At 45.2% G+C, this 72,089-nt stretch overlaps 1 long non-coding RNA gene, 2 other non-coding genes and 1 pseudogene across 3 annotated transcripts; all 4 read right to left on the bottom strand.

Moving 5' to 3' along the window:
• Positions 1–10,065: 10,065 nt before the first annotated feature.
• On the bottom strand, positions 10,066–12,094 carry LOC140397039 (uncharacterized). The gene is made up of 3 exons (XR_011936673.1): positions 11,987–12,094; positions 11,371–11,502; positions 10,066–10,375 (listed from the first exon to the last, which is right to left on the bottom strand). It is a non-coding gene; the product is annotated as an uncharacterized lncRNA (long non-coding RNA).
• A 37,997-nt stretch (positions 12,095–50,091) lies between these two features.
• Positions 50,092–50,276, bottom strand: LOC140397383 (U2 spliceosomal RNA). Its single transcript, XR_011936842.1, has one exon. It is a non-coding gene; the product is annotated as a U2 spliceosomal RNA (small nuclear RNA).
• A 10,120-nt stretch (positions 50,277–60,396) lies between these two features.
• LOC140397316 (U2 spliceosomal RNA) lies at positions 60,397–60,576 on the bottom strand (annotated as a pseudogene).
• Positions 60,577–66,720: 6,144 nt separating this feature from the next.
• Positions 66,721–66,910, bottom strand: LOC140397872 (U2 spliceosomal RNA). The gene has a single exon (XR_011937294.1). It is a non-coding gene; the product is annotated as a U2 spliceosomal RNA (small nuclear RNA).
• Between the last annotated feature and the right edge of the window lie 5,179 nt (positions 66,911–72,089).

Below are 72,089 nucleotides of genomic sequence, written 5' to 3'. Positions count from 1 at the left end.
TTGGTTGACTGTAGGGCACTGTTTAAATGCATTTGATTTACTGTAGTGCACTGGATAAACGTATTTGGTTTATTGTAGGCCACTGTTGAAATGCATTTATTTCCTCTGAGGCGCTGTTTAACTGCATTTGATTGACTGCAGGGCACTTTCTAAATGCATTTGATTGAGTGTGGGCCACTGTTCAACTGCATTTGTGTTGTGCATGGGACTGTTTAAGCACAATTAATTTACTGTGGGGCACAGTTGAAATGCATTTGGTTTACTGCAGGGCACTGTAAATGCATTTGATTTACTATAAAACACTGTTTAAAAACATTTGGTTCACTGCATGGAACTGTTTAAATGTGATTTATTTACTTTGAGGCACGGTTTATATGCGATTGAAAAACTGTAGGGCACTATTTAAGAGCATTTGGTTTACTGGAGGGCACTTTGTAAATGCGATTGATATACTGTAGGTCACTGTTTAAATGCATTTTATTTGCTATAGGGCGCTGTTTAAATGTATTTGACTTTCCGCAGGGCACTGTTTAAATACATTTGATTTTCTGCATGGCGCTGTTTAAATGCATTTGACTTACTGTAGGGCACTGTTTAAATGCATTTGGTTTATCTTAGGGCACTGTTTCAATACATTTGATTTTTTGTTGTGCACTGTTGAATGCATTTGGTTTACTTCAGGGCACTGTTTTCCGTATTTCCCGTACCGACTCCCCGAACAGGCATCGGAATGTGGCGACGAGGAGCTTTTCACAGTAACTTCCTTTGAGGCCTACTTATGACAATAAGCGATTTTCATTTCATTTCACTGTTTAAATTTGTCTGATTTACTGTAAGACACTTCAAGGGCATTTGGTTTTTGCCGGGCACTATTTAAAAGCATTTGACTTACTGTAGGACACTGTTTAAATGTGTTTGACTTACTGTAGGACACTGTTTCAATACATTGGATTTACTCGGGGGCACTGTTCAAATGCATTTGTATTTCTGCAGGGCCCTGTTTAACTATCTTTGATTTACTGTCGGGCACTGTTTAAATACATTTTATTTACTGGAGGGTCCAGTTTAAATGCATTTGATTTGACGTATATCACTGTTCAAACGCATTTGGGTTACGGTAGGGCACTGTTTAAATGCATTTGATTTTCTGTAGGGCACTGCTTCAGTGCATTTTATTTACAGTAGGACACTGTTTAAATGCATTTGATTTACTGTAGGGCACTGCTTCAGTGCATTTTATTTACAGTAGGACACTGTTTAAATGCATTTGAGTTACTGCAGGACACTGTTTAAATGCATTTTCTTTACTGTAGGGTTCTGGTTAAATTCATTTGACTTAACGTAGGGCACTGTTTAAATGCATTTGGGTTACGGTAGGGCACTGTTTAAATGTATCTGATTTGCTGTAGGACACTGTTTAAATACGTTTGATTTACTGGAGGGCACTGTTTAAATAAATTTGATTTACAGTAGAGAACTGTTTCAAGACATTTGATTTAGAGTCGAGCACTGTTTAAATGCATTTAATTTACTCTAGGACCCTCTTTAAGTACATTTGAATTCCTGTAATGCGCTGTTAATGCTATTTGTTTACTGTAAGGCACTGTTTAAAGGCATTTGGTTTCCAATTGGGCACTGTTTAAATGCACTTCATTTCCTGTAGGACACTGTTTAAATACATTAGATTTAGTGACGGGCACTGTTTAACTGCCTCAGTTAACTGTCGGGCACTGTTTAAATGTATATGAGTTGCTATAGGGCACTTATTAAATGCATTTGATTTACTTCAGGGCACTGTTTAAATCCAAGTGATTTTACATTAGGGCACTGGTTAAATACGTTTGGCTTGCTGTAGGGCCCTGATTAAATGCATTTGCTTTCGTGTCGGGCACTTTTTTAATACATTTGATTTACTGTGGTGCACTATATAAATGTATTTGGTTGACTGTAGGGCACTGTTTAAATGCTTTTGATTTACTGTAGGGCACTGTTTAAATGCTTTTGATTTACTGTAGGGCACTATTTAAGAGCATTTGGTTTACTGGAGGGCACTTTGTAAATGCGATTGATATACTGTAGGTCACTGTTTAAATGCATTTTATTTGCTATAGGGCGCTGTTTAAAAGCATTTGACTTACCGCAGGGCACTGTTTAAATACATTTGATTTTTTGTTGTGCACTGTTGAATGCATTTGGTTTACTTCAGGGCACTGTTTTCCGTATTTCCCGTAACGACTCCCCGAACAGGCATCGGAATGTGGCGACGAGGGGCATTTCACAGTAACTTCCTTTGAAGCCTACGTATGACAATAAGCGATTTTCATTTCATTTCACCGTTTAAATTTGTCTGATTTACTGTAATGCACTTCAAAGGCATTTGGTTTTTGTCGGGCACTATTTAAAAGCATTTGATTTACCGTAGGGCACTGTTTAAATGCATTTGATTTACTGTAGGGCACTGTTTAAAAGCATTTGATTTACTGTAGGGCACTGTTTAAATGCATTTGATTTTCTGCAGGGCACTGTTTAAATGCGTTTGATTTACTGTAGGACACTGTTTAAATGCATTTGATTTACTGTAGGGCACTGTTTAAATGCGTTTGGTTTACTGTAGGGCACTGTTTAAAAGCATTTGATTTACTGTAGGGCACTGTTTAAATGTGTTTGATTTACTGTAGGACACTGTTTAAATGCGTTTGATTTTCTGTAGGGCACTGTTTAAAAGCATTTGATTTACTGTAGGGCACTGTTTAAATGCATTTGATTTACTGCAGGGCACTGTTTAAATGCATTTGATTTACTGTAGGGCACTGTTTAAATGCGTTTGGTTTACTGTAGGGCACTGTTTAAAAGCATTTGATTTACTGTAGGGCACTGTTTAAATGTGTTTGATTTACTGTAGGACACTGTTTAAATGCGTTTGATTTTCTGTAGGGCACTGTTTAAAAGCATTTGATTTACTGTAGGGCACTGTTTAAATGCATTTGATTTACTGCAGGGCACTGTTTAAATGCATTTGATTTACTGTTGGGCACTGTTTAAAAGCATTTGATTTACTATAGGGCACTGTTTAAATGCATTTGATTTACTGCAGGGCACCGTTTAAATGTGTTTGACTTACTGTAGGACACTGTTTAAATACATTGGATTTACTCGGGGGCACTGTTTAAATGCATTTGATTTTCTGCAGGGCCCTGTTTAACTATCTTTGATTTACTGTCGGACACTGTTTAAATACATTTTATTTACTGGAGGGTACGTAGATCACTGTTCAAACGCATTTGGGTTACGGTAGGGCACTGTTTGAATGCATTTGAGTTACTGTAGGACACTGTTTAAATGCATTTGAGTTACTGCAGGACACTGTTTAAATGCTTTTTATTTACTGTAGGGTTCTGTTTAAATGCATTTGACTTAACGTAGGGCACTGTTTAAATGCATTTGGGTTACGGTAGGGCACTGTTTAAATGCATCTGATTTGCTGCAGGACACTGTTTAAGTAAATCTGATTTACAGTAGAGCACTGTTTCAAGACATTTGATTTAGAGTCGAGCACTGTTTAAATGCATTTAATTTACTCTAGGACCCTCTTTAAGTACATTTGAATTCCTGTAATGCGCTGTTAATGCTATTTGTTTACTGTCAGGCACTGTTTAAAGGCATTTGGTTTCCAATTGGGCACTGTTTAAATGCACTTCATTTCCTGTAGGACACTGTTTAAATACATTAGATTTAGTGACGGGCACTGTTTAACTGCCTCAGTTAACTGTCGGGCACTGTTTAAATGTATATGATTTACTGTAGGGCACTTTTTAAATGCATTTGATTTACTTCAGGGCACTGTTTAAATCCAAGTGATTTTACATTAGGGCACTGGTTAAATACGTTTGGCTTGCTGTAGGGCCCTGATTAAATGCATTTGCTTTAGTGTCGGGCACTTTTTTAATACATTTGATTTACTGTGGTGCACTGTATAAATGTCTTTGGTTGACTGTAGGGCACTGTTTAAATGCATTTGATTTACTGTAGTGCACTGGATAAACGTATTTGGTTTATTGTAGGCCACTGTTGAAATGCATTTATTTCCTCTGAGGCGCTGTTTAACTGCATTTGATTGACTGCAGGGCACTTTCTAAATGCATTTGATTGAGTGTGGGCCACTGTTCAACTGCATTTGTGTTGTGCATGGGACTGTTTAAGCACAATTAATTTACTGTGGGGCACAGTTGAAATGCATTTGGTTTACTGCAGGGCACTGTAAATGCATTTGATTTACTATAAAACACTGTTTAAAAACATTTGGTTCACTGCATGGAACTGTTTAAATGTGATTTATTTACTTTGAGGCACGGTTTATATGCGATTGAAAAACTGTAGGGCACTATTTAAGAGCATTTGGTTTACTGGAGGGCACTTTGTAAATGCGATTGATATACTGTAGGTCACTGTTTAAATGCATTTTATTTGCTATAGGGCGCTGTTTAAATGTATTTGACTTTCCGCAGGGCACTGTTTAAATACATTTGATTTTCTGCATGGCGCTGTTTAAATGCATTTGACTTACTGTAGGGCACTGTTTAAATGCATTTGGTTTATCTTAGGGCACTGTTTCAATACATTTGATTTTTTGTTGTGCACTGTTGAATGCATTTGGTTTACTTCAGGGCACTGTTTTCCGTATTTCCCGTACCGACTCCCCGAACAGGCATCGGAATGTGGCGACGAGGAGCTTTTCACAGTAACTTCCTTTGAGGCCTACTTATGACAATAAGCGATTTTCATTTCATTTCACTGTTTAAATTTGTCTGATTTACTGTAAGACACTTCAAGGGCATTTGGTTTTTGCCGGGCACTATTTAAAAGCATTTGACTTACTGTAGGACACTGTTTAAATGTGTTTGACTTACTGTAGGACACTGTTTCAATACATTGGATTTACTCGGGGGCACTGTTCAAATGCATTTGTATTTCTGCAGGGCCCTGTTTAACTATCTTTGATTTACTGTCGGGCACTGTTTAAATACATTTTATTTACTGGAGGGTCCAGTTTAAATGCATTTGATTTGACGTATATCACTGTTCAAACGCATTTGGGTTACGGTAGGGCACTGTTTAAATGCATTTGATTTTCTGTAGGGCACTGCTTCAGTGCATTTTATTTACAGTAGGACACTGTTTAAATGCATTTGATTTACTGTAGGGCACTGCTTCAGTGCATTTTATTTACAGTAGGACACTGTTTAAATGCATTTGAGTTACTGCAGGACACTGTTTAAATGCATTTTCTTTACTGTAGGGTTCTGGTTAAATTCATTTGACTTAACGTAGGGCACTGTTTAAATGCATTTGGGTTACGGTAGGGCACTGTTTAAATGTATCTGATTTGCTGTAGGACACTGTTTAAATACGTTTGATTTACTGGAGGGCACTGTTTAAATAAATTTGATTTACAGTAGAGAACTGTTTCAAGACATTTGATTTAGAGTCGAGCACTGTTTAAATGCATTTAATTTACTCTAGGACCCTCTTTAAGTACATTTGAATTCCTGTAATGCGCTGTTAATGCTATTTGTTTACTGTAAGGCACTGTTTAAAGGCATTTGGTTTCCAATTGGGCACTGTTTAAATGCACTTCATTTCCTGTAGGACACTGTTTAAATACATTAGATTTAGTGACGGGCACTGTTTAACTGCCTCAGTTAACTGTCGGGCACTGTTTAAATGTATATGAGTTGCTATAGGGCACTTATTAAATGCATTTGATTTACTTCAGGGCACTGTTTAAATCCAAGTGATTTTACATTAGGGCACTGGTTAAATACGTTTGGCTTGCTGTAGGGCCCTGATTAAATGCATTTGCTTTCGTGTCGGGCACTTTTTTAATACATTTGATTTACTGTGGTGCACTATATAAATGTATTTGGTTGACTGTAGGGCACTGTTTAAATGCTTTTGATTTACTGTAGGGCACTGTTTAAATGCTTTTGATTTACTGTAGGGCACTATTTAAGAGCATTTGGTTTACTGGAGGGCACTTTGTAAATGCGATTGATATACTGTAGGTCACTGTTTAAATGCATTTTATTTGCTATAGGGCGCTGTTTAAAAGCATTTGACTTACCGCAGGGCACTGTTTAAATACATTTGATTTTTTGTTGTGCACTGTTGAATGCATTTGGTTTACTTCAGGGCACTGTTTTCCGTATTTCCCGTAACGACTCCCCGAACAGGCATCGGAATGTGGCGACGAGGGGCATTTCACAGTAACTTCCTTTGAAGCCTACGTATGACAATAAGCGATTTTCATTTCATTTCACCGTTTAAATTTGTCTGATTTACTGTAATGCACTTCAAAGGCATTTGGTTTTTGTCGGGCACTATTTAAAAGCATTTGATTTACCGTAGGGCACTGTTTAAATGCATTTGATTTACTGTAGGGCACTGTTTGCATACATTTGATTTATTGTAGGACACTGTTTGAATACATTTGATTTACTGTCGGGCTCTGTTTGTATACATTTGATTTACTGTAGGGCACTGCTTCAATGCATTTGATTTACTGTAGGACACTGTTTAAATGCGTTTGATTTACAGTAGGGCTCTGTTTGAATACATTTGATTTACTGTAGGGCACTGTTTAAATGCGTTTGATTTACTGTAGGACACTGTTTAAATGCGTTTGATTTACTGTCGGTCTCTGTTTGAATACATTTGATTTACTGTAGGGCACTGTTTAAACGCATCTGATTTATGTAGGACACTGTTTAAATACGTTTGATTTACTGGAGGGCACTGTTTAAATAAATTTGATTTACAGTAGAGAACTGTTTCAAGACATTTGATTTAGAGTCGAGCACTGTTTAAATGCATTTAATTTACTCCAGGACCCTCTTTAAGTACATTTGAATTCCTGTAATGCGCTGTTAATGCTATTTGTTTACTGTCAGGCACTGTTTAAAGGCATTTGGTTCACTGTAGCGCACTATTTTAAAGCATTTGATTTTCTGTAGCGCACTGTTTAAATGCCTTTGATTTACTGTCGAGCACTGTTTAAAAGCATTTTCTTTAATGTAGCGCATTGTTCAAATTCATTTGGTTTCCATTTGGGCACTGTTTAAATGCACTTGATTTCCTATAGGACACTGTTTAAATACATTAGATTAAGTGACGGGCACTGTTTAACTGCCTTTAGTTTACTGTTGGACACTGTTTAAATGCATTTGATTTACTGTAGGGCACTGTTTAAATGCATTAGATTTAGTGACGGGCACTGTTTAACTGTCTTTAGTTTACTGTTGGACGCTGTTTAAATGCATTTGATTTTCTGTAGGGTACTTTAACAGCATTTTATTTACTGTAGGGTACTGTTTAAATGCATTAGATTTAGTGACAGGCACTGTTTAACTGTCTTTAGTTTACTGTTGGACACTGTTTAAAAGCATTTGATTTTCAGTAGGGCACTTTAACTGCATTTTATTTACTGTAGGGCACTGTTTAAATGCATTTGCTTTCGTGTCGGGCACCGTTGAAATACATTTGATTTACTGTGGGGCACAGTTGAAATGCATTTGATTTACTGTAGCGCACTGTTTAAATGCATTTGATTTTCTATACAGCACTGTTTAAATACATTTGGTTTACTGTCGGGAACTGTTTAAATGTGATTGATTTACTTTAGGGTACGGTATAAATACATTTGAGTTACTGTAGGGCACTGTTTAAATACATTTGATTCACTGTAGGTGCACTGTTTAAATGCACTTGATTTATGTCGGGTACTGTTTAAATACATTTTGTTTGCTGGAGGACACGGTTTAAATGTAATGATTTACTGGCGGGCCCTGTTCAAATGCCTTTCGTTTACTTTAGGGCACTGTTTATAAGGAAAAAGAATAAAGACACGTACAGCACAGGAACAGACCCTTTGGCCACCCAATCCCGTGCCGACCATCCTGCCCGGCTAAACTACAATCTTCTACACTTCCTGGGTCCGTATCCATATATTCCCATTCTATTCACGTATTTGTCAAGATGCCCCTTAAATATCACCTCCTCCGGCAGCGAGTTCCAGGCACCCACTACCCTCTGCGTAAAAAACATGCCTCGTACATCTACTCTGTACCTTGCCCCTCGCACCTTAAACCTATGCCCCCTAGTAATTGACCCCTCTACCCTGGGAAAAAGCCTCTGACTAGCCACTATGTCTTTGACCCTCCTCATAGCTAATGCCCTCCATAGCAGGCAACATTCTGGTAAATCTCTTCTGCACCCCCTCTAAAGCCTCCACACCCTTCTGGTAGTGTGGCGACCAGAATTGGACACTATACTCCAAGTGTGGCCTAACTAAGGTTCTATACAGCTGCAACATGACTTGCCAATTCTTTTACTCAATGCCTCGGCCAATGAAGGCAAGCATGCCGTATGCCTTCTTGACTACCTTCTTCGCCTGTGTTGCCCCTTTCAGTGACCTGTGTACCTGTACACCTAGATCTCTCTGACTTTCAATACTCTTGAGGGTTCTACCTATCACTGTATATTCACTACCTGCATTAGACCTTCCAAAATGCCTGACCTCACATTTGTCCGGATTAAACTCCATCTGCCATCTCTCCGCCCAATCTCCAAACAATCTAAATCCTGCTGTATCCTCTGACAGTCCTCATCGCTATCCGCAATTCCACAAACCTTTGTGTCGTCTGCAAACGTACTAATCTGACCAGTTACATTTTCCTCCAAATCATTTTTATATACTACAAACAGCAAAGGTCCCAGCACTGATCCCTGCGGAACACCACTAGTCACAGCCCTGCAATTAGAAAAGCATCCTTCCATTGCTATTCTCTGCCTTCTATGACCTAGCCAGTTCTATATCCACCTTGCCAGCTCACCCGTGTGACTTCACCTTTTGTACTAGTCTGCCATGAGGGACCTTGTCAAAGGCCTTACTGAAGTCCATATAGACAACATCCACTGCCCTACCTTCACCAATCATCTTTGTGACCTCCTTGAAAAACTCTATCAATTTAGTGAGACACGACCTCTCCTTCACAAAACCATGCTGCCTCTCACTAACACGTCCATTTGCTTCCAAATGGGCAGCACGGTGGCATTGTGGATAGCACAATTGCTTCACAGTTCCAGGGTCCCAGGTTCGATTCCGGCTTGGGTCACTGTCTGTGCGGAGTCTGCACATCCTCCCCGTGTGTGCGCGGGTTTCCTCCGGGTGCTCTGGTTTGCTCCCACAGTCCAAAGATGTGCAGGTTAGGTGGATTGGCCATGATAAATTGCCCTTAGTGTCCAAAATTGCCCTTAGTGTTGGGTGGGGTTACTGGGTTATGGGGATAGGGTGGAGGTGTTGACCTTGGGTAGGGTGCTCTTTCCAAGAGCCGGTGCAGACTCGATGATTCGCATGGCCTCCTTCTGCACTGTAAATTCTATGATAATCAAATGTGAGCAGATCCTGTCTCGAAGAATTCTCTCCAGTACTGGGTGATACTGGGTGATACTGCCGATGATCTCTTGAGTGGGGCAACACTAATGGAAATGAATATACAAATTGGGGAATTGAAGTGAGAAAACTACGTTAAATTCTGATTACAGCCTTCAGGACCCGATTGTCAGGGGCAGTGCTGGAATGAATGTGTGGGACTTTGCTGCTGGGAGAATGCAGTGATCGCTGTTCCTCGAATACATGATGTACGGGCTCAATAACTGGGCAGTAAGATGTCTAACAACACCAGGTTAAAGTCCAAGAGATTTGTTTCGAATTACTAGCTTTCGGAGTGCAGCTCCTTCACCTGAGAAAGGAGCTGAGGTCCGAAAGCTAGTAATTCGAAACAAATCTGTTGGACTTTTATCTGGTGTTGTAAGACGTCTTACTGTGCTCACCCCAGTCCAACGCCGGCATCTCCACATCATCAATAACTGGAGATAAAACAGAGAAATAATGCATTTATCACTCCTAATCTTAATGTAATGGTGCAAGAGTGAGGGATTTTACCAAATGGTCTTCCAATACACCTGACATGAAACAGCATCAGTTATTTAATTATAATGCCGGTTCGGTTCCACAATGCACTGCGATTTAACACAGCTTTAACATGGGCAGTGCAATACTGGATATACATTCTATTTTGTTTTTCATTCCTAAAGAGACAGAATGCAGATTCTTTCACACAAAATAAGGAGAGAAATGTGATTCTAAGAAACACAACAGGAAGTAATCTCTCATTCAGTCAAATACAATATTGATATCGGGCAGCAAAGCATAATCAAAGCGATGACATTTTGGAAAAGTTCTGATGTCTTCCATCAGATTTAATGTAGAATCATATATCTGTGGACGTCACCTCAGGGATGTGGAGTTGACTATTATCTGAGATGGGTGAAAAGAAAGAAGAGATCATCGAAAGAAATCACATCTACATGTTTTCTCTTTCGTAACATTTCAAGTGCAACTGGCCTTTTAAAATTCTATCAAAAACATTCTCCGTTTTTTCTCTCATAAACTCTCACTCAGTGAACCGTGGGAATAGTCCAGGAGACCCAAAATTATACGGGACACGGAACGCCCCAGCAGCGCGCCACATACAGAGGGAAATGGAACTAACCATCACCGTTTAACAGTGCAATGCAGATTTGTAAACTTTAGATGTAAACGGTCACTGCCCAATGATGGTAGAACCCCCCGGCCTGTGACACAGATAACATTGGTATTGTGAGAAGGTGTGGAAGGAACCGATAACGCTGAGTCAATGAGGATATGACTGTTGTACACTGTGGGGATGAGCATACTTCAGTTAAACATTGGGCTGAAAGTTAGATGTTTTCTTTAAATTATTTGCATTTGCGACATGAACAATTGCAAATCCCACTTTGTTCCATGATCGATTAGAATAACTTCAATCCAGAGAGAGTCAATTCCTCACAAGAAGGTTGGTGACTGAGGGAATAACCAGAGCTGATAATCTATTGGGAACGCAGTCGCAACAGAAGACAGCAAGAGGGACGTGGAAAAGTACAGGGGTGTCATCAAACATCCAAGCAAATTGAAACATGCGCGATGACCAATGGAAGGACCTGGAATTTGAAAGCCCAATAATGTAGAAGGGTCACCCCCAATGGCATGAAGCACATCAAGAGACTTCGTGGAAATGCGCAAAGCCGAACTTGAGTTGTGAAAAGTTGATGATCCTCCTGTTAAACAACCTGTTTTCCCAGCCCATCAAGCTGCCCCAGATGTAGCAAAATCTGCAGGTCGTCCATTGGGCTCATCGTTCATCCTAGAGCCTATCTCAGCGGAGCTGGAGAAAATCATCGACGGAAGCGAGCGATTCTCAAAGAAACAGAAGAATCAAAGGATTATCTTACCCAGAGTGTGGATATCACCGCTGAACTTTCCCAATGTAATGCGATCATCAGACCCAGGATCCTGCAGCATGTGTCCACTCTGGGCGTCAATGGTTTCAGTCTCAGCATCGTCATAGTCGGCAGAAACAGGAGCTGAGAGGCACAGGTGTTTGCAGTTGAAGTTACTTACGTCCAAAGGACAGTTAGAATGATATACTTTAATCATTCTCTCCCAAGTAATACCGGGGCAGGAAAGTAGATCGATTACGGTATGATGTCATTGAGTTTGAGTGGAGAGAATTATTGAGCCAGCTTGTGCGGCAGTATTTTCAATTTTAGTTTAAATTCATACTGTTCCCAGAAAATGTACATCCCACCAACCTGCAAACATTTCACAGCCTCCATAGGCTTGTGTAGAATCACAAGGAAACGTTTATTTTTAATTAATTTATTTTATTGGGAGAAATGATAAGACGTTGTTTCAGACTCAAGCAGTTTCGATGTTTCGGTTACTGAAATCATTGTGCAATACCTGAGATCCTTGAATCTCTCATTTAATAGTTGATCTGTTTTGGTATTTCAGATATTACAGAGTGAAGAACTGAAACGAGATGGTGGAAAGTAAATTTCTACATACCCTGCATATTTGAGCATTCATCTTCAGGATATGCGGATCCAGGATCAGTGTCACCCAAACTGTGACTGCTGTAATATTCAATCTGGTTGAGAGTGTTAATCGTTGCAGAATCTGCTAAACAGAAAGTGATTGGTTAATGGATCAGTTGTTTGTGGTGGAGTCATCATAAAATCATCACGACACATAATATTTCAACCAATCAGAGGCGAGGTATCAATAACTTCACCATCATTGTGACAATGTCCTGGAATTGATACATGACTCCACTTTGGAAGAACATTCAACTTTGGGAGATCAGGCGAAGAAACTGCACAAACTTTTCAGGACAACTATACAGAGGAACATAGAGAGACATAGAAATATGGAACGTAGGAGCAGGAGTGGGTCATTCGGCCCTTCTAATTCGTTCTGGAAATCAACATATGTGTTTTGGGCTCAATTACTTTTTGTAGTAGCAAATTACACAATATCATATCCAAGTGAAGGAAGTAATCCTGATTGCATTTTATAGGTTTCAGATAGATGCCACAAACGCTCTGCATTCTTCTGAACTCAAGCGTAAATTATCGTGAAGGACTCACTATTTCCTCATATGTCGGACCCACCATTATAGGGATCCATCTGGTAAATATTCGTTGCACTCCCTTTATGGCAAAAACAAATCACCCCTCAGATAAGGTGACCAAAACTGTACAATATTCCTGGTGTGGTCTCACGAAGGCACTTTATAATTGCACCATGACATCCTGTTCTTCTACTTTTATGGCCAGCAAACCAGTTGCCTTCTGTTCCACCTGCTGTACCTGCAGGATTACCTTCAGCGACTGGTGTGAGAAGACACCCGGGTCTCGTTGCACAAACCGCTCTCTCAATTTATAATCAATCAGATGATATTCTGTCTTCTTACTTTTGCCGCCAACCTCACATTTATCCACATAACACTGCATATCCCCTGAATTTTCCCACTCAGCTCGGCCAAATCACACTGAAACATCTTTGTATCCATCCTCCTTATAGCTCACCCTCTCACACAGCGTGTGTCATCTGAAGTGTTGGGCATATTGCATTCTTTAAATCATTAATGTATATTGTGAACAGCTTGGGTCCCAGCACTGAAACATGCAATACCTCAATGACTGCCATTCTGATTTTTTTTAAAAATCCCTACTCTTCTGCTTCTTTTCTGCCAAACAAAATTCCATTCATCTTAATATCCTCCTCCTAATCGTTTGCGTTTCAATGTCACTTGCTAATAATCGGGTGAGGGTCATTGTAGAAAGCCTTCTGAAAGTCTAGGTAAACCAGGCCCACTGTCCCACCTTATATATTCTACTGATTATATGCTCAAATAATTCCAGTCGTACTCATAAGCATGTTTTCCTTTTCGTAAATCCATGATGACTCTGCACGATTTTATCACTGCTTTATAAGTGGCCTGCTATTTGTTTTTTCATAATGACTCTAGAATTGTCCCCACTACTGACGTTAGGTGTACTGATCTATCATTTCCCATTTTCAGTCACCCTCTCCTTCTGAATAATGGGATTACATGAGCTATCCTCCAATAATTAATTACAAAGTGCAAATCATCATAAAAGATGACGCACAATGCATCAACAAGATCTAGCGCCACGTTGGTAAGTAGCCTGGAATGTATATTATCAAGTCCTGATATTTATCGGCCTTCACTGTCATCAGTTTCCTATCTCCACTTCTTTACTAATACTGAGTTTCTGCAGTAAACCCTGTGTTCCAGAAAATGACTGGTTTGTTATTTATGTCCATCAGGTGGACAATAAATGTCACTTCTGTCATCTAACAGTTCCGTCCGTTCGGATAGTTAATGTGTCAGATATCCCAGTGGATTAAATAATATAAGGCATAATCCGTGAGGTCTGCATCAGCCGTTGGGTGTTTGATACAGAACCGCTTCCCCTCCCACAATAATTCCCTCTGTTTCAATATCACTGACGGTAAATACATCAGAAGTGGATTTAGATCGTGGAACCCGCGGGCAATGGTTCAGGGAAGAGCCAGAATGCGCCAAATGCGATCATTTTGCTTCCTTTCTGTTCAGCCATTCTGGATAAACAGCACCCCTCAATACTGTTCACGCTCTTGTACATTGTGATCAGCCCTCCCCTTAACTGTTCTTGCACTTTCGTAATATCCTCTTCAGATCCATACAATCTACTCCAATTCCATCCAACCAAAGTTCGATTGACTTTGATCTTCATTCTTCTACCTTCCAGTTATACCTGGTTAAAAATAAACTTTTATAAAAGCAACATACTGCGGATGCTGAAAATCAAATTATGTCACAGTCAGATGGTCTGGCAGGAAGAGTCACATGGTCTCAAAGTGTTGGATTTGTTGGTCTCGCCCAGAATCCTGCCACACCTGCTGACTTTGTCCGGAAATGTCTGTTTTCCCGGAGTTAGAAATGAACATTTGTGTTTTATTTGGTTTTAGTTGACGTTTTTACTTTACATCAGATTACTATTCTACCTTTGTGTTCTTAACCCCATTTAGTAAGTATGTCATTTAAATTATTCTTAATTTAATACATGACATGGTGCCTTTTCTCACAAAGTTTTCATTTATGTTAGTTACTTATGTAAAAATTAATTTTCCAATCGTATATCTATTCTATCAAGTCAGTACATCTCCGCCTACCACAATTTGAGACCATCGTAAAAATGTAGTTTTGACTCCAAACTCAAAGTTGATCCAACAAATTACAAACAACATTCATCTTAGCGCCTATTCATGCAGAGCACATTCCTAACCTCCTTCCGTCTATATGGATGCATTTATTCCCAGAATTTAGTCCTTCGATCACTACCGACTGGGACTAATTCTTCTGCTTTCCACGTGACTCCATACTCATGAAATAACCACTTGTTTTTCGTGTTTTTCATGATCAGCAGGTTTTAAACTCTTTGCAGCTAAAGATGTACAATTAAAATTAGTCGCTGTTACAATATGGGAACACAGCAGTCAAATTGTGAATTACCACGGACATCACAGCATTTCAACATAAAGAACATGTCACCTGATTGTGTGAATTTGCGACAGGGGTCATTATTGGTCAGGACAAAACGGCAAACCCTCAAGACTTCTTCAGCATGGTCAATTGATACTTTATACTCAGAATAGAGGACATGATGTTCCTCTCTTCAATAGCTCCAATGAAAGCTGACATCCGAAGATGCACAGCTCCCCGCTCAGCAATGCACCGCAGTGCCAGACTTCATTTATCTGTCCAAGTTATGGGGTGGAGCCTGAACCTGAAAACGTCTGACTCAGAGGCCACATTGCACCTACTTATCACCTAGCTGACAGCTGTGCTCTGGTCTCATTCATTAGTGTATTAGGTGCTAACTTCTAGCCTAATATTAGACATCAAGATTTACAGTGTAAACCATATCTGCTCCGGCGCCTTTAAATTAATTCGGTGTTGAGAGGTCCTATTTGAAAGATGCGCTGACCGTTCTAATATTCTTTTATTTGTATTGATTTTCTTCCCTCCTTTAGTCGGAATTTTCCTCTCGATAATGTTCAGCGGATTGATGTTTATTTTCCTAGACATTCTTCTCATCCTTTATTAGTAATATCCTTTAGTAATATTATTTATTCGTAATATCCCTAGCTTTCCGCTAGGAGCCTGACATTACACCTTTAGTCATGATTAGTAAATAACTGCAGTACTGCCTCTGCTATCTTTTCCATTTATGTCCCACTCTCCCCAAGTGCTATATCTTGCCGCCTCGTGAATACATTCTGTGAGAATGGATTCCACAGGCTCACCACACATTGGGTGAAGAAACGTGTCCTCATCTCTGTCCGAAATAGTTTACCCTGAATCCTCAGACTGACTCCTGGTTGTGGACACACTCATCATTGGTAACATCTTCCCTGCATCTACCCTGTCTAGACCTGTTAGAATTTTGTAAGTCTCGATGAGATCATTTTCCTGAACTTCAGAGAGGACAATCCTAACGTACTGAATCTCTCCGCATTTGACAGATCTACCATTCTTGGTATCAGTCCATACCTGGGATCAGTCTGATAAACCTTCGTTGCACTACCTCGAGAGCAAGAACATTCTTCCTCAGAAAGGGAGACCAAAACTGTGCGCAATATTCGAGGTATGGCAGCAACACATCCCGGCATCTGTACTCGAAATTTCTTGCAATGAAGGCCAAAATACCATAATATAATACTAATCTTTTATTGTCATAAGTATGAAGTTACTGCGAAAAGCCCCTCGTTGCCACATTACGGCACCTGTTCGCGTAAGCTGGTACGGGGATTGAACCCACGCTGCTAGCCTTGTTCGGCACTGGAAACCAATGGTCGAGCCCACTGAGCTCATCCAGCCCTTAACCTCCTTTACCGCCTGTGCATCTGCATGCTTACCTTCAGCGACTGGTGCGCAATGACTCCCAGGTCCCGCTGCACACTCCCCTCTCCCAAATTACAACAATTCAGGTGGTAATCTGCCTTCCTGTTTTTGCTTCCAAAGTGATTAATCTCACACTTATCCAAATTATACTGCATCTGCCATTGATTTCCCCACTCACCGTACCTGTCCAGAGCATGCTGTTGGATTCCGGCATCCTCGTCACAGTTCACCCTCCCACCCAACGTGGTATCATCTGCAAGCTTTGAAATGTTCATTTACATATTCCAGCAGCCGCTTTGCCGATACGTATTTGAAGCTGAACGTTGCTGGGGGCAAATGGAGCCGCGATGCAGCCTTGTGGGAAACTCCTACGGTGCTCTATATGTTATGCACTGGCCGCCAAAAACATTCTGGAACAATTCGGGAGAGTGGGAATCGAATCAAAATCATTCGTCATCTGAAGATGAAGAAATACAGATCTCCTTGTTGCACGAGAATGGTGTTGTGCAGCCAGTGCACTGAAAATTAAACTTGTTAAACCTGAACCGGTATTTGCCCTTGTAACTTGGTTTTGAAGTGAATACAGAATGCAAACCTGAATCACGGGTCTGGATGGAAACCTTGTCAGGTGGAGTATTATATATTTCTGCATAAATTGGTTGGTAGAAACCAGATGGTGAGTCCCAGCCGCCAGTGAGAGGACCTGTTGGCGGGAGAGCGGAACGATTAGCATATTGTTACAATCATAGTTAGACATATAATTCCAGATTGACTCATTTCAAATCTCCCTCTTTGCCGAGGCTGTATTTGTACCACGGAACACAGAGCATTACTTTGTGTCTCTGGATGATTGGCCCAGTAATAATTCCACTTACTCGATTTCAAGGATCAGTAACGGAGGGATTTCCGGGCCACTATTGTTCTGTCCATCAGATATGAATCAAAATAACTTGGTGCGAGTTAAGATACGGGGAGCAGTTTTGTTTCTCAGCCCCAATCATAGTGGTTCACAAGACAAAGGTTCATCAGATTCTATAGCCAAAATTCTGTAGGGAAAATGTCGCCAGCCTGTCGCCAGACGGTCACAAATCCACACCAAGCTTGACGGAGCAGGACTTTCCCCCACTTTACCTGTGTGTCATTGTGGCCATGGAAAGAACTTTCAAGGTGTTTTGATATTCCTTGGTATATGAAGTCTTTGGACCTGAAGCGGAGCTTCTGACTCGGCTGTGGGCCCAGTACTCACTGCACCACCAGCAGAGATCCACTGATACCAGAGTGTTTGTTGTGCTGGGATGCAGAATGTAAAAGATAGAAAATGTTCCATCACTTCTGAAAACGGCGGCTGATTCCATTCAGAGAAGTTGACAGTGGACATCGGCACAGACTGTGCAGGCTTACAACGAATACTGAATGGAATAATATATATAAGCAGCTAAAGAAAATACTGAGCTCAGAGTTTAAAGTGTTTTCATTCCATGTGTTGATCTATTGTTACAAAAATGAAACTAATTTCGAGTCTCCTGGACGGCTGATGAAAAGTCCCTATTTTAAGTGTAATGGTTTGAATCTATTCAAAGATGTGGAGGTTAGTCGGATTGACAATTCAAAATTTCCCCTTAGTGCCTATGGTTAGGTGCGGGTACGGGAATAGAGGGTTGGATCAGGCCTACGTCGGGTGCGCATTAGGAGGGTTGGTGCAGATTCGATGGGGCGACTGGTCTCCCTCTGTACTGTACAGTTTTTATGATTCTATGATGTTACTGTTTCTCGAATACCTTGAACGAAATGACTGACCAATAGCATGTTATTTTCTGTCTTACAACCGACTGGGTACAGTTTGGGGAAAGAGACATTGAAGAGAAGATAAAGCAACATTCAAAATTCAGTGTGAGGTTCACAATCCGATTCGAGCCGCACCTTTTATTGACATCTTCCTCTGCATTACTGTCACCAGGGCGAGTAACTCACAGATCAATAGGACTCCGAGTGATATGCAGATAACAAGAGGAATGGAAGTGTTTTCATCTCCAGGAGCTGTATTAAAGATTCAGGAACGTTTTCACAGATAAAGGTTTCACCGTGTAATTTTCAATGTTTACATGATTATCATTTTGAGAAATCCTCACAACTAGGCAATTCCAATGTCCAATTATTCCCCGAATATAAAAATAACAATAATATTGAATGATTTCTATCAACGAGATGTACCTTCAGGTGTGGATGGAGAAGAAGTTGGAGAGAAAGGCGGATCTGTGGAACATGTCGAAAAAAATAAACAATTATTTGGGTTTGATGTTCGAAATTTAGCTGTTATTCTTAATTTATATACGTGCTTCATATTCAGAAGATTTAATCTATAGTGTCCAAAATTGCCCTTAGTGTTGGGTGGGGTTACTGGGTTATGGGGATAGGGTGGCGGTGTTGACCTTGGGTAGGGTGCTCTTTCCAAGAGCCGGTGCAGACTCGATGGGCCGAATGGCCTCCTTCTGCACTGTAAATTCTATGATAATCTATGAAACCAAGAACCAAACACCCCTGTCCAGCTCAAGCTCCCACCACTCTGTGCGATGCTTACCGGAACAAACCACACTGGCGTCTTCCTTGTGATCACAGTCAGCTTGAGGCCACAATGATAAAGGACAATCAGAGAGAAAGGATTCATTTCCAGTGCACTTCACCTCATCCAGCCAGGTAGTACCGTTACCCTGGCCAAAAGAGGCCCCTCCTGGGGCCAATAGAGGGGGACCACACTCCAACTGCCTGCACACAACTCTGGCATCGTTCATATCCCAGGAATCATCGCATACCGTGCCCCAAGTGTCGTTACACAATATCGCCACTCGCCCGGAGCATTTGGTGTCACCTCCAGCCAAGCGCAAGATTTGTCCTGAATTTGTCAAAGAAAAAATAATTATTACACTTGACGTGACACAAGCGCAGAATACAATCAGGCAGCTGTTAGAAAAGATGAAGGAGAACCTGATTCTCCACCGCAGTCCTTGAAACTGTAGTGTGGTCCCTTTATTGTGTTTCCCCCTGTTGATAAGACAGACATGTTGAATGAAGATGAAATTAATATGTGAAATTACATCTGCAAACAAAGTAGTTCATTGTGTTACCTGAACAAACAATACCCGCATCTTCCCGATGTTCACAGTTGTGTTGACCCCACGGGTCTCCCTGACATTGCCAAAGCGTCGTCTCATGTGACAGACATTCGATCTCATCGAGCCAAATGTGGCCGGTACCCATTCCAAATGATTTAGCGTCATAGTCAATGAAATCGGCGGTGCCGCACTCTAACTGTTTACAGATCACATCTGCATCACGGTTCTCCAGTTTGTCAGAGCACACTGTGCCCCAGGTCCCATTGTAGAACACTTCCACTCTCCCCTCACAGCGATGCTTTCCATTAACCAGACGTAGCTCTTTGTGTTCTATCAATGAAATAACAAACACCCTGTTGGTTCAATTGACCAATTGTTTATCCACAGTGCACTGCAATACATATGTTGCGCCAGTTGAGTTAACATTTTCATTGATATTATTTCAGAAAATTAACAGAAACGAGCAGCTGCAATCAAACGATACAGTCCATAATAAGTAAATGTGAATTCCAAACCAGATATTTACATGATGTACCGCATTCAATGACTAGGAAACTTTGCAAAGTTTAGTGTTGGGTGGAGTTACTGGGTTATGGGGATTGGGTGTGGAGGTGTTGACCTTGGGTAGGGTGCTCTTTCCAAGAGCCGGTGAAGACTCCATGGGCCCAATGGCGTCCTTCTTCACTGAAAATTCTATGATAATCTATGATAAATGCGTTCCTTTAAATCAGCCTGGATTGTCAGCAGAGCTTTGACAAGTTCCCACATTGTTAACTCATGTCAGAAAATGAGAAACCAGCGAGTCAGTAGGAAAGTTGCTGTAAAATTAGCTGTAAATTATTCTGTTAGTTAAATAGCAGAAGTACGAACGGGATGTTCACATGGATTGGTGCTGGTTTTACTGTTCCTGATGATATACATCAACCAGTCGTACTTTACCCTCACAAGTAAAAGTTCCAAATTTATAGGAGGCAGAAAATGGGGCAAGCAGTTACTTCTGAAGAGGGCTGCACAATATATAACAGACACGATGGGCCGAGAGCTCTTTTCTGTGCTGTGGATTTGTATGACCCTGTTACGACCATCTCTTGTACGAATAACATTCACAGTGAGTTCAGGAGAACATGTTTTTCTTCTGATTGCCAGAAGGTTGGAGGAAAGTGAAACTCAGAAAACATAAGATACTTGAGGCGGACAGCATCGATGCTTTTACACTGAGAGTATAAACGGAAGTGAGAGGAGAAAGAATCGGAAGGGAACATAGATCCGGTAGGCTGAATCAACGTTTTAATGCTATTTGTGTGCAGAATAAACGCCACACTCGGCGTTAGTCCGACTAACCTACGTCAGTGCAGTTCCGACCAAATTCGGGGATATATCTTCAGTATGAAACTTCGCTTATAACTGAAGGAAATACGATCTTTACCTGAGCACATGATCTCCACATCTTCTTTATGATTACAGTCGTGGTTTCCCCACAATGCATGGGGGCATTGCCAGATAGACGATTCGTTCCCGGAGCAGTCCAGCTCTTCAAGCCAAATGGTGCCTGTGCCTGGTCCAGACGGGGCAGGAAATGGAAGCTGCAATGCATTTCCACAGCCCAGCTGTTTGCAAACAACGTCAGCGTCTGTCAGGTCCCAGGAATCGTCACAAACTGAGCCCCAGGTCCCAGAGTAATAAATCTCCAATCGGCCAGCACACCGGCTTGCCCCGTCAGACAGCCTTAACTGTTTGTGTCCTGATAGAAAATAATGCAGTGGAATATTATCCTTCTAACACAAATTCATATCACTGTTTAATTCAAACTATTGTGTCATAGCCGGCTGAATCAAAATCTCCCTTTCAAGCTGCTGTTCACAGGTAAATGAATACCTGTTGTCCAACACTTTTGTAGTCTTACCTAAATGTATAATATGGTGACTGGAAAATTACGCCGTGAAGGCAATGTGGAACTGCTCTTCAATGGGACGTAGGGAAATGCCTGTTCCGAAAATCTGAATCAACCGATACAAATCATTTGGAGATTGATAAAGCGAGCAGTGGTTAGCACCGCTGCCTCACCGCGCAGCGGTCCCAGGATTAATCCCGGCCCTGGGTCACTGGCAATGTGGAGAATTCACATTCTGCCCGTGTCTGCGTTGTTCTCACACTCACAACCCAAACATGAATAGCGTATGGTGATTTGATCACGCTAAATTGCCCGTTAATTGGAAAAAATTAGTGGGTACTCTCAATTTATGTTATAAAATCTGCACCGTGGTTTTCGGGATTGGCCCATTCTATGCTGGATAGTATATTTCGCCCGCAATTGTCTAATTATGTTAATTAATTGGTCTAAACACAATCCCTTTAAGCAAACATTTTATGTTATGTTTTTCACTGCATACTGTTTTGCTGCCCATATTTCATCAGATATCGCCATAATGTTCTTAATGGTACAAATCAGAAAATGTTCAATGGGTTGGTAGCATCATTGAGAGAATAAGCGGCTTAACCGCTCAAGCACTGACCCTCCCCGCGAATTCACCACACATCCGGCTGAAAGTTTCAGAAGATCCATGTTCTTTCAAGACAGGAGGATTTCTCAAATGCCTAGCTGGGAAACCAATCTTGCTCCCTTCAAAAACGCTATTGCAAACAACACTTTCCAAAGTGAACCGCGCAAATTTGATCTCACCAGAAATGCCCACCGCAATTACATTGCCTCACACACTCCCCCCGCCTACCAAAATCACCTATTTGATCTATCCTGCACTTTCATCCTATAATATAATTTAGCTTTAGAATATCATTGTCATGTTCAAATGCACAAATACATCAATCGATCCCCCATACTTAATGAGGAGGCGTCTTCGTAGCGGTATTGTTACTGGACTACTAATGCAGAGACCTGGGGATATCTCTGGGGGCGCGGCTTCTAATCCCATCTTGCGAAATGGTGGAATTTGAATTCAACTAAAATCTGTAATTGGACGTCTATTGATGACAATGTAACCATTGTCGATTGTCGTAAAAACCCATCTCATTCACTAATGCACCTCAGTGAGGAAATCTGTTGTCCTAACCCGCTCTGACCTCCATGTGACTATAGCCCCACACACCAATGCGGTTAAGTCTTAGTTTCCCCCAGTCTGAAATAGTCTAGAACTCCACTCAGTTCAAGGGCAATTAGATTTGGGTAACAATTGCTGGCCCAGACAGCGACGCCCACATCACAAGAACGAACAAAAAAAAATCAACAGCCCCGACATTGGCTTTTGACAGACAATATCAGAATTCCTTTACATAAACCTTTCCTCTCCCTTTCAGTTGCGCTGATGAAATCTACCCCTTTGACCAATTCATTTGTCATCGTTGCCATTGGTCCTTATTGGCTTTGTCTGTATTTACTGAGGGCGGGACCTAGAGATTTATCGCGTTGTTCAATCTGTCAACATAGTTCCAAATATGTGTTATTACTGCCCATGTTCATCCTGGCTCCAGTGTTAAATAATTGTTCCACAGGCCCCTGAGGAAGAAATGACATGTTCCCATTGCCGATGACACATTTCCCATTCATTTCAGTCACATGACGTGTTTATTCACCTGAACACAGAACCCCTACGTCGATGCTGTCAGTGTGAGGCAACATCGGTGGGAATGAGCTGCAGTTCCAGACATGCGATTCGTTTCCTTTACAATGGACATAATTCAACCACACTGACCCTTCACCCTCTCCGTATTGTGAAGAGTTATATGCGGCTATCGCGGCTCCGCAGCCCAGCTGTCTGCAGACCACGTGAGCGTCATTCAGGTCCCAGAGATGGCCTGGACTCTGCCCCAGCTGCGGTTGTAGTAAATCTCCACTCGGCCATCACACCTGCTACCCCCATTCATCAATCTCAGTGACCAATTTTCATCTGTGTGAAGTGAGACGTTGAGAACAATGGTAACAGTGAAACAAATTAACGCAGATTTCGATCATCTTCACCCCGACTGCTTCTCTGGTGCAAGAGTGAAGGGTGTGACTGAGCGGATGCTGAGCAAATGCAGCTCTGTTTTTGTAACATTAGGAAACGCATGTACACCTTGCTGGATATTAGATGCTGGGGTTTGGACATAAATTTCCTCCAATATGGGCAACAGTTCTGCGGAAGAGTGATCAGGGAATGTTGGGATAGGTTGCAGCTGAACGCAGTCGCGTCCCATATCCTTCCAGTTCAATTGGCTAGTTCCATCGGTATGGTCAGGACAGATTTGGAAAACATTTTGGAGCTATGAGGTAACATTAGGGGAAATCGATCACGTTCGGAGAATCGGTGCTGGCAGCTAGCACGAGAGGATGGGCGATTGCGGCATTATCTGGGATTATAGGAGAAGAGAATGTAACTCCTTTGAAATTACGCTTGCATTCTAGGGATGTAAATTCAGAGTGTGGGAAAGAATTTGCCTGCAGTGCCGAATACCGAGAGCTATTATTCTGCCATTGCAAAGGTGAATTGTCTGAAACAGCTGCAGGAATATGCAAAATGAAAAAAAAAATAGGGACATTAAGGAGGAGACCAAAGTCCCGCAAACAGCCATGTGAGAGTAGCCATTAATCTGTCCTGTGTGATATTGAGTGAAAGAAAATACAGGCGTGGACACGCGGGACTTCTCCTCTAATTACCCTCAATGCAGTGTGAGGATTTTTTAACTTCCCGATTTGACCGTGTGTTCAGAGTCCTGAGTTCTGTGTAACACAGATATGGACGCAATGTTCCCGTCGGCATAGGGCGAGGATGGGAGGAGGTTCAGATTTAAGATACTTGACAAAATAACAATTGTGACCTCAGAGTACTTTCATCGGCAGTGAGTGGTTTGGATCGGAAATGAACAGTGTGGGTATAATGGAGGTGGAGATCAATCATGTCATTGAAAAGAGAATTGATCAATTATGTGGAAGGGAAATAATACAGTCTGCGAGGGCACTCCAAGGCTGTGATGAGGTGAGTTACATTTCCAAAACGCTTGCACGGTCACTTTCTGTACCACATTTTACTTTGCTCGGATTATCTGGATTGAGGGCACTCACCCGAGCAGATGACACTGGCTTCATTTCCATGGGAGCAGCTAAAATCGTCCACGGATGAAAGCGGACACTGCCACAACCTGGACTCGTTCCCGCCGCACCTGTAGTTCTCCTTCCACACAGGGCCGGTTCCCTTTCCAAAGGCAACACCTCTCATGATGTTCTTTACCGCCCCGCACTGAAGATGCTCACAGATCACACTGGCGGCTTCTAAACCAAAGTAAACATCACACAGCGTCCCCCAGCGGTCTCCGTGTAACAACTCCACCCGTCCTGAGCACCTGTCCTGGCCACCAACCAATCGGGGACCATGTTGTCCTGTTTCGGATATAAACACGGACCCACGTAACTTGTAGATATCCATTAGAATAGTCACACGTCAAAAGTAAGGAAAGTAAATTATACCAAGGCACCTATACCCACTGCTCATGTTCACCAAATACTCATTTTAAAGGAGTTAAAATGGTGCTGGACACTTTTAAGAAGCTGCCTCAACTCAAATGTGAGTGTTCATCCTGAAAATCAATCTGATGGAATATTGCCGATTATAGTGGGTTTAAAGGCGACATTGTATAGATTACAACTAAGTATAAGATGTTTAATTAAGCTTTGCATGATTAGGCCAGTTTGAAAAACGTATCGTATCGACTCAGTCCAGAGTTGACTGAATTATGTTTAAAATGTTGAAGGACTTTCAATGTTTAGACAGGGCGCTGATCGGGAAATGCAGAAAGAGGCCGTTTATTGGAATAGTTTTAATTCTTGGGGTTATGACGTTCTTGGAAAATTCTCCATGTATTGTTCATTTCTATACTCAACTGCTTGAAAACTATCCACTACAAGTGCTGGTGTCCGAATGTTAACCGGGCATTTGCAATTATGTTACAGAGCTAACTTCATTAATTTCTACCGGCAGCAAAAAATGACATATATACTTTAGGCGCAGCACGATACCACAATGGTTAGAACCGTTGTTTCACAGCTCCAGGTCCCAGGATCGGTTCTCGGCTTGGTTCACTGTCTGTGCGGAGTCTGCACGTTCTCCCCGTGTCTGCATTGGTTTCCTCCGGGTGCTCCAGTTCCCTTCCATAGTGGAAAGATGTGCAGGTTCGATGGATTGGCCATGATAAATTGCCCTTAGTATCCAAAACAGGTTAGGTAGGGTTACTGGGTTACGGGGATAGGACGGAGTTGAGGCCTTAAGTGGGGTGCTATGTCCAAGGGCCGGTGGTAACGTGATGGGCCGAATGGCCTCCTTCTCCACTTCAAATTCTATTACTGTATGGTTCTACCTCTTCATCTTTTTCCTTTTGTCAATACCCTAGATCTTTCTCTATTAACAATGTAAACACCGTTAATTACTAAATTACCTATTGTTAGAGTCCATAAAGTGGATCATGACTGGGGAGACAGAGCTTGTCTATTGAAGTGTACGATATAAAGTTACATCAATGTGTAATTAGCAATGATAATTTGTTGTTTTCACAAGATCAATTAAATGTAGATATTTACCATTATCAATATCCGTGCTTACTTTGTAAGGTCACGCCAGAAATATGAAATTAATCACTGATTGGCCGGGCATCGTGATCTCTAAATAAGTGATTAGAACTGAATATCTCGGACTTGGATTGTCTTTTGCTCAGTTACTGAAATATTGGACAAAAATGATCTATCATTCATAATTCAACACTCACCAGAACAGATCACACTGACATCGTTGCTGTGAGTGCATTGGGTCCGATTTACTGGAACAAGAGGACAGTCCTCCAGGCTTGTCTCGTTGCCTATGCATTGAAATCTATCGCTGTGTATCAGTCCAGTGCCCTCTCCAAAATCACCCCCTCTTCTCACAGACACGGCGACTCCACACTGAAGTTGAGCACAGACTACCATGGCATCATTCCAGTCCCAGTCAAGGTTACAAACTGTTCCCCAGGTTATACCGACCTGGATCTCCAGTCTTCCAGCGCAGTGTGCACCTTGGGATACCAATCAGGGAAATCTGTGGGCTGAGCAACAATAGATTACAATGATACAAATGATTTACAAATCTGTACACATCTGCTGAATGAGAATCTGTCACGATTAGTTTGGACATTGGCTCATTTCCGCTCCAACACTAATCAAGCAACTTACCTCCTTCCACCAAATGTTTTTGCTTCTCTCGCGACCATAATTTTTCCTTTCAGATTAACTTAATTGTCCGTCTGTCTAAAAGAGACCGTCAGTGTCATGTTGCAAACACGCACTTTATCACCAGTGTTGTAACGTTGAAGTCTTGATTGATAGAATGCCAAATTGAGGGGAAGTAACCCCTGACCTACCAATAGCAGCGCTGGCTCTATTCCCTCTTTCTCACGTCCATTTTCTACTTCAGAAACTAAAGGTCGAAATGTTGCCACTGATGGAGCCGCGAATTTCTCCCTGCACATGAAAGCGAATGGGCGTTTACCCGCAACGTTAACCCAGCACAGGATGCAGGCCTTGGATGGTGAAGTAACCCATTTTATTAATCAGGATGTCCTATAAGTTCAAATTCACTGCCGCTATTTTCAGTGAACAGATTCCATTCGGTAGAGAATAGACGAAGAAAGATTTTTACCTGAACAAATTACTCCGGCATCATTGGAATGCGGCAAGGAATAGGCATCCCAACGTTTTGAAGGACAATCCCGCAGAGCGGATTCGCTCCCTTTGCATTGCACCTGCCACGTCACAATGGGTCCGGAGCCTTCACCAAAGTGAGCGCTGCGCAATGCAGCGCGCGCGGTGCCGCAGCCCAGCTCCCGACACACAACAGCGGCGTCCTTCGTGTCCCATTCAGAATCATACACTGTCCCCCACTGTCCCCTATAGTGAATCTCCACTCTCCCAGCGCACCGACTGCCCACATTGCTCAGTCTCAGCTTCACCGCCTCTGTAAAATACAGAAATAAAATGCAGAGTTATTGGTCCCCGATACAGCGGGAAATATCGGAATCATTGGTAGCATTGGGCCGTTTACAGGAGCTCAACAAACACGCAGCAAATATTAGACATTGCAAATGTAAGAGAGCATCTTTCTAAATGGTATAAACACGGGGCGAATAGTGGGTTATTTAAAAACAATTCTACCGGCTGCGTCACCCTGGAGTGTGCATCGGCACAGAATTTATTCGCTCAGGGCAGCACGGTGGCGCAGAGGGTGAGACCTGCTGCCTCACGGCGCCGAGGTCCCAGGTTCGATCCCGGCGCTGGGTCACTGTCCGTGTGGAGTTTGCACATTCTCCCCGTGTCTGCGTGGGTATCACCCCCCCCCCCCTCCCCACAACCCAAAGATGTGCAGGGTTGGGGGATTGGCCATGCTAAATTGCCCCTTAATTGGAAAAAATGAATTGGGTACTCTAAATTTATATTATAAAAAGAATTTATTTTCTCTACACAGGTCAAGAGTGGAATAGTCAGCGGTCAATCACACGGATTGGCCGAGCACAGTGAGATTCCAATCCTAGTGCGGATTACAAGATATCTGCCATCACCGCCGAGCCAGCTGCGCCCTCCCGCTCTCCGCTGGAAGGGACAGATATGTAATGTGCTGCCCGCTCAGGGAGGGGGCGGGAGGTGAAAATGTGGTGAACCCACTGCCTTCAGTGGAGCCGGATGATGTCGACGGCGGAAGGACCGTAAAATTCCACGATATGTCAGCGCTGGCTGGCAATTCGGGAACTGAATATCTGTTTCAGACCGACAGCTGTGTCTGATTTTTCTCTAAGCCCACGGACACAATCAATTGTCGCTCTGAAATATCCAGCATTAATCTCGCAACAGGAATTAATTGATAACGTGTCAATACTTAAACAGAAAAGCACTGAGATTGTCTCACAGATTTAAAATTCAGTTGGATGCGTTGGGAAGGAAAATATCAGCTATGAGAATGAAAGCGATTACCTGCTGAATCAGCCTGGCTGCTCCCGGGTCTGCCTGGAATAAATAGTTGAGAATCAGTGCTCACTGGAACACGACATGAATGAAACTGTCCAAATCAAGCATCACAAAGGCAACCCTGGAGCTGCGTGTGGCGCAGTGGTTAGCACTCGGACTGCGACGCTGAGGACATGGGTTTGAACCCCAGCCCTGGGTCATTGTCCATGTGGAGTTTGCATATTCTCCCCGTGCCTGCGTGGGTTTCACCCCCACAACCCAAAGATGTGCAGGGTGGGTGGATTGACCACGCTAATTTGTCCTTTTATTGGGGAAATAATAATTCGGTACTCTAAATTTAAAAGAATACAAACAAAGACAACACGGTGATTTGTTTTATTAATTCACACCTAATGATAAAATATTCCACCTAAATCCAGGATCCGACATTTTCTTTCGGGTTGAATTTCATGAATGTCAGGAAGAAGGAACACCGGGAATTGTGATTAAATCGATTGTAACATGGCTAATATCAGTAACGTGTCAACATTTACCCAGAATTGTTTTAACTGCCAAAATATTGAGCTGTTCCCAATATTCCTGAGGTCATTGTCTCCCACAGATCATCATGACTTTTGCCATAGTCACCCTGCAATACCGTCGGTCTATGTTGACAATCTCACGAATCGGCTAACTATTCAAAATGGCGCCACCATGATGTTGGGGACTCCATAAATCATGGTCACATTCTATGTGTTGGCTCAATACTATTCATTTTTCCTTTATATACTCCCAGACGGTAAGCACGGTGGCGCACTGGGTTAGCCTTGCTGCCTCACGGTGCAGTGGTCAAAGGTTCGATCCCGCCTCTGGGTCACTGACCGCGTGGATTTTGCACATTCTCCCCTGGTTTGCGTGGATTTCGCCCCCACAACCCGATGATGTGCAGAGTAGGTACATTGGTCACGCTACGTTGCCCCTTAATTGGGGGAAAAAATGAATTGGGTCCGCTAAATTTATTTTAAAAAATAAAAATATATATTCGCAGACTGGTCAGCCAGCGTGTCTGTCAAATCTCCTGATTGCTTTTAATCGCTCGTATATACACTATTAAAACTATGAAAAACTATTAAAACTGGACAGATTCCTCCGTGCTGTTGGTTTGCCGAAATTTGTCACTTGATACCAAAATTAACAACGATAATGTAAATCCTGTATCTCCGCTTTCTATAATATCGAGTGTTCGTCAAGTGTGGCCGATCCTGGAAATCCTCAGTCATCCTTAAGAACTCAATCCTGATAGTTATACTGCCTATAAATCCATCTTTTGATACCCATTGCCTGACTGATGGAACATATTCCAATAGCTACTCAGGAATGTTACAACCACAATGGTCTCACTGGAATATACGAAACGCATTTATTCCATTCCGTCTTTTGTTTTCCTGCTCCAGTTATAAACCATCCTTTTCCGAGTTAATCTTCGTAATGTTTTCTCAGTTATTTTCCATTAGTTTGCTCTAAAAGCGCATTGCCACAGACAATGACAAGCCACAAAACAGAATCATTAGGAGAACATCCAGATAAAAGCACATTTCTATCGATGGGCAGCTCAACCATGAACTTACTTGTCAGTGTGTCATCTGCAAAAATACATTGAATGGTGGTGGACAATTAAACAACGCACTGAAAAATGAGTATACACAAATATCCCCATCCACAGCGATGCAGGACCCCAGCAACAACTGTGAAAAAGTTATGACAACAATTATCAGACAGAAGTGCCCCGTGGGTGATTCATCTCGGCCTGCACCGGAGGCCCAAGCATCACGAATTCAGTCAATTCGCCCTCAACTCCTGACACAGTAAAGACTGCAAATCACCTACAAGGCACATGTCAGCCGTTTCATTAAACTTGCCACGTCCCTGAGACATTCCCGCTAAACCAACGACCACGACCATCGAGGAGAACGTCAGCAGTAGATTCCTGGGAACAGCGACACCTGGCAGACCCTCTCCAAGTCATTCACCATCCGAACTGGGAAAGATGTGGACCATTCCTTCACTGTAGCTCGGTAAAAACCTGCAAACGCCTCCCCCAGCCAAACAGCACGGTGGATGTACTTGCACATCAGGGATTGCAGAGGTGCATAAAGACACATCGCCACCAACCTCTGAAGGGCAAGGAGGGCTGGACAATAAACGCAGGTCTTGCCAGCGACACCCTCATGCAGTAAGTGGATTTTAAACAGTAAACTGTAGCAAAGCGTCAGACATACTTCCACAGCTGCTTCCAAACCCCGGACCTCTACCGCCCAGAAAAACACGGGCCGCAGACATGTGGGAGCACCAAGAAATGCAAGACAGATGCAATGCGGCCTGGGAACTATATCGACATTCCTATATCGGGAATGATCCCTCCTTAACCTCACTATGCTTGTCCGTATGCAACGTGTTCCGCTGCCGGTGAATAAGCCGACTCATAATCATTTACCGATAAATACAGGCGGGATGTGAAGGTCAGAATATTTCTTGCGCATTTTAATGTAAATGTATCTTCCCATGGCGGATTGTTCTATGTGTCGATAATAATAATATTTTATTTTCAACTATGGCACGTGAATTGGAGAGTTGTCAGAAATAAATTTAAATGATACGAGCAGAATTATTAAAACAAATATTGATTATAGGTTAAAAGAAATAATTGTCAGCGGGCCCAGAATATGTGTGAAAAGTGCAACTTCAATTTCATAAAGTTACATCACACCAAATGAACTCGTACTGGATGTGAGTTTAGAATGTAACCCGTTATGTATGTTATAATTCCGGGACCGGATGAAATTTTATGGCATCTTTCAGTGGAAGGTGAAGATACAAAATGCTTCACACGTGTTTTACGAATAGACGATGGAGCAGGTGCAAAGAGATTGAGGAACAGGTTCTCATTACATTCTGCAGAAACCCGCGTGAAATAGGGAAACTCTGTGGAGAGGCTGGAAAATCCTCATTGTTAGACAAACAGACAGATGTCCATTTATGTTTTGGAACATATTCGAGATTGTAATTGATATTAATCATACTGATAATGGTTAAAGTAACATTGGCTCCAGCTTAATTTAATTTCCATATTTACAATATTAATACACCGTGTCCAACAATCCAATTACCCAGAATAAGGTGTTAAAACAGTTCACTGTACCGCAGACCAGGCACACAGCGGTTCCATTTAGATACAGCTTTGCCTAACCTGAGGGTGTGCTCAGTGGGCAGTAACTACAGCTGGAGTCAGCAACTTAACAGGCATCCAGGACTGCGGTACAATCTATTCTAACTATTTGTAGCCGGATCAGTTGAACTCGAATTTCAATTCCAGTCTGCTGTGTCTGCACAAAAGCCGCAGCTGAACATTTTAAAACGACCTCAGTCTGGAGTTATAGTCCGTGTTCACTCTGCTTTTGATGTTAATACTGGTGACAAATTTAAAGTATCTATTAATCAGATGCAAGATACCCTACGTATGACACTGCTGTGATTATAGTTGGAAAATTATTTCCCTATTTGCCGACAACATATTATTCCATAAGATGCCTGTTCTTAACTTGACAGTAACATCAATATCAGTGCAGGGACGAGTGTCGGTGATTGTTATTAATAGTGAGAGGTTAAAAACTTTAACTTAAGAGACTCATTTTGATTAGCGATGAACTGAACTTACTCATCGGCATAGGACTCAGCAAAATACCCGAGATGAGGAGATGAATGAAGAAACAATTCTGAAAATGTTGCTGAACACTGCCTGGTATACAGCAAAAATAAAAATATGGAATGGGTTTGCGCAAAATTAGTGACGACAAAAAGAAAGTAGAAACATTGCACAGAAATACTAATTTAACACGACGTGGTTATATATGAAAGCATTTCTGAGCCGCTTATGCAACAGTATTCACAAAGCAAATTTCCCACAGAATGAGTAAATCTCAGCTTGTGAGAATGTTCCTCACCCCCCCAAACAAAAGTAATTAATAACAGCATTAATTGCTCTTGTAATTCCTGTGTTAAGATACACTTTTCCCGCCGTCTGCGCACTCCCACCCAGAGGTTTCCCGGCGGTGTGGGGTGTCTTCAATGGGAAATCCCATTGACAAGCGGCGGGAGTGAAAAATCCGGCCGCCAAAGAACGGCGCGCCGCCGAGAAACACGCGGCTGGGATAGTGGAGAATCCAGTCCGCTGTGTATCCAATTTGCACAACGCTGTAAGGTTGTTAAAAAATATTAATTTTCCCCGGACACGGACTCATGTGGAAGGTCTACTGTGGAAAATCTCTGACAGATATATATGGAGCTTCATGGCGATGTTAGTGCAGTTCAAACTCACTGCATTGGCTTATACGTCGGCTTCCATTCAACAATAACAACATGACATTCTGGTGCAATTTAGCGTGGCCAAAGTCTGCACATCCTCGGCACCATGCTCACCACTGTGCTGCCGGGCAGCCTGGATTTAACTGCTTCAATCAGCGGCTACACACTTAAAACGGACAAGCTCACTTAAATACTTCAATGTGTTTCTATAATATGCTGTTTCTATAATATACAGGGGTGGCGGATACCAAAGTAAACCCATCTGCTAATGTGTTTATGTTCAAGGACAGATTTAAATCTCAATTTGATGGAAATCTCAACTGAAAATTTTAAAAATAAGTAAATCATTTATACTATATTCTAAATTTACTTGAAAGTGGTGGATTTTAATATGAAACAAAGAATCTAAAATATTAAATAACGAGAACTTCTGCCAGTTAATTTCCCAGCTTTATCGGGAAAGCTGAAGGTCACAGAAAGCTGAAAAGACATGACTGAAGGTCACAGTTGAAAATCCCCGGTCACCTTTTCCTAAAAGGAGCCCAGATTCTGAAACTCTGAGGGAAAAGTCAATTGTTTCTTCCAGGTTCAGTGTGAACTCTCCCTTTTGATTTTTAACTCCAATATCTGCAGCCTGCACCAAGAATCTCCGGTGAACGGAGATTAAAGACAGTTTCCGCTGGAGACTAGTGAACTCAGAATTATTTGAGTCACAAACATAGGCCTATTGGTCCAACCTGAGTGTATGGATGGAAGGAAATTTGATCCAGTTTGTGCCTGTTACCTGATCTTAGTTCTTTCTTCGTGCGAAACAATAATTCAATCCAAGAATCAAGAATGTTGGAAAAACGCTGAGGATTTCAGTTTTTCAGACACTGAGCTTCCCTCCTCCCAATGCAGTTTATTATATATTAATATCCCCTTAACTCCGGTATCCAATGTTAATATTCAAACGCCTATCTTCCTCAATGTAGCACATAAGCATTTTCATGACGAATAATTAGTACATCACTTCATTTGATGTAAATATTTATAATAGCTGATTTCTCAACAGGAATCAGGATAGTTTTAGTCAATAATAACTCACAGTTCAGAAGCTGCAGTGTAACTAGTGTCAGAAAGGAGCGCAGCATCGTCCCGGCAGTCCTTTACTGCGATCAGACTGGAATATTAACCAGGTATTGTGCACAGACACCAGACTGCCTTTCCTGCACGATCTGAAACCCAGACTGTTCAGACAATTATTTCTTTGAGAACAGTTTGTCCTCTTCTGCATAATCAATTCATGCTGTCATGTGGATAAGGTAAACCGCCCTTTGATAAAGTGCACCAATGAGAAACAATCAGAGCAATAACACGTGAGAAAAGCCCAGGTTTCATCCACCTTCTTGTCCTGTGCGGCCCATGAAGGGAAGTAGATGACGTATCCTGCATCATAGAGTCATAGAATCTCCCACCACAGGCGCAGCGGCCTATTGCAGCTGCAACGCCAGAGCCTTTTGCTTTTCCTCCACAAATCTGGAAGTGAGTGTTCCTAACGCACATGTCCCAGCAGAGTTCCCAGAATCCCGTGGAGTCTGAATTCAGCAGTATTCTCACCGCGCGGTCCACATCTTAACAACTCGGTGAATGAATAACTTTCTGTTCAGCAACAAGTTAATCAACAATTTCAAATCTATGGAATCTGAATATAATAAATAACTTGTGGGGGAATTAAAATCTTTCCTACTTACTCTTACAGCAACTCGCAGATGTCATTTTATTCTTTCATGGGTCATAGGTGTCGCTCGTGCTGCACGCATTTATTGCCCTTCCCAAAAGCTCTTGAGGGGGCAGTTGAGAGTCAATCACATTGCTGTGGACCTGGAGTCACATGTAGGTTAGACCGACTACCAGACCAGGTAAGGATGGCAGATTTCCTTCTCTAAATGGCATGAGTGAACCAGATAGGTTTATCAGACAATAGATAATAGTTCGTGGTCATCAGTAGACATTTTAACTTAGATATTTTATTGAGATTAAATTCCATCACTTTGCATGGTGGGATTCGAACCCGGGTCCCCATTTCATATCCTGGGTCTCTGGATTTCTCGCTCTGCGACAATACTACTCTACCACCATTTCTATTTGGAGAACTATATTCTCGAAGGAGGCACAGCCCAAACGATGCAATTTCTCGAAATAACAGCAGACCCGTCCCTATGGTATTAATCTGCGAAATATAATCCATATCCTGTCAAGGAACCTCAATCGTGCAGCCTAAAGTATCTGAGAAAAATTGTACAACAGTGAGAAAACACATTGATATAAGCCAATGCATGTCGAATATGATTTCTTAATAGTCTCCATCTGCACTTTATTAACTCTCCTGGCTGTTTCTATTTCTCTCTCGCTCGCTCTCTCATTCTCTCTTTCTCTCTATTACTCTATCTATCTATCTCTATCTCTCGCTTTCAATCTGTCTCTCTCACCTCTATCTAAATCTCTTCGCAATCTCTGCGTGTGATGGTGCGGTGTGTGTGTATGCACATGTGTATGTTTGTATGTACATCTGGCCTTCTGTTTTTGGTTCGACGTTCATAACTAAATATCTCTTTCCAAATATCTATCTCTGAAATTGCAATGCAACATAGGAACTGGAAAAGGTCATTCAGCCCATCGAGACTGCACTGTGATTAATTAGCTGATCCGGGGCCTAACTCTATCTGATTGGATTTAAGGGCTTGTTGAGTACTAAGTAATCCGTGGCCCATTTCCCTTAATGTCTTGGTTTATAGAAAGGTGTTTTGTCTCCGATTTCAATTAACAGCTGATGGAGTATGAATTGCCGTTGTTGGAAGTTTGATCCAAATCTCTGCCACACTTTGTGTGACGCAGTGCTTCCGAACATCTCCAAGCAGCTGAATCACTTTAAATTTACCTAATCTATCCTTTGGTCTTGATATATTTAAGACGTCGATCAGATCACCTCTTAACCTTTCACATTCTAGAGGAAATTTGTCTAATCTCTCCACTTATCCCCTGACGTTAAAGTGTCATTCTCCTCAACCTAGCCTACACTCCACACAAGGCCAGAATATGCTGCCTGGAGTGTAATGGCCAGATCTGCCCACAGTACTCCAATTGTGGTATAACAAGGGTTTTGTAAAGCTGCAATACAACCCCTGCATATTTATATTGCAGTCCTCTAAGTATAAATGCCAGCATTCCATTATCCTTCTTGATTACCTTCTGCCCTTCTTCATGGAATTTGAATTATCTATTGCTTTTGGAAAATAGTGTGAGGGACAGGCTCTGTGATCATTTGGACGAAATGGACTAGTTAGTGACAGACAGCACGGTTTTGCACGTAGATGGCCATGCCTCACCGACTGATTGAGTTTTCTGAAGACGTAACAAAGAAAATTGATGAGGCAAGGGCTCTGGATGTAGTTTATAAAGACGTTAGTAAGGAGATTGACAAGGTTCCACATGGCAGACTGGTAGAAAAACGAAAATCTCATGGGATTCGTCGTGGGATGGCCAGATGGACACAGGATTGGCTTGGTTGTACAAGGCAGAGCGTAGCGGTGGAAGGGTGTTTTTCAGAATGGAGATCTGTAGCTAGGGATGTTCCGCAGGGATCGGTGCCGCGATCGCTGTATACATAAATGATCTGGAAGAAAATGTGGGTGGTATTTTCAGTAAGTTTGGGGATGACGTGAAGATTGGCGGAGTTGCTGATCGTGGCAAGGATTGCCAGAGTACAGAACAGGGTATAGATAGTTTGGAAATTTGGGCAAACACATTAAAGTTGGAGTTTATTCCGGACAAAGGCGAGATGATGCATTTTGGAGTATCAAATCTAGGTATGAATTATACTGTAAGTGGCAGAACGCTCAGGAACATTAACAAACAGAGGGATCACGGCGTGCAGGTCCACGCTTCCGTGAAAGTGGCAACACAGGTGGCCAAGGTGATTAAGAAGGTAAATGACATGATTGCCTTCATCAGCCGGGTCATTGAGTATCGGAGTTAGAAAATCACGTTTCAGCTATTTAAAACCTTGGTTAGGCGCATTTAGAATATTGCGTGCAGTTCTAGTAACCACATTATCAGAAAGACGTGTTAGTTTGGAGGGAGTGAAAAGTAAGTTCACCAGGATGGTGCCTGGTCTCGAAGGTGTTCACTGTGAGGAAAGATTGAATAAACAAGAATTGATTTCGCTGTAAAGACAGAAGCTGAGGAGACACCTGATAGAGTTCTACAAAATTATGCGAGGCATAGACCGGGTGGGTAGTCAGCGGCTTTTTCCAAGGGTGGAAGTGTCAATTAGAAGGGGGCAGAGATTCTACGTGAGAGGGGGAAAGTGTAAGGAAGGTGTGCGGGGTAAGGTTTTCACACAGAGTGGTGGGCACGTAGACCACGCTGCCAGAGGATTTGGTGGAAATAGGCATATTAGCAAAATTAAGAGGCTAGGTACATCCACATGGAGGAAATAGAGGAATACGGTCCGAGTACAGAAGGTTTTGTTTTTTAGTTAGGGCATCATGATTGGCTCAAGATTGGAGGGCCGAAGGGCATGTTCCTGTGCTGTACATTTCTTTGTTCTTTGTTCTGGGCAGCTGAACCCACAGGCCCCTCTCGGATTCCCCTGAATTTAGTTTCATACCATCTCGATCCAGAAAGTATCCAGGTATCTCCTTTCTTGGTCCACAATAGGAGGCCTAACGCTTTCCAGCGTTCTGCCCTAATGTGAATGCTCAGGCAAATAATTATTCACCGTGTGTGCAAAGTTGTCACAGTCATTGACAATATCCTCACTTTCAGTCTGCAGCGGGCCAATAGTGCTCCTGGTCGCCGGCGTTCCTTTTGTACAGCTGTCAAACTTATTCTTTTTCATTTTGATGCCCCTTGCAAGTTTCATTTCATTATTCATTTTTGGAGGCCCTTCTAAGCTGCTTTGTGGCCCTTTGTCAGCCATGTTCTTCTTTCACAAAGGTTCCCGTGCAGCATACAAGCACAATGCTGTTGAACCTGACGTACTGAATTATAAACGCGACAAATAAAATGTTTGAATGACTTGAATGATGTAGCAGCATCTTTGGAGCGAAACATGCAACCTTTCATGACAAGGTGACCTCAGCAACATAGCATCCAGATTCAGATGAAAGGCAATTTCGCACTGAAACTGCAGCTCTGTCAGTCAGAGAGAGCCGTGCGTGAGATGGAATGTTCACCTGAAATGAAGCAGGCATTGGAAGACTAAATTGTGTTTGCTAATCCGCCTGAATGCGGAGTTTATAATGGAGAAACAACACATCCACAGGAAAACCTGAAAACAAAGTAAAAGTTAAGCTCGAAATGGATCTTTTGATCATCCTCATTTAAAATATCATGTTAAACCTGGCCACCAACAGATTCAGAGGCAGCTCATCGATTATATTTGAAATTAGTCAGATTTTATATTTGAAGCCTATTGTGACATTTGGTTCCACATCCTGATTGCACTCAGTGTTTGTGCTGACACAGTGTGATTTTCACTTTTCAATGTCCATCACAGAATGCAAAATCCTTTACCACATGTTCCATACATTTTTAAAATCTAAATCAAAGCACACCCAGACGCACGCGGACATGTACTGCCGTGTCCCCAATCCAATTGGAACATGATAGAGACAGTGAAGTGAAACGTCTATTTCCAACTTTTCTCTCTATTCCTGAAGTTCAAACGGCCCTATTTTAAACTGATCTTTGATGTGGATCGCGATGTTGTCGTATGTTTCAAATAGACGTTGTGTCAAATTTATAACATTTTCCTGGTTATTCTGCAAGCAAATCAGCTGTGTTCGTGAAATATGCAGAGGATTATTGTCGGTGATCCTGTACAGGGATAACTAAAGATTTGGGGATGCATTACAGATCATAAATCTACAAGACGTTGGGGCAGAAGTAGGTCATTTATCCAATCAAGTCTGTTCCACAATTGAATACTGTACAATACTGATTTGCAATGATAATCTTCTAGACCACTTTTACCCGTTATCCCAATATCCCATGATCCCCTTATTGATTTAAATTATATCTATCTCAGCCTTGAACATACTTAAAGGAATGACACGCAGTTTAACCAAGGATTTCAGCAACCTATTGGGTTTTATATAACTTTCAGTCTAAATGGCGGCTCAATCTCAATTAACTTCTAATTTGCAGCGACTTATTGCAGAAGTTATTAAAGGCTCTGTTAAAAAATAGTAATTCTTCAATTGAATTTAATTACTTTTCGATCAGACGATCGAGGCCAACATTACATTTCTGAGCGTGTTTGCTGCCTGTGCCCAGCTTAGAGTGACAGAGTACGTCAGGCCAATGCCGCTCAGTAATCCTTCATTATTAATGCACCAAAATTCTTGCACCTTCATCGGTCAACTTGCCAGTCAGTTGAGTAAACGTGCTGCAATATTTATCGAGCTTCTGGCACAGACGTAACGCGCACTGTTATATTTGTTGTAAACACGAAGAGAAATGTTGATGAGAAGCTGACCAATTGGCATTGAGACATATTTTGGGTAATGCGAAAGCAGGTTTAAGTTTGCAGAGCCTCAGAAGACTCGCTGTGTCTTTTCCTGTTCTGCAAAACTGACAGGAAGCACCTGGCGTTCTAGCGATGTCTGTGTTTGCATTTCAGTCTTTGATCTCCGTTTGCGTTGCCACGCTGCTGCTGAATGTTCTAACTTGTGCTGGGCAATGTAGCGGGGAGGTAACATTGCTAAACTGTAACCATTTACTGGTAACTTCTGAAAGCATGGCTTCTACATAAAATTCTCAAGTGAAAATCAATAAGCTATACGTATACCTTGTCCTGCTTAGTTGTACAGGAGCCACGATCCAGCTGAAATCCCTCAGTACTTCCTGACTACACACAGCAGGCCGGATGGACTATAAACAACAAAGAACAAAGAAATGTACAGCACTGGAACGGGCCCTTCGGCCCTCCAAGCCCATGCCGACCATGCTGCCCGACTAAACTACAATCTTCTACACTTCCTGGGTCCGTATCCCTCTATTCCCATCCTATTCATGTATTTGTCAAGTTGCCCCTTAAATGTCACGATCGTCCCTGCTTCCACCACCTCCTCCGGTAGCGAGTTCCAGGCACCCACCACCCTCTGCGTAAAACACTTGCCTCGTACATCTACTCTAAACCTTGCCCCTCTCACCTTAAACCTATGCCCTCTAGTAATTGACCCCTCTACCCCGGGGAAAAGACTCTGACTATCCACTCTGTCTATGCCCCTCATGATTTTGTAGACCTCTATCAGGTCGTCCGTCAACCTTCTTCGTTCCAGTGAGAACAAACCGAGTTTATTCAACCGCTCCTCATAGCTAATGCCCTCCATACCAGGCAACATTCTGGTAAATCTCTTCTGCACCCTCTCTAAAGCCTCCACATCCTTCTGGTAGTGTGGCGACCAGAATTGAACACTATACTCCAAGTGTGGCCTAACTAAGGTTCTATACAGCTGCAACATGACTTGCCAATTCTTATACTCAATGCCACGGCCAATGAAGGCAAGCATGCCGTATGGCTTCTTGACTTCCTTCTCCAGCTGTGTTGCCCCTTTCAGTGACCTGTGGACCTGTACTCCTAGATCTCTTTGACTTTCAATACTCTTGAGGATTCTACCATTCACTGTATATTCACTACCTGCATCAGACCTTCCAAAATGCATTACCTCACATTTGTCCGGATTAAACTCCATCTGCCATCTCTCCGCCCAAGTCTCCAAACAATCTAAATCCTGCTGTATCCTCTGACAGTCTTCATCGCTATCCGCAATTCCACCAACCTTTGTGTCGTCTGCAAACTTACTAATCAGACCAGTTACATTTTCCTCCAAATCATTTATATATACGACAAACAGCAAAGGTCCGAGCACTGATCCCTGTGGAACACCACTGGTCACAACCCTCCAATTAGAAAAGCATCCTTCCATTGCTACTCTCTGCCTTCTATGACCTAGCCAGTTCTGTATCCACCTTCCCAGCTCACCCCTGACCCCGTGTGACTTCACCTTTTGTACTAGTCTACCATGAGGGACCATGTCAAAGGCCTTACTGAAGTCCATATAGACAACATCCACGGCCCTACCTGCATCAATCATCTTAGTGACCTCCTCGAAAAACTCTATAAAGTTAGTGAGACACGACCTCCCCTTCACAAAACCATGCTGCCTCTCACCAATACGTCCATTTGCTTCCAAATGGGAGTAGATCCTGTCTCGATGAATTCTCGCCAGTAACTTCCCTACCACTGAAGTAAGGCTCACAGGCCTGTAGTTCCCTGGATTATTGTTGCTACGCTTCTTAAACAGAGGAACAACATTGGCTATTCTCCAGTCCTCCGGGACATCCCCTGAAGACAGTGAGGATCCAAAGATTTCTGTCAAGGCCTCAGCAATTTTCTCTCCAACCTCCTTCAGTATTCTGGGGTAGATCCCATCAGGCCCTGGGGACTTACCTACCTTAATATTTTTTAAGACACCTCGTCTTTTTGGATCTCAATGTCTCCCAGGCTATCTACACACCCTTCTCTAGACTCAACATCTACCAATGTCTTCTCATTGGTGAATACTGATGCAAAGTATTCATTGAGTACCTCGCCCATTTCCTCTGGCTCCACACATAGATTCCCTTGCCCATCCTTCAGTGAGCCAACCCTTTCCCTGGCTACCTCTTGCTTTTTATGTACGTGTAAAAAGCCATGGGATTTTCCTTAACCCTATTTGCCAATGACTTTTCGTGACCCCTTCTAGCCCTCCTTACTCCTTTCTTAAGTTCATTCCTACTTTCCTTATATTTCACGCAGGCTTCGTCTGTTCCCAGCCTTTTAGCCCTGACAAATTGCTCCTTTTTCTTTGTGACGAGGCCTACAATATCTCTCGTTTTCCAAGGCTCCTGAAAATTGCCGTATTTATCCTTCTTCCTCACAGGAACATGCCACACATACCGTTGAGATGCGAGCAGAAAGGTACTTGGGATGTTAGGTCCTCCTCTTACCTTTAGTTGCAGGATGTTATTACGGTTTCTGGGTCAGTTACAATCTGGTTGTCAGTTTCCTCTGATATATTTCAATACACAGTGTCATGTGAGAGTACATTTAAGAAATGGATGTTTCAGCAATGTACCTTTAAGAAAACAGTGAAAGCAGAGAGTGGGTGGAGCTGAGCTCAGTTCAGCCAGTTTGTAGTTTCAGTTTGAAAAGAGCTTGGGTGTCTGTCTGTGTTTGCAGTGAGCTGGATCTGCTGTGATCTCTGCCATGAAAGACTATCTCTGGATCATTTGAGTGATTTAAACTCATAATAGTAAAGCCTTTAACCTGACGTGTTTCTGTTTAATGGTGTTAAGTCTCAAGGATGTTCAAAGGTTAAAGACTATCTCTGGATCATTTGGGTGATTTAAACTCATAATGGTAAAGCATTTAACCTGATGTGTTTCTGTTTAAAGGTATTAATCTCAAGGATGTTCAAAGGTGAAAGACTATCTCTGGATCATTTGGGTGATTTAAACTCATAATAGTAAAGCGTTTAACCTGGTGTGTTTCTGTTTAAAGGTGTTAAGTCTCTCTTGGATGTTGAAAGGAATAACTGAAGGATTATTTACTGTTGTAATGTTTTCGGGGTTATCTTTGAAGTAAGGGGTGTTAAGAGATCCAATGTTTATTTCAGAGGTTAAGTTGAGTTCATGGAATAAACATTGTGTTGTGTTTGAAAACCCACGTGTCCATAATTGAAATACCACACCTAGGGAACAAGCTGTGTGCTCGGAAAAGCAACAATTGCATTAAAGGGGGAGATTGGTTCAACTCCATGGCACATTTTGGGGTTCTGAAAACGCCTCGCCCATAACAACAGCATGTCAAGCACTAACCACGATGTGATTTCCTCAGTAATTGGGACCACACGGCTACCTGGTCATCCCTGTATTGCTTTATTAGCGAGAGGCCCACTGATGCACTCTTGTACCTTTGTTCAGAGATGAATTCTGGAGCAGTGTCTGGATGTTGTGAAAATGAGGGATCCAGCTATTAATCTGTTAATATTTCGGGTGATGTCTCAGTTGTATGCTGTGTCCTGGTTCGTAGAGCAGTTCTGTTCCTGTCGAGTCACTTTAAGAATTTTGATTCAGCAAGAGTTCGTGACTTTTAGACGCCATCAGCATTTCTCTATCCATTTGGCAATACCCGGATGCGGAACATATGTTTTGCAACTAAAATTTCTCACGTCTCACATCTCTGGGAAGAAATATATTTTTCATTTTATGGTTTTTTAAATCAGTGTTTTATGAGTTGCTGAAGAATTACCTCAGTATTAACTAATGTCCCAAAATACATACAGTGACCGCATATCAGAACTCACACAGTAATACATGTTTGACTTCTGTTGACCAACAGCCATTCAATGAAACTCTCTGTTACCCGTCCTGGCCAATTTTCATCAAATAATTTTACTATTTGAGGGCTGCCAAATTCTCTGTTTATTCTCTAGCCGTGCCTTCATATTTCCAACCATCGAGCATGATTTACGGTATCTTATGAAGACAACTGTGGACAGCATCACACTATATCCTGGGGCACCGCACCACTACCCCTCTGCCCCTCAACCCCATCCTTCCAAACGAGGCCCACAACATGCTCCCTGTGTTAAGGCCTGAAATGCCACCACTGCATGCTGCATCTTGGAACATTATGTAGCGCATGATCGCAAAGGCCGTTATTTTTGACAGCAGATGCTGTGTCTCTGTGTCAGCGAGTGGCGGGTTGGTGGTGTAGGAAGGGGCTGTCTGTTGATGAAGCCAACGGGGTTTCACGGGATTTGGCCACGAAACCTTCACGGAATTCTAATTGAGATACAATGCTCAAAGTGGAAATTTATACATTTATTGTTATTTTTCTGAATTGTCAGAATGGTAAAATATAAGCTATGGCGAAAGGCAAAACCTCTAAGAATATGGGAGAACTTTTTACATGTTTTTTTTACAACCGCATATATAACCTAGTGACAAGGACATTTCGTTCAATGTTGTTCTTTAAAAAAAAGGATGGAAGATCCATTTGTAACAACATACCCACACAGACCATGTCCCACAGTGCGTTGTAAAAATGATCGACCAATTAACTATTTATTTCATTCTCCTTAATCATGTATAGAATTATTGCAAATGTTTCCCACACTTACTATTAATATTTTGACAGACGTCTGCCTCTGCGATAGTGTCTGAAGGAATATCCTCCATCTTCCTTACTCTCCAGTTTTGTTGGGGACACTTCTATGTGTCAAAACACACTCCATTAAATATAATGTATTCTCTTTCACTTTGCTTGTCTAACCCCTCGGCTCTGGGGGATGCCCGTCTGATTATGGGATGCTGGAAAATGATCGTCCAGGCATTGACTTCAATAACAAATTTGACTTGTTATTTGTGGGTTTGTTTTTTAAGGAATACATAATCTTCCCCATTCCAATGCCACTGATGTAATTTTAGGCTAGGGTATGGTGTGTTGGTAATTGTCCTGAACTTGTAAATGTAAGAATCTTTTTCTTGATAGTTTAATAGATACTTCACCCAACCTGGCAAGAACTGACAGGTTATCCCTGCGGTAGAGGTTTTCGGGGTCAGAAACAGGAGGCGGGGTAATGCTTGGCCTAGTAATAGCCTACCTGCAATTGCAATCTGGCTGCCCAAGAGAATTATAATGTCGCAACCTCTCCTCCACCGGATTTCCTTCTGGAAAAACCTTCGACCAGATAACACAACCCCAGTGATCTGATCAAAATACAATATCGGTGTAACATAGAAACACAGGACATTGTCATGTGAGAGTACCTTTAAGACATGGATGTTGAAGCAATGTACCTTTAAGAAAACAGTGATGTCTGAGAGTGGGTGGAGCTGAGGTCAGGTCAGCCATTTTGCAGTTTTGTTTTGCAGTTGGAAAAAGAGCGTGTCTGTGTCTCGGTGTTTCCAGAGAGCTGCAGTTTTAAAAAGCAGCTTGTGTGTGTCTGTGTGTTTCAAGAAGTTTGCAGTTTGAAAAACAGCTTGTGTGTTTCTGTGCTTTACAGTGAGCTGGGTCTCTGCCATGAAAGACTATCCGTGGATCATTTTGGGTGATTTAAAGTAAAGCCTTCAACCTGATGTGATTTTGTTTGAAGGTGTTAAGTCTTTTGGAAGTTCGAAGGAACATTTTTAGGAATTATTTACTGTTGCAATATTTTCTGAGTTATCTTTGAAGAAAAGGGTGTTAAGAGATCCAATGTTTATTTAAGATGTTAAGTTGAGTTCATGGAATAAAAGTGTTTTGTGTTTAAAAACCCACGTATCCATAATTGCAATCCCACACCTCGGGAAAAAGCCGTGTGCTAGGAAAAGCAACAAATCCATTCAAGGGAGAGGTTGGTTGAACTCCATGATAGATTTTCGGGTTCTAAAAACGCCTCGCCCATAACAATATGGTCATGAATAGCGCAAAAGGATATCATATTTCCGTACATTTGTTGAAGCAATTGATTTTTTTGATGGACAATGGATCAGCTTTGAATGATGGGAGTAAAATAATTTGCTTTCATAGAATTTACAGTGTAGAAGGAGGCCATTCGGCTCATCGAGTGTGCACCGGCTCTTGGAAAGAGCACCCTACCCAAGGTCAACACCACCACCCTATCCCCATAACCCAGTAACCCCACCCAACACTAAGGGCAATTTTGGACACTAAGGGCAATTTATCATAGCCAATCCACCTAACCTGCACATCTTTGGACTGTGGGAGGAAACCGGAGCACCCGGAGGAAACCCACGCAGACACGGGGAGGATGTGCAGACTCCGCACAGACAGGGACCCAAGCTGGAATCGAACCTGGGACCCTGGAGCTGTGAAGCAATTGTGCTATCCACAAGGCTACCATGCTGCCCTTGGCACATTGGTGGAAGGTTTGAATCGAGGCACTCAAGAGGGCATTGGGTGACTATTTGAATGGAAACAATTTGCAGTGACACCTTCTTCTTCCCCAGCCCCCAACCAGAATAACGAACATCCCTGCATCCAGCTTCTCCAGCACTGTCAGTTTTTTATACGGTTCAATTCGATTCCCTCCCATTCTTCTCAATTCTAGTGAATGCAGGTGCTGTCAACCCAATCTCGCCAAGGCGACAATCTTCCCTCCCAAGAATCAATCTGCTGAGCTTCTGATGCACTCCTGTGTCATATAACTCAAGTAATTTGTTTGCATCTCCATAGATGCTGCCTGACCTGCTTCGTATGATCACATTTTCCATTTCATTGTCTGAGGAGTTGTGTATGGTGCTGAAGATTGTGCAATTATCAGCGATCTTATGATGGAGGGAAGGTCACTGATGAAGCGGTTGTCGATGGTTTTGCGACAGAGGTGACTGAGGAATTGTTTTAATGTAGTCAGTGACTATTGTCCTGAATATACTGCCTGACATTGAAGTGGAAGTAGAATCCATCATGGATATCAAGAGCACATTTTATGGAATCACATGGAATTCCTACACGGCATAGAAGGCTATGGGCCAAGTCCTGGAAAACGGCATTAGAATGGTTAGTTGTTCATTTATGACCCGCACAAGCGCAATGGGCCGAATGGCCCTTTCTGTGCTGTATGATTTTATGACTCCAATTACAGAACGAAGCCATTTGGCCCATTGAGTCTACGCCAACCCTCCGAAAGTGTACTGTACCGAGTTCCACTCCCCCGCCCTCCCCCCTCGACCCCAATAACACAGTAACCTAACCTGCACACACTTGGACATTAACGGGCAGTTTTTCATGGCCAATCCACCCAACCTGAACGGCTGTCTAATGGCCGTGTTGTACCTGCTCGGGGACTGTCAGAGGGAGAGAGATTAAAAGGCACAATGTTTCGTCTGATGTTATCCTGACGTCTCTCTGCCTCAGAATGATCCCACACCAGGTCGGAGTGCGTGCCACCAGAATCAAACACACATTGGTGTTGGTCAAACCAAACTCTGGTGTTGTGCCTGGGTGGCCCTTTGTCACATTGCGTGTGATTTGAGTTTGGAATTTCTGTTATATTGTGGGTCACGGGCAATGTCCAATCTCAGGATAGACGTCTACTTTGTAAGAAAGACTTTTCACCGTGGATGGCGCGGTGGTTTCAATGTGGAGCTGGTCAACGGCCATCGTTGAGATTGAGCTGAAGCTCAGTCAATGTGAACTGGTTTTGTCAATAAAGATGCTGCCATTGGCCAGTCTCTGCCTTAGGGAATTGTTGTCCATCTCCTGCTCCATCCAATCTGGACAATAGGCTGCAGGAGTCGCCACTGCGCCTGCGCCACAACCACAGCCTGAGGATGGCGGCCATCTTGAGCTGCTCGGTGTGACGGCCGGCGCCATTTTGAGTTGCCGGGGAGACGGCCGGCGGCAATCTTGAGTTGCCAGGGGAAACGGCTTCATTGAGGTGATGGCCCGCGCGCTGTCCTCTGGGGGAATGCCCCTCCGCACATGAGCACAGGCGCATGTTTGAATATTTAATTTGCATCTGATGATTATAATTACTCGCATCCTCTCCCGTCTGAATTCCTCTTCCTTCTCGGTTCTGAAGCTTCGATTCCAGTTTTGATCTGTTTTTGACAATTTGATTTATTTTTCAAACCTGGGCTCCTCTGGCCGCACTCTGGGGGATGCGGCGGCGCATGCGCAGTCTCGCAGCCGTCACTGGTTTATGAAATGACCTGTTGATTTGATTTTAATTCATTTCCTGGGGGCGGCTCTGAATTTAAGTCAACTCCCCCGTTTCCCAGCAGCCGCTTCTTCGTCTTTTCTGTGAAATAACCGGTGGGTGGAGAGGTGACGTCACGGCAACATGGCGGATGCCCCGCCCATCACCGGTACCCGGATGTTCCGCCAACAAGCAGCGGCCGGGCCAGGCTGCGGACAGGAGGTGATACTGGGAGGAGCGGAAGCAGCATCGGCTTCTGGGAGAGTGACCCACGCCCTCTGGCGGCCGGGACGGGAAACAGCCGCCGACGTCTCTCTGGCCGCAGAGCAGCGCCTGCAGCGGCTGTGAACCACCAGCAGGCGGCAGCCTTGAAGCAGTTGAATCAGCCACACTGACAGAGGTTTGAGACAGAGAGGGATTTGAGTCTTTAATTCATTGACAGACACAGAGGAAAGCTGCAGCCGCCTTTTCACCGGCACATTCTGCATCCCGCACCTTTTAAACACACATTCATCTCAGCGCCTCATTGTCTGGGGTTGTCTCTGAGATTTCCACGGAGCGGTACAGCTGGTTTAATGTTGTTCACCTTTTATTCCTCTTGAATCTTCGTTCCATCCTCTTCCATTGAGTGTTCCTCGTCAGATGAGGTTGGGGTTGTATTGTCAGGGCGTGCTGTGGCCTCCCCTTTTTGTTGAGGGCCCTTCTGGTGCTTTTACACATTCTGCGCTGTGATGTCTTTGTCGATGGAGGTGGCATCAACCTCCTCTGAGGTCGCCTTTTTGACTCCGCCGCTGATGATTTGTGCGTACGTTGCCCCGCGTTTCGGGCAGGCCCTGTAAAGATGGCCGGCCTCCCCACACAGGTTGCAGCACTTGTCTTCCTTGCAGTCCTTAGTCATGTGTCCCTCCTGCCTGCAGTTGTTGCAGAAGGTGACATTGCAGTTGGCGGCAACATGCCCCGTTTTGCCACAGGTGTGGCATACTCGTGGCTGTCCCACGTAGTAGAGGTAGCCACGATTTACTCCAATGGCGGAACTGGAGGGGGGTTGCAGGATGGTTCCGCCGCCCTCTGTTCTCAGAGTCACCTTGATCTGGTGCTCACTTGTCCAGATGCCAAAGGTGTCCATCAGTTGCACGCTGTCACTTTTCAGCTCAGCGTTCCTGGCGAGGAACGTGAGCACATCAGACACGGGGACGTGGGGGTTGTACTTGTGCAGTGTAACAACCCGGTTTTGCTGCGAAGGTAGCGTAAACAGAGGCTCCGCAGTCAGGATAAACAGGGGACTTTGGTTGCCCTTTTCTTTGAACACGTTCAAGAATTTGATGCACGCTGCAACACTCTTGAAGGTGACATCAAAATATCCATTGTTGGGGAGGTTTTGCAAGCAGAAGATATCTGTTGCTTGAAACCCGCTGCTCGAGCAGCACCCGCTTCACGAAGAAGTTTCGGTCTACAGGTGACTCCCCTTCCGCCTTCTTCGCTGTGATTCGGACAGTGTTTCGCACTCCCCAGCCTGGTGGTCGGGATGCAGTTGCAGCCAAACCTCATACGTTGAGTCTAAACTGTATCGGCATTAGGCCTAAACCAGAAGCTTAGCCCAGCATGTAGATCCACCAATAGCAGCCGAGCTACAAACATTTTCTCTTTGACGACTTCAATCCCTCTGTCTTCTCCAATCTACATCACAATCCTCAGCTTCTCTTGACCCAATATACTGTTGATCATAGCCAAAAGGCCGAGAAGCGATAGCCCATATTCCCCGGCTATGGCTCTTGTCCTCCTCGCCCACCAACATTCAGGTGCACCTTGCTGCGCTCGACTGTGCTTTGGAACGTTTAGGCTACGGTCATGGTTGGTCAAGAGATCTCCAGCTTGGCCGAGCACTGTGGAGTCTGTGCATGCAGAACCAGAAAAACACAACAGGGAGACATCGTCTGGCACGCCTTCCACTGTCGTCACCAGAAGGAAAGAAGACGCTGTGAAGGCCCAGTGACACCCAACGCAGGGAGTCGAAGAAACCTCCACCTTTGCCGAACAAAGGGCAATCCGTGCAAGCAGCAAGTACTGGCGGAATCCAACAGGGGGCAATGTCTAGTCCCCCTGAGCTACACCCTGGCGTGTTGGTCGTGGAGTCAGGAGAATGAAAAGAGACACCGTGAAGGTGTACCTACATCCAAACAGGATGCCGTTCAGTCTGTCGCCACACTTCTCTGTTGTGCAGGATGAAGGGCTTTGGTCAGTGAAATGACGAGAAGGCAAGTCGGCATCCGGGGGTGAGGGTGAGTGGCCTGTAAAAAGCAGCAGGAAATCTGTGCGCATATCAGCCGAAAACGGAGCCTGGCTGCCGAAAGTCCGCGAGTCCACCGGCTCGCAACATTAGTGCACGAAGCTCCCGCCAGCAGAAAAGCTAGCAATGCTTTGGAGCCTGAAAGGCCTTAAATTGGTCAGGATGAGATAACGAGACAAGACAGAAAAGGGGAAGGCAGGTTTTGCGCCATTTTCTGCCTTCGCACCTTTGCTCCCCAAAGCGGGGTGAAGGCACCATTCCCGGAAGCATGGCAAGACCAGGTCGATGCGTGGAGTGTTAGGAGCAATCCCCTGCACGATCTCCGAGTCTTAAAAATCAGTTTAATATTCGGTCCCCAGATAGAGGACACATCAGATATTATACTGATAAGAACAGATTTTTTTTTAAAAATGTTATTCAAAAAAATATACTTTATTAATAAAATTTATCATGAGCATTACAGAGCATTTCGAATTGTCTTGACTACATTTCCGTCAGGGTTACACATTGCCTTGACTTTCTTCCATTCAATTTTGATCTTATTATACACATATCACTCTTTACATTACAATTCCTTCTTAAATATTTACATCGTCATGTTTTTTTTATACATTGGAGTGTTGGTTGCCCAGACCGAGGTTTTACACTGTTACCCGGCCCTCGGTGTACATTTGCTGGAAGGACCTTACACAGTGGTCTTTCCCCATTGCGCCTTGGCGGCAGCTGGCCCAAGCTTGAGTGCGTCCCTCAGCACGTAGTCTGGACCTTGGAATGTGCCAGTCTGCAACACTCGATCGAGGACAATTCTTTGCACTGGAAGATCAGCAAGTTTCGGGCAGACCAAAGAGCGTCTTTTACCGAGTTGATGACCTTCCAGCAGCAGTTGATATTTGTCTCGGTGTGTGTCCCTGGAAACAATCCGTAGAGCACAGAGTCCTGTGTCACAGAGCTGCTCGGGATAAACCTTGACAAATACCACTGCATCTCTCGCCAGACCTTCTTTGCAAAGGCACATTCCACAAGGAGGTGTGTGACCGTCTCATTTCCCCCACAGCCATTCCGAGGGCAGCGTGCATTGGCGCAGAGCCTTCTCACCACCAGCCAAGCTAGGTCTTGGTGCTTGTTTGAAAGTTCTGGTGATGAGTCGTTCTGCGAGACGACTCTGGCAGTCTGCTCAGCGAACCATCCAACGTCCTCCACGTTCTCCGTTTCCCTGAGGGCCTCGAGGGCATTACGTGCTGAACTCTGCTTCATTGCCTTGTGGTCAAAGGTGTTTTTCTTCGAAAACCTTTCCACGAAGGACAGGTAGTATGGAACGGTCCAACGATTTGGAGCGTTCCGCGGCACTGAGGCCAGGATCATCCTTCGTAAAACGGGGGACAGGTAGAATCTCAGTATGTAGTGACACTTGGTGTTTGCATATTTGGGGTCCACGCACAGCTTGATGCAGCTGGACACAAAAGTGGCCAACAGGATGAGGGAGGCGTTGGGTACGTTCCGCCCTCCCTTCTCCAGAGGTTTCCGGGAGTCTTACTCGTCTCGAAGGGCTTGACGGCCTTTGTCAGCTCATCCAGAGTTAGCGGTTTGTCCAGGTTTTCCAGCTCGCTGTCGCCTATGACCTCCGTGATAGTCGACAGGAAGGTCTGGGAAACAGTGCTATCTGTTTGCTTCAGGTCATACAGTCCGGCATAAAAGGATTGGCTGATCCTCAGGATGTCAGACTGCGATGACTTTACAGAGCCATCTCCTTCCTTCGGACACGGTCCATCTTGGATCTCTAGATGAATTTCAAGTTGGCCCGGGTGACTGCTGTGACGTAGGGTCAGAACTGCGCCACGTACAGTAACACCGAGAGCACCTCACACCTGATGACCAGGGTTTTGCCCGCAATGGAGAGGGAGCGTTGCTCCCTCCAGCCCAGTTCCTGTCTTACCTTGGCTATGCGCTCCTCCCAGTTTTTGGTGCATGCCCCAGCAGCTCCGAACCATATCCCATGGTAATCTGACCTGACAGTGAATTGGACGAAGGACCGGTCGGCCCAGCTCCCAAAGAACATGGCCTCGCTCTTGCCACGGTTTACCTTGGCTCCCGAGGTCAGTTCAAACTGGTCGCAGGTGGTCAAGAGCCTTCGTGCAGACGCAGGATCCGAGCAGAAGACGGCAACGTCGTCCATGTACAGGGAGGCCTTGACTTGTATGCCTCCACTGCCTGGGATCGTCACTCATCTTATACCCGGATCCTTCCTGATGGACTCGGCAAAAGGTTCCATGCAGCACACAAAAAGGGCAGAGGAGAGAGGGCAGCCCTGCCTGACTCCGGATTTATCTGGAACTTTTCTGATTCCCACCCATTGATTGAGACTGCGCTATAGATGTTTGTGTAGAGCAGTTTGATCCAATTGCGAATTCCCTCCCCAAACCCCATTTTGGAGAGCACATCCATCATGTAGGTGTGCGATATTCTGTCAAAAGCCTTCTCCTGGTCAAGGCTGACGAGGCATGTGACCACCCTCCTGTCCTGCACATAGGCGATCGTATCCCTGAGTAGCTCGAGGCTCTCAGAGATCTTCCTGCCAGGAACAGCACAGGTCTGGTCAGGGTGGATCACCGACTCCAGAGCAGACTTGACCCGATTGGCGATGACTTTGGCTAGAATTTTGGAATCCACATTCAACAGTGAAATGGGTCGCCAATTTCGAATTTCTTCCCTTTCCCCCTTCTGCTTGTAGATGTGGGTGATGATGCCTTTCCTCATGGACTCTGACATGCTGCCTTCCAGAAGCATACTCTCGTACACTTCCAGCAGGTCTGGGCCCATCCAGTTCCACAGAGCCGAATACAACTCAACCGGTAAGCCGTCGCTTCCGGGAGTTTTCCTCGTCTCGAAGGACTTGGCGGCCTTTATCAGCTCATCCAGAGTTAGTGGTTTGTCCAGGTTTTCCAGCTCGCCTAAGACCACCGTGATAGTCGACAGGAAGGTCTGGGAATCAGTGCTATCTGTTGGCTTCAGGTCATACAGTCCGGCATAAAAGGATTGGCTGATCCTCAGGGCGTCAGACTGCGTTGACTTTTCAGAGCCATCTTCTTCCTTCAGGCTGCTGATCACAGAGGTCTCTCTGTGCACCTTTTGGAAGAAGAAGCGTGAGCACTTTTCGTCCTGCTCCACGGAGCGGACTCTGGAACGGAAGATAACCTTGGAGGCCTCCGAGTTGTACAGCGAGGCTTGCTGGCTCTTCACCTCTTGGAGATCCTCCTTGACATCCACCCCCATCGACTGCAGCTGGAGCAAATTCTGCATACTTTTCTGGAGCCTGGACATGATCCCCTCGTCTCTCTCTCGCCTTTTGAACGCCCTTGAGGATGAAAAACCTCTTGATATTCCCCTTGATTGCTTCCCATCAGAGATGTGGAGCCTCATAGAGGGGTTTCACGGTTCTCCAACCTTTGTAATCCCTCTCGAGTTCCTCGAGGTTCTCAGGGTTCAGCAGTTTTACATTCAGCTTCCATGTCCCCCTGCCTGCAGCCTGGTTTTCCAGCAGGTGGCAGTCGGCCAGCAGGAGGATGTTGTCAGAGAAGAACACCGGCCATACATCTTGGACATGGCCGTGAAAGCACGGGACACAAAGAAGAAGTCTATCCTGGAGCGGACGGACCCGTCTGGCCGTGACCATGCGTATCTACGCTGCGCTCCGTCTGCAGGGTTTCTGCAGACGTCGAGCAGCTTGGCGTCTCTTACCGTTTCCATCAGGAGTCTGGACGTAGCGTCTAGTTTGTGTCGGCTCCGGCAGATCGTTCAGTTGCATCGATGATGCAGTTGAAGTGACCGCTCAGAATGACCGGCTTGGAGGTGGCCAACAGCAGTGGGAGTTGCTGAAGGACTGCCAGCCGCTCACTTTTTAACGGCCGGGGCGTACAGATTAATAAGTCTGAGAGGGGTGTTTTTGTATTTCACGTCTGCTACGAGGAGGCGCCCGCCCACCACCTCCTTAACGTCGGAGATGGTGAAGCTGCCTCCCCGCAGCAGAATACCCAGGCCGGAGGAGCGGCAGTCGTTTCCTCCTGACCAGATGGATGGCCCGTGGGACCACCAGCTCGACCAGCGCCTGTAGTTGCTGAGGTGCGGAATTCCGCACTCCTGCAGGAACAGTAGGTCGGCTTTCACGTTTGCTAAGTAGCTGAGTGTGGCTACACACCGCGAAGTATCTTTGATGCTTCGCACATTAATGGATGCAATTTTAAAACCCATTATATAAAGATAGATTTACCAGTCTCAGAGTCCAGAGTCTATACAGTTGGCTGTTCCAGCTGTTGGATGTTCCCCAGCATGCCGGTGGTGCTCGCAAACTTTAGCACAGTTGCAGGGCTGAGAAAATTGTCCTGGTCCGCACTGGCTAGTGAACTTGATGCAGATGTATTGAGGGGGGGGCGGGAGTGTAGCCCTGGCGTCCGTTGTGGCAGTCAGTTGGTGTTGGGGTTGCAGGCCGGTCTTCGCCTGGGTTGTTGCTTCTTGTTACTTTCCGGGGGTTGGTCTGTGACCTTGTTTTCGATGTCCGGCGTTTGGTGGCCGTTGGTCATATTGGTGTTCCCATGAGCCAGGGGTTGATTGTCTCGGCGGGTTTTATTTTCTTCCCGGTTTGTGGTCTGGGGGGTCTGTGCCTCCCGTTCCACGTTGGTGCTTTGCCTCTTTATTTGAGGCCGATCCTTGGCTTGTTTACCCTCGTCGGAGGAGGTTTCGGCACTAAGTGTACTGTCTGAAAGGTGTCGCTTTGTGCCACTCCCCATTATGGGGTTCTTCAGTTTGTTTTTTTGTTTTCTCTTTCGTTTGTCCCTGTTCACTGTTTCCCAGGGCTCTTTGTTCTTTGTCCCATCCTCTTCCATTGAGTGTTCCTCATCAGATAGGGCTGGGGTTGGGTTTTCAGGAGGTGCTGGGTCCTCCCCTTTTTGTTGAGGGCCCTTCTGTTGCTTTTCCTTATTCTGTGCCGTGGTATCTTTTTCGGTGGAGGGTGTATGAACCTCCTCTCTGATCATCTTTTTAACTCCGCTGCTGATGATCTGTGCATATGTTGCCCCGCATTTCGGGCAGGCCCTGAAAAGATGGCCGGCCTCCTCACACAGGTTGCAGCACTTGTCTTCTTTGCAGTCCTGAGTCATGTGTCCCTCCTGCCTGCAGTTTTTGCAGAAGGTCACACTGCAGTTTGTGGCAACATGCCCCGTTTTGCCACAGGTGTGGCATACTCGTTGCTCGACGACATTACGTGTTGACCACTGCTTCATTGCCTTGTGGTAAAAGGTGTTCTCCTTCAAAAACTTTTCCACAAAGGACAGGTGGTACGGTACGGTCCAACTACTTGGAGCGTTCCGCGGCAATGAGGCCAGGCCCATCCTTCGTAACACCGATGACAGGTAGAACCTCAGTATGTAGTGACACTTGGTGTTTGCATACTGGGGGTCCACGCACAGATTGATGCAGCTGGACACAAAGGTGCCCAACATGATGAGGGAGGCGTTGGGTACGTTCCGCCCTCCCTTCTCCAGAGGTTTGTACATGGTGTCCCTTCGGACACGGTCCATCTTGGATCGCCAGATAAATTTGAAGAGGGCCCGGGTGACTTCTGTGGCGTAGGGTCAGGTTATGGGCCAGACCTGCGCCATGTACAGTAGCACCGAGAGTACCTCACACCTGATGACCAGGGTTTTGCCCGCAATGGAGAGGGAGCGTTGCTCCCACCAGCCCAGTTTCTGCCTTACCTTTGCTATGCGCTCCTCCCAGTTTTTGGTGCACGCCCGAGCAACTCCGAATCATATCACCAGCACCTTCAGGTAATCTGACCTGACAGTGAAGGGGACAAAGGACCGGTCGGCCCAGTTCCCAAAGAACATGGCCTCGCTCTTGCCACGGTTTACCTTGGCTCCCGAGGCCAGTTCAAATTGGTCGCAGGTGGTCAAGAGCCTGCGTACAGACGCAGGATCCGAGCAGAAGACGGCCACATCGTCCATGTACAGGGAGGCCTTGACTTGCATGCCTCCACTGCCTGGGATCGTCACTCCTCTTATACCCGGATCCCTCCTGATGGACTCGGCCAACAGTTTCTATGCAGCACACAAAAAGGGCAGAGGAGAGAGGGCAGCCCTGCCTGACTCCGGATTTGATCTGGAACTTTTCTGATTCCCACCCATTGATTGAGACTGCGCTATAGATGGTTGTGTCGAGCAGTTTGATGCAATTGCGAATTCCCTCCCCAAACCCCATTTTGGAGAGCACATCCATCATGTAGGTGTGCGATATTCTGTCAAAAGCCTTCTCCTGGTCAAGGCTGATGAGGCAGGTGTCCACCCTTCTGTCCTGCACATAGGCGGTCGTATCCCTGAGTAGCGCGAAGCTATCAGAGATCTTCCTGCCGGGTACAGCACAGGTCTGTTCAGGGTGGATCACCGACTCCAGAGATGACCTGACCCGATTGGCGATGAACTTAGCTAGAATTTTCTAATCCACATTCAACAGTGAAATGGGTCGCCAATTTCGAATTTCTTCCCTTTCCCCCTTCTGCTTGTAGATGAGGGTGATGATGCCTTTCCTCATGGACTCTGACATGTTGCCTTCCAGAAGCATACTCTCGTACACCCAGCAGGTCTGGGCCTATCCAGTCCCACAGAGCCGAAGACAACTCAACCGGTAAGCCGTCGCTTCCGGGAGTTTTACTCGTTTCGAACGACTTGGCGGCCTTTGTCAGCTCATCCAGAGTTAGTGGTTTGTCCAGGTTTTCCAGCTCGCTGTCGCCTATGACCTCCGTGATAGTCGACAGGAAAGTCTGGGAAACAGTGCTATCTGTTGGCTTCAGGTCATACAGTCCGGCATAAAAGGATTGGCTGATCCTCAGGATGTCAGACTGCGATGACTTTTCAGAGCCATCTTCTTCCTTCAGGCTGCTGATCACAGAGGTCTCTCTGTGCACCTTTTGGAAGAAGAAGCGTGAGCACTTTTCGTCCTGCTCCACGGAGCGGACTCTGGAACGGAAGATAACCTTGGAGGCCTCCGAGGTGTAGAGCGAGGCTTGGTGGCTCTCACCTCTTGGAGATCCTCCTTGACATCCACCCCCATCGACTGCAGCTGGAGCAAATTTTGCATACTTTTCTGGAGCCTGGACATGACCCCTCGTCTCTCTCTCACCTTTTGAACGCCCTTGAGGATGAAAAACCTCTTGATATTGCCCTTGATTGCTTCCCACCAGAGATGTGGGGCCTCAAAGAGGGGTTTCACGGTTCTCCAACCTTTGTAATCCCTCCTGAGTTCCTCGATGTTCTCAGGGGTCAGCAGTTTTACATTTAGCTTCCACGTCCTCCTGCCTACCCCCTGGTCTTCCTGCAGGTGGCAGTCGGCCAGTAGGAGGCAGTGATCAGAGAAGAACACCGGCGTTACGTCGGTGGACCTGACCGTGAAAGCTCGGGACACAAAAAAGAAGTCTATCCTGGAGCGGACGGACCCGTCTGGCCGTGACCATGTGTATCTATGCTGCGCGCAGTCTGCAGGGTTGCTGCAGACGTCGAGCAGCTTGGCGTCTTTTACCGTTTCCATCAGGAGTCTGGACGTAGCGTTTAGTTTGCTGTCGGCTTTGCTGGATCGTCCAGCCGCATCGATGATGCAGTTGAAGTCACCACCCAGGATGACCGGCTTGGAGGTGGCCAACAGCAGTGGGAGTTGCTGAAGGACTGCCAGCCGCTCACTTTTTACGGCCGGGGCGTACACATTAATAAGTCTGAGAGGGGTGTTTTTGTATTTCACGTCTGCTACGAGGACGCGGTCGCCCACCACCTCCTTAACGTCAGAGATGGTGAAGTTGCCTCCCCGCAGCAGAATACCCAGGCCGGAGGAGCGGCAGTCGTTTCCTCCTGACCAGATGGATGGCCCGTGGGACCACCAGCTCGACCAGCGCCTGTAGTTGCTGAGGTGCGGAATTCCGCACTCCTGCAGGAACAGTAGGTCAGCTTTTACATTTGCCAAATAGTTGAGTGTGGCTACACACCGCGAAGTATCTTTGATGCTTCGCACATTTATGGATGCAATTTTGAAACCCATTATAAAAAGATAGATTTACCCGTCTCAAGAGTCCAGAGTCTATACAGTTGGCTGTTCCAGCTGTTGAATGTTCCCCAGCATGCCGGTGGTGCTCGCAAACTTTAGCACAGTTGCAGGGCTGAGAAAACTGTTCTGGTCCGTACTGGCCGCGTGATTTTGATGCAGATGCATTGGGGGGGGGGGGGTGTAGCCCTGGGGTTCGTCGTGGCAGTCAGTAGGTGTTGGGGTTGCAGGCCGGTCTTCACCTGGGTTGTTGCTGCTCGTTACTATCGGGGGTTGGTCTGTGACCTTGTTTTCTTCCCGGTCGGTGGTCTGGGGGGTCTGTGCCTTCCGTTCCACGTTGGTGCTTTGCCTCTTTATTTGAGGCCGATTCTTGTCCTGTTTTCCCTCATCGGATGAGGTGTCGGTGCTAAGTGCGCCAGCTGAGAGGTGTCGCTTTTTGCCACTACCCCTCGGGGGGTTCTTCAGTTTGTTTTTTTGTTTTCTCTTTCGTTTGTCCCTGTTCACTGTTTCCCAGGGCTCTTTATTCTTTGTCCCATCCTCTTCCTCTTCCATTGAGTGTTCCTCATCAGATGGGGCTGGGGTTGGGTTGTCAGGAGGTGCTGGGGCATCCTCTTTTTGTTGGGGGCCCTTCTGTTGCTTTTCCTCATTCTGAACCGTGGTGTCTTTTTCGGTGGAGGGTGTATGCACCTACTCTCTGGTCGCCTTTTTGACTCCGCTGCTGATGATCTGTGCATATGTCGCCCCGCGTTTCGGGCAGGCCCTGTAAAGATGGCCGGCCTCCCCACACAGGTTGCAGCACTTGTCTTCCTTGCAGTCCTTAGTCATGTGTCCCTCCTGCCTGCAGTTCTTGCAGAAGTTCACACTGCAGTTTGCGGCAACATGCCCCGTTTTGCCACAGGCGTGGCATACTCGTGGCTGTCCCACGTAGTAGAGGTAGCCACGATTTACTCCAATAGCGAAATTGGAGGGGGGATGCAGGATGGCTCCGTTGCTGTCCGTTCTTAGGGTCACCTTGACCTGGTGCTCACTTGTCCTGATGCCGAAGGTGTCTTTCACTTGCACGCTGTCACTTTTCAGCTCAGCGTACCTGGCGAGGAACGTGAGCACATCAGACACAGGGACGTGGGGGTTGTACGTGTGCAGTGTAACAACCCGATTTCGCTGTGCCGGTAGCGTAAACAGAGGCTCCGCAGTCAGGATCGACAGGGGACTCTGGTTACCTTTTTCCTTGAAGACGTTCAAGAATTTGATGCACGCTGCGACGCTCTTGAAGGTGACATCAAAGAAGCCATTCTTGGGGAAGTTTTGCAAGCAGAAGATTTCTGTTGCTTTAAACCCACAACACTCGAGCAGCACCCGCTTCACGAAGAGTATCCGATCCAAAGGTGACTCTCCTTCCGTTTTCTTCACTGTGACTCGGACAGTGTTTCGCACTCCCCAGCCTGGTGGTCGGGATGCAGCTGCATAAATCGCTCGTTCGTTGGGTGTGAAACTGTATCGGCGTTAGGCCTAAACCAGAGGTTTAGGCCAGCATGTAGATCCACCAATAGCAGCCAAGCTCCAAACGTTTCCTCTTTTACGACTTCAATCCCTCCGAGTTCTCCATTTCCCGATCGACATCGAAATCCTCAGCTTCTCTCGATCAAATGAAACTACACTTGATCTGAGCCAAAATGCCGAGAAGCGATAGCCCATATTTTCCGGCTATGGCTCTTGTCCTCCTCGTCCACCGACATTCAGGTGCACCTTGCTGCGCTCGACTGTGCTTTGGAACTTTTAGTCTACGCTCACTGTTGGTCAAGAGACCTCCAGCTTGGCCGAGCACGGTGGAGTCTGTGCATGCAGAACCAGTAAAACACAACAGGAAGACATCGTCTGGCAAGCCGTCCCCTGTCGCCACGAGATGAAATGGAGACGCTGTGAAGGCCAGTGACACCCAACAGAGGGAGTCGAAGAAATCTCCACCTTTGCCGAACAAAGGGCAATCCGTGCAAGCAGCAAGTACTGGCGGAATCCAACAGGGGGCAATGTCTAGTCTCCCTGAGCTCCACCCTAGCGTGTTGGTCGTGGAGTCAGGAGAACGAAAAGAGACGCCGTGAAGGTATACCTACATCCAAACAGGATGCCGTTCAGTCTGTCGCCACACTTCCCCGTTGTGCAGGATGAAGGGATGTGGTAACTGAAGTGAGGAGAAGGCAAGTCGGCATCCGAGGGTGCGGGTGAGTGGCCTGTAAAAAGCAACAGGAAATCTGTGCGGCATATCAGCTGAAAACGGAACCTGGCTGCCGAAAGTCCTCGAGTCCATCGGCTCGCAACATTAGTGCACGAAGCTCCCGCCAGCATAAAAGCTAGCAAGGCTTTGGAATTTGAAATGCCTTAAATTGGTCAGGATGAGGCAACTGGACAACAAAGAGAAGGGGTAGCCAGGTTTTGCGGCATTTTCTGCTTTTATACATTTTGCGCCCCAAAGCGGGGTGAAGGCACCATTCCGGGAAGCACTGCAAGACCAGGTTGATGCGTGGAGCGGAAGAAGCAAGCCCCTGAACCATCTCCGAGTCCTAAAAATCAATTTTATATTCGGTCCCCAGATTGAAGACATATCAGATATTAAACTGATAAGAACAGATTTTTTTTTTTTTTTTCAAAAAAATATACTTTATTCATAAAAATTTATCATGAGCATTACAGAAACATTTCAAATTGTCTTGACTGTACTTTTCCGGCAGGGTTACATGTTGCCTTGACTTTCTTCCATTCAATTTTGATATTGTCATACACATATCACTCTTTACATGACAATTCCTTCTTAAATATTTACAGTGCCAGTTTTTTTTTGTACATTGGAGTGTTGGTTGCCCCGACCGAGGGGCTTTACACTGTTACCGGCCCCTCGGTGTACATTTGCTGGAAATACTTTACACAGTGGTCTTTCCCCATTGTGCCTTGGCGGCAGCTGCCCCAAGCTTGAGTGCGTCCCTCAGCACGTAGTCCTGGACCTTGGAATGTGCCAGTCTGCAACACTCGGTCGAGGACAATTCTTTGCACTGGAAGATCAGCAGGTTTCGGGCAGACCAAAGAGCGTCTTTTACCGAGTTGATGACCTTCCAGCAACAGTTGATATTTGTCTCGGTGTGTGTCCCTGGAAACAGTCCGTAGAGCACAGAGTCCTGTGTCACAGATCTGTTTGGGATAAACCTTGACAAATACCCCTGCATCTCCCTCCAGACCTTCTTTGCAAAGGCACATTCCACAAGGAGGTGTGTGACCGTCTCTTTTGCCCCACAGCCACTCCGAGGGCAGCGTGCATTGGTGCAGAGCCTTCGGGTGTGCATGAAGAATCTGACAGGGAGGGCCCTTCTCCCCACCAGCCAAGCTAGGTCTTGGTGCTTGTTTGAAAGTTCTGATGATGAGGCGTTCTGCCAGATGACTCTGGCAGTCTGCTCAGGGAACCATCCAACGTCCTCCACGGTCTCCTTTTCCCTGAGGGCCTCGAGGACATTACGTGCTGACCACTGCTTCATTGCCTTGTGGTCAAAGGTGTTTTTCTTCAAAAACTTTTCCACGAAGGACAGGTGGTACGGTACGGTCCAACTACTTGGGGCGTTCCGCGGCAATGAGGCCAGGCCCATCCTTCGCAACACCGGGGACAGGTAGAACCTCAGTATGTAGTGACACTTGGTGTTTGCATACTGGGAGTCCACGCACAGCTTGATGCAGCTGGACACAAAGGTGGCCAACAGGATGAGGGAGGCGTTGGGTACGTTCCGCCCTCCCTTCTCCAGAGGTTTGTACATGGTGTCCCTTCGGACACGGTCCATCTTGGATCGCCAGATAAATTTGAAGATGGCCCGGGTGACTGCTGTGGCGTAGGGTCGGGTTATGGGCCAGACCTGCGCCACGTACAGTAGCACCGAGAGTACCTCACACCTGATGACCAGGGTTTTGCCCGCAATGGAGAGGGAGCGTTGCTCCCACCAGCCCAGTTTCTGTCTTACCTTTCCTATGCGCTCCTCCCAGTTTTTGGTGCACGCCCCAGCAGCTCCGAACCATATCCCCAGCACCTTCAGGTAATCTGACCTGACAGTGAAGGGGACAAAGGACCGGTCGGCCCAGTTCCCAAAGAACATGGCCTCGCTCTTGCCCCGGTTTACCTTGGCTCCAGAGGCCAGTTCAAACTGGTCGCAGGTGGTCAAGAGCCTGCGTACAGACGCAGGATCCGAGCAGAAGACGGCAACGTCGTCCATGTACAGGGAGGCCTTGACTTGCATGCCTCCACTGCCTGGGATCGTCACTCCTCTTATACCCGGATCCCTCCTGATGGACTCGGCAAAAGGTTCTATGCAGCACACAAAAAGGGCAGAGGAGAGAGGGCAGCCCTGCCTGACTCCAGATCTGATCTGGAACTTTTCTGATTCCCACCCATTGATTGAGACTGCGCTATAGATGTTTGTGTAGAGCAGTTTGATCCAATTGCGAATTCCCTCCCCACACCCCATTTTGGAGAGCACATCCATCATGTAGGTGTGCGATATTCTGTCAAAAGCCTTCTCCTGGTCAAGGCTGATGAGGCAAGTGTCCACCCCCCTGTCCTGCACGTAGGCGATCGTATCCCTGAGTAGCGCGAGGCTATCAGAGATCTTCCTGCCGGGTACAGCACAGGTCTGGTCAGGGTGGATCACCGACTCCAGAGCAGACCTGACCCGATTGGCGATGACCTTTGCTAGAATTTTGTAGTCCACATTCAACAGTGAAATGGGTCGCCAATTTCGAATTTCTTCCCTTCCCCCCTTCTGCTTGTAGATGAGGGTGATGATGCCTTTCCTCATGGACTCTGACATGCTGCCTTCCACAAGCATACTCTCGTACACTTCCAGCAGGTCTGGGCCGATCCAGTCCCACAGAGCCGAATACAACTCAACCGGTAAGCCGTCGCTTCCGGGAGTTTTACTCGTCTCGAAGGACTTGGCGGCCTTTGTCAGCTCGTCCAGAGTTAGTGGTTTGTCCAGGTTTTCCAGCTCGCTGTCGCCTATGACCTCCGTGATAGTCGACAGGAAGGTCTGGGAAACAGTGCTATCTGTTGGCTTCAGGTCATACAGTCCGGCATAAAAGGATTGGCTGATCCTCAGGATGTCAGACTGCAATGACTTTTCAGAGCCATCTTCTTCCTTCAGGCTGCTGATCACAGAGGTCTCTCTGTGCACCTTTTGGAGGAAGAAGCGTGAGCACTTTTCGTCCTGCTCCACGGAGCGGACTCTGGAACGGAAGATAACCTTGGAGGCCTCCGAGGTGTAGAGCGAGGCTTGCTGGCACTTCACCTCTTGGAGATCCTCCTTGACATCCACCCCCATCGACTGCAGCTGGAGCAAATTTTGCATACTTTTCTGGAGCCTGGACATGACCCCTCGTCTCTCTCTCACCTTTTGAACGCCCTTGAGGATGAAAAACCTCTTGATGTTCCCCTTGATTGCTTCCCACCAGAGATGTGGGGCCTCAAAGAGGGGTTTCACGGTTCTCCAACCTTTGTAATCCCTCCTGAGTTCCTCGATGTTCTCAGGGGTCAGCAGTTTTACATTTAGCTTCCATGTCCCCCTGCCTACCCCCTGGTCCTCCTGCAGGTGGCAGTCGGCCAGTAGGAGGCAGTGGTCAGAGAAGAACACCGGCGTTACGTCGGTGGACCTGACCGTGAAAGCTCGGGACACAAAAAAGAAGTCTATCCTGGAGCGGACGGACCCGTCTGGCCGTGACCATGTGTATCTACGCTGCGCGCCGTCTGCAGGGTTGCTGCAGACGTCGAGCAGCTTGGCGTCTTTTACCGTTTCCATCAGGAGTCTGGACGTAGCGTCTAGTTTGCTGTCGGCTTTGCTGGATCGTCCAGCCGCATCGATGATGCAGTTGAAGTCACCACCCAGGATGACCGGCTTGGAGGTGGCCAACAGCAGTGGGAGTTGCTGAAGAACTGCCAGCCGCTCACTTTTTACGGCCGGGGCGTACACATTAATAAGTCTGAGAGGGGTGTATTTGTATTTCACGTCTGCTACGAGGAGGCGCCCGCCCACCACCTCCTTAACGTCGGAGATGGTGAAGTTGCCTCCCCGCAGCAGAATACCCAGGCCAGAGGAGCGGCAGTCGTTTCCTCCTGACACAATGGATGGCCCGTGGGACCACCAGCTCGACCAGCGCCTGTAGTTGCTGAGGTGCGGAATTCCGCACTCCTGCAGGAACAGTAGGTCAGCTTTTACATTTGCCAAATAGTTGAGTGTGGCTCCACACCGCAAAGTATCTTTGATGCTTCGCACATTTATGGATGCAATTTTTAAACCCATTATAAAAGATAGATTTACCCGTCTCAAGAGTCCAGAGTCTATACAGTTGGCTGTTCCAGCTGTTGAATGTTCCCCAACATGCCGGTGGTGCTCGCAAACTTTAGCACAGTTGCAGGGCTGAGAAAACTGTTCTGGTCCGTACTGGCCCCGTGATGTTGATGCAGATGCATTGGGGGGGGGGGGGTGTAGCCCTGGGGTTCGTCGTGGCAGTCAGTAGGTGTTGGGGTTGCAGGCCGGTCTTCACCTGGGTTGTTGCTGCTCGTTGCTATCGGGGGTTGGTCTGTGACCTTGTTTTCTTCCCGGTCGGTGGTCTGGGGGGTCTGTGCCTTCCGTTCCACGTTGGTGCTTTGCCTCTTTATTTGAGGCCGATTCTTGTTCTGTTTTCCCTCATCGGATGAGGTGTCGGCACTAAGTGCGCCGGCTGAGAGGTGTCGCTTTTTGCCACTACCCCTCAGGGGGTTCTTCAGTTTGTTTTTTTGTTTTCTCTTTCGTTTGTCCCTGTTCACGGTTTCCCAGGGCTCTTTATTCTTTGTCCCCTCCTCTTCCTCTTCCATTGAGTGTTCCTCATCAGATGGGGCTGGGGTTGGGTTGTCAGGAGGTGCTGGGGCCTCTTCTTTTTGTTGGGGGCCCTTCTGTTGCTTTTCCTCATTCTGAACCGTGGTGTCTTTTTCGGTGGAGGGTGTATGCACCTCCTCTCTGGTCGCCTTTTTGACTCCGCTGCTGATGACCTGTGCATATGTCGCCCCGCGTTTCGGGCAGGCCCTGTAAAGATGGCCGGCCTCCCCACACAGGTTGCAGCACTTGTCTTCCTTGCAGTCCTTAGTCATGTGTCCCTCCTGCCTGCAGTTCTTGCAGAAGGTCACACTGCTGTTTGCGGCAACATGCCCCGTTTTGCCACAGGCGTGGCATACTCGTGGCTGTCCCACGTAGTAGAGGTAGCCACGATTTACTCCAATAGCGAAATTGGAGGGGGGATGCAGGATGGCTCCGTTGCTGTCCGTTCTTAGGGTCACCTTGACCTGGTGCTCACTTGTCCAGATGCCGAAGGTGTCTTTCACTTGCACGCTGTCACTTTCAGCTCAGCGTACCTGGCGAGGAACGTGAGCACATCAGACACAGGGACGTGGGGGTTGTAGGTGTGCAGTGTAACAACCCGATTTCGCTGTGCCGGTAGCGTAAACAGAGGCTCCGCAGTCAGGATCGACAGGGGACTCTGGTTACCTTTTTCCTTGAAGACGTTCAAGAATTTGATGCACGCTGCGCCGCTCTTGAAGGTGACATCAAAGAAGCCATTCTTGGGGAAGTTTTGCAAGCAGAAGATTTCTGTTGCTTTAAACCCACAACACTCGAGCAGCACCCGCTTCACGAAGAGTATCCGATCCAAAGGTGACTCTCCTTCCGTTTTCTTCACTGTGACTCGGACAGTGTTTCGCACTCCCCAGCCTGGTGGCCGGGATGCAGCTGCATCCATAGCTCGTACGTTGGGTCTGAACTGTTTCGGCGTTAGGCCTAAACCAGAGGTTTAGGCCAGTATGTCGATCCACCAATAGCAGCCAAGCTCCAAACGATTCCTCTTTGACGACTTCAATTCCTCCGAGTTCTCCAATCCACGATCGTCATCGAGATCCTCAGCTTCCCACGATCAAATGAGACTACACTTGATCTCAGGCAAAAGGCCTAGAAGCGATAGCCAATATTTTCCGGCTATGGCTCTTGTCCTCCTCGTCCACCGACTTTCAGGAGCACCTTGCTGCGCTCGACTGTGCTTTGGAACTTTTAGTCTACGGTCACTGTTGGTCAAGAGACCTCCAGCTTGGCCGAGCACGGTGGAGTCTGTGCATGCGGAACCAGTAAAACACAACAGGAAGACATCGTCTGGCAAGCCGCCCCCTGTCGTCACCAGATTAAATGGAGACGCTGTGAAGGCCCAGTGACACCCAACGGAGGGAGTCGAAGAAATCTCCACCTTTGCCGAACAAAGGGCAATCCGTGCAAGCAGCGAGTACTGGCGGAATCCAACAGGGGGCAATGTCTAGTCTCCCTGAGCTCCACCCTGGCGTGTTGGTCGTGGAGTCACGAGAACGAAAAGAGACGCCGTGAAGGTATACCTACATCCAAATCAGGATGCCGTTCAGTCTGTCGCCACACTTCCCCGTTGTGCAGGATGAAGGGATGTGGTAACTGAAGTGAGGAGAAGGCAAGTCGGCATCCGAGGGTGAGGGTGAGTGGCCTGTAAAAAGCAGCAGGATATCTGTTTGGCATATCAGCTGAAAACGGAGCCTGGCTGCCGCAAGTCCGCGAGCCCATAGGCTCACGACATTAGTGCACGAAGCGCCCGCCAGCAGAAAAGCTAGCAATGCTCTGGAGCCTGAAATTTTTTTAATTGGTCAGGATGAGACAACTGGACAAGACAGAAGAGGGGAAGCCAGGTTTTGCGCCATTTTCTGCTTTTGCACTATTTGTGCCCAAAGCGGGGTGAAGGCACCATTCCTGGAAACATTGCAAGACCGGGTTGATGCCTGGAGCGGAGCAAGAAAGCCCCTGAACCATCTCCGTGTCCCAAAAATCAATTTAATATTCGGTCCCCCGAAGGGGACATACCAGATATTAAACTGATAAGAACAGATACTACACTTGATCTGAACCAAAAGGCCGAGAAGCGATAGCCCATGTTTTCCGGCTATTTCCCGAGTTATCCTTTTACCCTTAATGAGCTGGTAAAATTACTTAAGACGTTCGTTCATTTTACCTGCCTGTATCCTTTCATGTACCGTTTTTGCTCTCCTAATTTCCTTAAGTTTCCAGTCCACATTGCGACCCCGGCCCCGGGTCACTGGCCGCATGGAGTTTGCACATTCTCCCCGGTTCTGCGTGAGTCTCACCCCACAACTCAAAGATGTGAGAGGTAGGTGGATTAGCCACCATAAATTGGAAAAATAATTGACTACTCTAAATTTTAAGAACTGTGTATTTCATTGTAAAACAAAAAAGAGGCTGTCAGAGACCCCAGAGATTGTCCTACACGGTGAATCTGTGCAGTGCAGAGTCCAGGAGGCTGCAATCCGGTGTCACAGTAGTTTGCACGCTTGCCTCAGCGCGCCAGCAACCCAGGTTCAATTCCAGCCTCGGATGTCTGTCCATGTGGAGTTTGCACTTTCTCTGACACGGTTTCCTCTGGGTTCTCTGTTTTCCTCCCACAGTCCAAATATGTGCAAGTCAGGTGGATTCGCCGTGCTAAATTGCCCTTTAGGTTAGTTTGGGTTGCGGGAATGTGGATAGGGTGGCGGTGTGGGCTTAAATAGGTTGCTCTTTCTAAGGGCTGGTGCAGACTCGTTGGGCCGAATGACCCGCCTTCCGCTCTGTAGGGATTCTATGATTCTATAAAGAATCGTAACCTGCATTCGAGCCTGACGTGGGATTTCGAAACAATCCAAGGCGAATGGCACAGGCAGATTGGCTTCTGAAGTACAGCTTGGGTCAGTGGGTGTGGACAGTGGTTGGGAAATGAAACACACATACATGTTCGGCTGCAGGGCAGGTGCATGTGTCCGTTGGAGCACCAGGTTAGAACGGAAGAGCGAAATATTACTCCAGACTATATCTGGATGTGTTCAGCAGAGTGCACTGGCGACACGCAGATCTCGTACAGCTCACCTTGATCTGTTTTTATGAACAATAGAGCCAAAAATGACACAGAAAAGTCAGTCCAAAGTATATCTCGACGTCGTGCACTGATGTGTGAACAGCAGTGTGGATAGGAAGGCAGAATTGTCCTTCTAAAGTTCACCAGCTTCTTCAATATAGAACAGTCGGCTGGATAGGAAAACAATTATTCTTCCTGAGCATAGCTGGATATGGTATTGTGGAAAGTCCGGTGGATTGGTACACTAACTAAGGTGGGATTTATGCAGTCGAGCAATTGGGGGCAGAGGATCTATCCATTTCTATCATTAAAAAAAAATCTTTATGACGTTGAAGACTTGTTTAAATTCCCCCTAACCTCCTGCGCTCCAGAAAGACGAATCCCAGCTTCTACACAAAACTGGGTTGCAGGACAGCCACATCCATCGTCACAGGGATGTGTGGGGCGGGCGGGACCATGAGGAACGAGGGCTCACCACTGCGCTATCCTTCTCCCAGTTTTACAGGTGCTTCCAGTCCCATTTTCAGCCTGTGTCACAACTGGCGTGTCCCATCCATCGATGAACTGTTTCATCCCGAAGCTGAGGGCTTGTAGGTGAATAGCCCCCGGCAGAAGGTCTCAAATGCCTCGTAGACATTTTTTGGCTCTGCCACTGGATTCGGTCTGCTGCTTCTAATCTGAACTATTACCCCCGTGGCTGCCTGCTTTCTCAGCTGGCGAACCAGCAGTGGCTGGCTTTATCTCCGTGTTCGTAAAGGGTCTCCCGTACCTGGCGGAGTTGCTGCAATGCTTCCCTCGTGGAGAGCAGATCAAATTCCATTTGTAGCTTTTTCCTCTCCGCCAGGAGTTCTTTGTTCGGGCCCTCAGAGTATCGCCTGTCTACCTCCAGTATGGAGTCCACAACTGTCGCCTAGCCGCCCTCTCTACCTTGTCTCTACGTGCGTTCTTGGCCATGATATCACCCCTGATCTCAGCCTTCGTGGCCTCCCAGAGCGTGAAGGGCGGGACTTCCCCATTCTAGTTATTAATAATATAGTCATCTGTGGCCTGTGATATTTTCTTGCACAAAGCATTCTGGGCAAGTCGGGCCATGTCCAACCTCCATGTGGGGGGCGGGGTAGCAGGCATTGAGCAAAAACGTATTAATCTGGCTGCATATTAATATGGAACCATATTGGTATGGAACAGCGTTAATGTGGCTGGATATTAATATGGAACATTATTCATATGGAGCAGTATTAATATGGCTGCATATTAACTTGGAACCGTATTAATATGGAATAGTATTGATATGGCTGAATATTAATATGGAACAGTACTAATATGGAACAGTATTAATATGGAACCATATCTTCACAGCTCCAGGGTCCCAGATTTGATTCCTAGATTGGGTCACTCTCTTTGCGGAGCCTGCATGTTCTCCCGGTGTCTGCGTGCATTTCCTGCGGGTGCTCCGGTTTCCTCCCACAAGGCCCGAAAGACGTGCTTGTTAGGTGAATTGGACATTCTGAATTCTCCCTCTGTGTCCCCGAACAGGCGCCAGAATGTGGCGACGAAGGGCTTTTCACAGTAACTTCGTTGTTGTGTTAATGTAAGACTACTTGTGACAAAGATAATTATTATTAATATGGAATGTGGCTGGATGTTAATATGGAACTGTATTAGTATGGAACAGTGTTAATATAGCCGGATATTAAAATGGCCAGATATTAATATGGAACAGTACTAATATGGAACAGCGTTAACATGGCTGGATATTAATATGTAACAGTAATCATATAGAACAGTATTAATATGGAACACTACTAATATGGAAAAGTTATAATATGAGCGAATATTAATATGGAACAATGTTTATATGCTGGACATTAATAGGGAACAGTACTCATTTGTAACGGTCTTAAAATGAAGCAGCGCGAATATGGAACAGTATTAATATGGAACAGTATTAATGTGGAAGAGTATTAATATGGAACAGTATTAATATGGAGCCGTTTTAATATGGCTGCATATTAAAATGGAGCAGAATTAATATGCTGGATAGAAATATGGAACAGTATTATTTTGGCTGGATCCCGTTCAGTTTTTGGAAGGGCATATACTGGCCTCGGGAAAGTTGTTTTTTAGGTCTCCAAAGCAATTCGCTTTACATAAACATGTTTAATGTTTAAAAACATGATTTATTATCGGGCACATTTTAAGTCCGATTACAGTAGGGCACTTTTAATTGGTGTGTTACTGTAAGGCTCTGTTTAAATAAGGTCCGTTTGACTGTAGGGCACTGTTTAAATACATTTGATTTCCTGTAGGGCACTGTTTAAATGCATTGATTTACTATGGGCACTGTTAAAATGCGTTTGATTTATTGTAGGGCACAGTTTAAATGCATTTCATTTACTTCACCGCACTATTTAAACGCATTTGGTTTACAACAGGGCACTGTTTACATTCATTTAATTTACTGTAGGGCACTACTTATATGCATTTGAGTGTTGGGCACTCTTTAAATGCATTCACATAACTGTCAGAAACTGTTTAAAAGCATTTCGTATACTGTAGGGCACTGTTTGAATGCATTTGATTCACTGCAGGGCATTTTAATAATGCATTTAGTTCACTGTAGGATACTGTTTAAATGCATTTGATTTATTGTAGCGCCTGTTTAAAAACATTTGATTTACTATGTCACTGTTTAAATGCATTTGGTTTACTGTAGGGCACTGTTTAAATGCATTTGATTTAACGTAGAACACTGTTTAAATGCTTTTGATTCACAGGAGGGCAATGTTTAAATGCATTTGAGTATCGGGCACTATTTAAATGCAATTAGTTTACTGTAGGGAACAAAATGCATTTGATTTACTGTAGGGCACTGTTTAAATGCATTTGATTTACTGTAGGACACTGTTTAAATGCATTTGATTTACTGTGGTGCACTGTTTAAAAGTATTTGTTTTACTCTTGCGCAGTGTTTAAACGCATTTGATTGACTGTCGGGGCACTGTTTAAATACATTTGATTTATTGTCGGCACTGTTTAAATGCATTTAATTTACTATAAAGAACTGTTTAAATACATTTGGCACCGTTTAGATATAATTGATTTATTTTAGGCCACTGTTCAAATGCATTTGATTTACTGTAGGGCACTGTTTAAATGCATTTAATTGACTCGAGGGCAATGTTTAAATGCATTTGATGGACTGTTGTGCGCTATTTAATTGTATTTGATTTACTGCAGTACACTGTTTAAATACTTTGGATTTATTCTGGGGCACTGTTTAAATACATTTGATGGACTGTTGTGCGCTATTTAATTATATTTTATTCACTGCAGTACACTGTTTAAATACTTTGGATGTATTCTGGGGCACTGTTTAAATACATTTGATTTACTGTCGGGCAGTTTAAATGCATTTGATTTACTGCAGGGCACTGTTTAAATGCACTTGACTTACTGGAGGGCATTGTTTCAATGCGTTTGATTTCGTGTCGGACACTGTGTAAACGCATTTAATTTATTCCAAGGCGCAAATTTAAATACTTTTGATTTACTGTCAGGCACTGTTTAAATGCAATTAATTTACTATAAATCACGATTTAATATATTTGGCTCACTGTCGGGCACTGTTTGAATGCATTTGATTTACTTCATGGCACTTTTTAAATGCATTTAGTTTCCGGTAGGGCACTGTTTAAACGCATTTAATTTATTGCAGCGCCTGTTTAAATACATTTGATTTACTGTGTCACTGTTTAAATGCATTTCATTTACTGTAGGGCACTATTTAAATACATTTGATTTACTAGAAAGCACTGTTCAAAAACGTTTGGTTTACTGTAGGGCATTGTTTGAATGCATTTGATTTAACTTAGGGCACTGTTTAAATGCATTTGATTCACAATCGGGCACTGTTGAAATGCATTTAATTGACTCGAGGGCACTGTTTAAATACAATTGATGGACTGTTGTGCGCTATTGCTGCGCTCGACTGTGCTTTGGAACTTTCAGGCTACGCTCACTGTTGGTCAAGAGACATCCAGCTTGGCCGAGCACGGTGGAGTCTGTGCATGCAGAACCAGTAAACACAACACGAAGACATCGTCTGGCAAGCCGTCCCCTGTCGTCACCAGATGAAATGGAGACGCTGTGAAGGCCCAGTGACACCCAACGGAGGGAGTCGAAGTCATCTCCACCTTT

The sequence above is a fragment of the Scyliorhinus torazame genome, chromosome 20 (genome assembly GCF_047496885.1).
Source record: "Scyliorhinus torazame isolate Kashiwa2021f chromosome 20, sScyTor2.1, whole genome shotgun sequence".
NCBI lineage: Eukaryota > Metazoa > Chordata > Chondrichthyes > Carcharhiniformes > Scyliorhinidae > Scyliorhinus > Scyliorhinus torazame.
This window is presented reverse-complemented; position numbering and strand designations above follow the sequence as displayed.